General features: G+C 39.5%; 4 protein-coding genes across 5 annotated transcripts; 2 read left to right on the forward strand and 2 right to left on the reverse strand.

Moving 5' to 3' along the window:
• The first annotated feature begins 1,099 nt into the window (after nt 1-1,099).
• On the forward strand, nt 1,100-11,099 carry cdca7b (cell division cycle associated 7b). The gene is made up of 10 exons (XM_028461504.1): nt 1,100-1,245; nt 4,779-4,922; nt 5,066-5,163; nt 5,924-6,134; nt 6,217-6,279; nt 7,499-7,681; nt 8,011-8,163; nt 9,149-9,298; nt 9,394-9,530; nt 10,732-11,099. Exons 1-10 carry the CDS (start codon nt 1,228-1,230, stop codon nt 10,754-10,756), a joined length of 1,182 nt encoding a protein of 393 aa, XP_028317305.1. The 5' UTR covers nt 1,100-1,227; the 3' UTR covers nt 10,757-11,099.
• A 3,827-nt stretch (nt 11,100-14,926) lies between these two features.
• sp4 (sp4 transcription factor) lies at nt 14,927-21,411 on the reverse strand. Of its 2 annotated transcripts, none has more exons than XM_028461444.1 (7): nt 20,801-21,411; nt 20,454-20,524; nt 19,317-19,667; nt 18,031-19,228; nt 17,677-17,875; nt 17,104-17,297; nt 14,927-15,974 (listed from the first exon to the last, which is right to left on the reverse strand). In XM_028461444.1, exons 1-7 carry the CDS (start codon nt 20,805-20,807, stop codon nt 15,691-15,693), a joined length of 2,304 nt encoding a protein of 767 aa, XP_028317245.1. In that variant the 5' UTR covers nt 20,808-21,411; the 3' UTR covers nt 14,927-15,690. The 2 variants fall into 2 exon arrangements, with proteins under 2 accessions (XP_028317245.1, XP_028317244.1); XM_028461443.1 differs by having other exon boundaries at nt 17,104-17,303; nt 20,801-21,406.
• A 23,318-nt stretch (nt 21,412-44,729) lies between these two features.
• On the forward strand, nt 44,730-46,639 carry sp8a (sp8 transcription factor a). Its single transcript, XM_028461314.1, has 2 exons — nt 44,730-44,799; nt 45,086-46,639. The coding sequence occupies exons 1-2, from the start codon at nt 44,779-44,781 to the stop codon at nt 46,265-46,267; spliced, it is 1,203 nt and encodes a 400-aa protein (XP_028317115.1). The 5' UTR covers nt 44,730-44,778; the 3' UTR covers nt 46,268-46,639.
• Nucleotides 46,640-49,176: 2,537 nt separating this feature from the next.
• On the reverse strand, nt 49,177-69,952 carry itgb8 (integrin, beta 8). Its single transcript, XM_028461296.1, has 16 exons — nt 69,500-69,952; nt 66,540-66,625; nt 62,791-62,962; nt 62,593-62,699; nt 62,338-62,477; nt 61,603-61,768; nt 60,755-60,913; nt 60,562-60,657; nt 58,505-58,597; nt 57,367-57,507; nt 55,594-56,014; nt 55,258-55,480; nt 55,064-55,167; nt 52,580-52,696; nt 51,114-51,277; nt 49,177-49,690 (listed from the first exon to the last, which is right to left on the reverse strand). Exons 1-16 carry the CDS (start codon nt 69,573-69,575, stop codon nt 49,565-49,567), a joined length of 2,391 nt encoding a protein of 796 aa, XP_028317097.1. The 5' UTR covers nt 69,576-69,952; the 3' UTR covers nt 49,177-49,564.
• Nucleotides 69,953-72,089: the final 2,137 nt, after the last annotated feature.

Genomic DNA, 72,089 nt, shown 5'->3' on the forward strand with positions numbered 1-72,089 from the left:
ACCGTTATGTAACACAAGAGGTAGAGCTATTAGTTGTATCGTAACACAAGGGGCGGAGCTAATAATTGTTACGTAACACAAGGGGTGGTGCTAATAGTTGCAATGCAACACAAGGGGACGGAGCTAATAACCGTTATGTAACACAAGAGGTAGAGTTGTATCGTAACTCAAGGGGCGGAGCTATAAACTGAGCGTGACACAAGGGGCGGAGCTATTAATTGTAACATAACACAAGGGGTGGAGCTATAACCTGATTGTAACACAAAGGGCGGCACTATTAATTGTAATGTAACACAAGGGGCGGAGCTAATAACTAATGTAACGCAAGGGGCAGACCTAATAACTGTTATGTAACAAGGGCCGGAGCTATTAATTGTAACGTAACATTTCGTGTATTTCTGTAATACAGTATTTCTGCTTGTTTTTACTGTCACTTTGTGTACTTTTGCGGACATTCATGAATTATTATTTTTTTCTTGTGAATATTTTTGTGTATCCTAATTGTTGGATTATAAATTTGGGAGGATTTGTTTTGGGGGCACTAAATTAGACCAAGGGTGTAGATAGTTGAAAACCCCCTCTTCAAAGCCCGAAGTTGATTTTGATAGTAACTGTCCTATCGAACTGATTAATGATTTGTGGACAAATCAAAGTTCGCGTAAAGTACATTTCACCAATAAGATCACAGTTATCTGTTAAGATGTTAAAGTATTAGGTGTTTAAATCTTTTAAAACGTTTAATATTGTATTAGCCCAATTTTAGCTTCCTTCAAGCGCATCTCGTTTTTTCAACGGCATCGTTAAAAAAAACCCAAAAAAAACACGTTTTTAAAGATTGGACAACAAAAGGGAGCAGGAAGCGGTGTTGACACGCCCACGAAGAGTTTTCGCGCGAAAGTTTGGACCGCACCATTCTGAGGTCGGGGGAAACTATGAAGTAAAAACCTCCTAATTGCATCAATACGTACAACAGCTTTACATGCGTCACACAAAAACTTATTTAATTTATTGTACGACCGCGAATTGTCCTTATATCTATAGTATCTCTGAGGATAACTATAATACCGTATTTTAGTTTGCAGACGTTCCCCCCTCACTTTTGTTCGTACTGAGCTTCCCACGAGGTCTCTCTACAGGAGTTTTAAACACACGCTGTTTGTTTCTTATCACTTGAAATACTCGAGTAAAAGCTTACATTTGACAGAATTGAGCCGAAAAGTTGTGAAAATGACGCTAACGTCTAAGGTAAGCGTTTACTACTGGTTCATTTTAATGTGTAGACTGTTTAAATGTAATAGTTTTGAATGAGTCGGAAAAAAATAGGCCAGAGAAGGTAAATAATAAATGCACAGTGAGGTTTAACAACAAAAACCAAGACGTGTAAAAGCTTACAGTTGAAGAACAAATACCTGTTTGTGCTATTAATGTTACAGGATATTTGATGTTTGATTTACAAGTGACTACAGTGGAAATGTGTCGCAGAGACAAAGAAAGTGAGTCTTTTTCTGTTTAAAGACGTGCACAAATACAACGTAGCATTGATCAGCATATTTATCCTTTACTATCAGTTTATTTAGTGCTTGTTGTAGGACTGATGCACATATTGAAAACCAGTGTTTACCAGAACCATCACGTTCTGTCAGCAGTTGTAAACAGTGGTTGCCAGGTTTGACTTTTCACCCCTTTTAACATTAGCTTTAATCTCTTCTTTCCTACATTCTATCATTCTATTAACTTCATGTTTTTGAATGATTTATCATACAGCTTTGTCTGTTTGCAGTCTGATATCAATAAGATTACAAAAGCACATAAAAACCTCCTAATAATATGTTTGATTTGTTTCATCATCTATAAACTTCATTGACTTCATGATCAGTCTGTCCTAAGTAGGAGTATTTATTATTAATACCTCATCGAAATGTGCTCATTTTGATCATAACATTATAGAATAGAATAAACCTATATTGATCCTCATAGGGGAAATTCACACCATAGAATAGCAAAGGTAAACAGTAAGAACAAAAATAAATACCAACATAGGAAAATAGTGCAAATATACAACTGTGGGACAAACATAAACTAAAAAAAGATTTAAAAAATAAATAAATAATAATAAATAGAATAAAATTTTAAAACAACAACGGCATAAAAAACACAACTGTGTGAATTACAAATGAAGGAATAAGGTTGGCGGGATCAGTGTTGTTACAGTTATTTAAGTTAAACAATGGTGTTGAACAGCCTGATGGCGGTGGGAACAAAAAGGAATGCCTGAATGATCAAGTCTATCTGACTTTTCTTACAAAAAAAAGTCCAAACCGGTCAAGGCTTGAATCTAATTAGAACTGAGGTGTATTCCATAAAGGAGGGTCAATGAACTCTGAGTTCATCCATAAACTCTGAGTCAACATAACTCTGGGTATCCGATTCACTGTAGCTGGTATAAAGTGGGTCAATCCACTCTGAGTATGTAAACCTTGGGTTACTTACATGCATGAGCGTGATAAAAAGCCATCATAAATGGAGCAAAGATAACACGAACTACCATGGCAAGGAGCCGGAAAAGAGTGATTTATTCAGCCCGATGGGTGAAATAAGCAGGTGTTTGTGGAATATGAGCCTATTATAAAGGTGCGTTCACACAGAACGCCACTTCAGTGACTTTAGTTGCTTAAGTTGCCAGTGATGAGTCGCATGAACATTGTCGCGCTTTTTGGTCGCCTTATGATGGGCGGCACTCAGGGGGCTGATGACTTCTACAGCCGTACGTTTACAACACTTATCCTAGACAGCTCCACTTGTTCTTTCGGTTTAAATTATTTACTTACAGAGGATGAGTTCACTCAAAATATACCTAGAATTTAAAAGGCTTACTCGAGGAGTGTTCCACTTTCATTTGGCCCAGTAAGTTGAGGAAGTGTACAGCTCTCCCGTTGTTGCAGCCTCTGCTCTTCAAACAGTGACGTTTACATTGATATTGAATGTAATGTAGTCGCCAGAGTCATCTGGATGTCCAAAAAAGACATATTCTAGATGTTATAGAATATATGACCCAGGTTGGATTCGAACCCCAGATCTTACGCCTTCAAGCGTGCTTCCTTTCTTTTCCCGTTGTTCCATCGTGACTGCCACACACTATTGTGACAGGTATATATCCAGTTGTAACATCCATATTGCTCTTCGATCTTAAGAAATAATGTAAATGTTGAGCCTTAGTTAAATGTGTATTTCTTTAAATTGGCATTTTCCCTTTACGTTAGCCACAGGTTTGTATTCAGGGAACTTTACTACAGACATCAGTAGGCGTTTTAATGCAGAGCAACCTTTCTGATGGTTCTGCATACAGTGCCATTCCCTAAATGCTCTGCATCCACAATGTTATAAAGAAAACTACCGTTTGCAAAAAAACATCAGCACACAACGTTAGTAATGATGTGAGCGCACGTCCACGGTGTGTGCTGTTACTAATGTGCGTCAGAGAATAGTGTCAATTGGTAAATTTAAGTGTTCCTTGAGAAGCAGTGTTCAGGTGGGCGGAGCCAGGTAAAAACCAAGGGTTTCTTAGACAAAACCTGCCAGCGAGCAGGTTCAGTTCATGGAGAATGTTACCATGGTGACAGAGTATAACTTACCGAGCTTTCAGGAATGGGATACTCCGTTTCCCTCATTTGAGCCCAAAGATCAGAGTATGAACATAACCCGCTTTCTGGAATACCCCTCAGGTCCTGGAAAGCATCTGTTTACTTGGCTTTCAACGTCTGAATTTAATGCACCTCAGATGATGATTTATGTTATGGTGTTAAATATTTACAACCTGCAGGACAGTCGTTCACCGGGGCCAGGAATAAGGACACCTTGTTTCTTCTTCATGGCCCCAAATACTCAAATGGTTTGGGATTGGGGGGATTTCTAAACCTCCAAGCATTAACATGATGCATACATGATCACATACTGGAAAATGAATCAAAACAGTCTAAAGCAAACCATGACAGCATGTACCGTACATAGTCAACAACAACACTGCTTATGACAGGGGTCTCAAACTCATTCTTGTTAAGGGGCCAAATTCAGACACATTTGATATCAAGTGGGCCACAGATTTTAGCTGGAAAATAGAGCAATTTTAACATTATTGTGCCCTTGTTTGCACTTCAACATATAAATGATATATACGGTATGTAAGGCTCCTATACAATATCAAAGCATGACTGATATTTGTCCCCACAGGATCTTTACTTGGCCATTTTTTGGTGTAATTTGAGGGGGTTTGAACTGGGTTTTTGAAGAATGAAGGCTGTTTTGACAATTTGCAATTAAAAAAGGCTTCAATGAAGTAAAATTGTGAGCCTGTGCAAGATTACCAATACTGTGGAGTTTCATTGAATTTGTGGATTTGGAGGGGCTGCGTTCATTGGTCATTTACACGATGATGACTGGTCATACTTTCTCCTGCGGGCCAAATTGGATGCACTGAAGGGCCAGATTTGGCCCCTGGGCCTTGAGTTTGACTCATGTGAGTGTTTATGTTTAAAGGAAACTAATAGGAAGCATCTTACTATAGTTTTAGCAACACACGGGTACCTAGAGTTTGTTTTACACTTCACCATGTCATCTGTATTTAATAGAGATAAAATAATCCTGAAAATGTCTAGGAACACTTCATGTCCTGTCTTTAACTCTCGTGAATGAAGAGGACTCCCCCTACTGTCAAATCAAGAAACTGATTTAAAATGTCACATTTAACCATGTTTTTAATCTGCTTTTCTACATTCCAACAGACTCCACATTTCAAATCTAAGTTTATAACAGCAGAGCTGGCCCACCTGTTCAGCCAGTCCGACAGCGAAGAGGAATTTGTCGGTTTCACAGATTGTGAGGAGGAAGATGGAGGAGGATGTTCAAAGAAGCAGCTCAAAGCCCAGGTACCACACGACACCTCTTCCAATCCCACTGAAGATAAACATTATAATAACATAAGTGTTGTTGCTTTTCATCCATTTGCTGTTTTTATCATTCTATCAGTGGTTTATAAATGTTATAGGATTCTCTTCTTTGGTGTTTTCAGGCAGAGGACTCTGAGGACAGTGATGTGGACACAGGTTTCTACTCTGATGATGATGAGGATTCTTCACCGAAGAGGAAGAGTCTTTTAGTTGCACTGAGGTGTGGGGCTTTTCCTGTCACCAGTTGTGTGTTATAGTCCAAAAGTATCAGAAATATAAAGACTACTACCTGTGTTCTGAATTTAAACTAGAATTTTATTTCGGCAGTCTTCAGAAAAACCGAAAAAACACAACAAACGACACTCAGTTGTTTAATTTATCAGCCGAAAGGTTGTAGGTTTATGCAACAGCTTATACACACTCACCCAGCTACAGAAACAAGGCTTTCTAGATAATATAAGTAACTAATATTACTATTTTTACAATATATATTAACTTTGTATTCTACGCACATTTTTATATATACAATTTATACATGCCCATTAATCATATATACATACACACACATGCATGTACATAATATTTCAAATGTTCAACTGAATTAAATACAAAATCTAGTATGGCAATATTTCAGTTCATTATATACTCTATCTTTATTATGTTTATTGATTAAGTATTAATGTATTTTATACTGTTGTATACATATTATGTTATTGCTGTCCCAGGTGAAATTGTTGCTCTTTCTCCTTATAATAATTTTTTTGTATTACCCAAATGTGAAACAGTATGGAGGAGACGGGCGATCATTTTATGGCAAACCCGTTTCATACCAATGGGTATTTTAAAGTAGACGTGGGAAAATAACTCTATAGTAGACGATTGAATGTGACAGGTGAAGAGTTAGAGTGAACATAGGAGTGGCTTTGTGTATTAAACTTAAAAAAAAAAAAAAAAAAAATATATATATATATACTTTTCAGGTTTCCCATCAAAAGAACATCTGCTGCCAAACAAAGATCACAGGGAAAAAGCTCTGTGAAAAAAGAAATTCCTCCTCCAAGGACGACAAGTGGAAGGCAGAAGTCGAAGCCGACACAGAATGAGCAAGAAGCCAAGGAGGAAGACGAGGAAGACGTTCTGTCTCAGAGCCTCAAAAAACGAGACAAGAACATTGCTGAAAATAAGGCCATGGTGAACATGTTTTTGTACAATTCTGTTTTTAGTTTGGTTTTTAAAACCAGTCTGATATCCTTGTCTTTATGCTGTGGTTTAGCTGGCTATGCTGTTTGCTGATCTGAGCACCATGACTGACCTGGCCCTGCCCATCGACCCCAACGTGAGGAACACAAGCTTTGACCAAACCCATCACCAGGGTTGGAGTCATATACATTTTTCAGTTACAAAACCGTAATTTCATTTTATTTATATTGATCATGTAAATGGCAACTTAAAAACAGCTTAAAATAAAATAAATCAACATCAAGACACAACAACAAAATAGTATCTTGCATCTTCATATTCTTACGCGTCTCAGTTTACATACTGTAAATACATGTAAATCTTATATAAATATTTTTTTTTAGTAAATGTTATTTGAAGGCAACAAAAAGTATCTTGAATTTGATAATGCATGATCATGTCGGTCAACACATGCTAATTGCTAGCCACATATGAAGCATACATACTTAACCGGCACATTGGCGACGTTAGCCACAGGTGGAAATGGTCTGTAGATGTTGCAGGAGGTGAAGTAGGAAGGTGGCCGAGTCATTTATTTTTAGGTAAACACATTGTTATATCATGATTTTACTTGTCATTAATCATTAATAGCCTCTGTAAGAAAATAATAACTCTTTATTTTGATTATTTTTTTAAAGCTATAGAGAGCCATTGCAAAAGAGTCAAAGAGCCACATGAGGCTCCAGAGCCACAGGTTGCAGACCACTCGTTTTAACCGCAACTAATTTATTTGGCAAACTCTTAATAACTACCATAAGCTTCGCGCTTGCTCGCGTGCCACGCAACCCCCCTATGCTGTGAACAGTTCCTGATGAGAACCCTGTTGTGATAGTGTGGTAGAAAGAAATAGCAGTACTTTGCCAGATCAGGGAAGTCCTCAGTGTACTGAAGTAATAGTTCTTCAGTACACTGATAGAAGTTCCACAGTGATGATGTCATCAGTCCAAGCTGGGAGCCAATACAATTTTCAAGGGGTGCTATTGAGTCATTTTGCCATTCACACATGCAATTTCGCCAAAATATCAAATTTTCCCCCATTCCTAATATATACGTACAAATTTTCATGAGTTTTTGAATGTGATTAAGTCCTCAAAAATGCGATAATTTCTCCTAAAATAAAATATTAATAATAAATACAAGGGGGTCCTATGCAGTGTTGTGCTCTGGCCCTAATTACACCATAATTGTAATTAATTAATTTCAATTATGCAATTAGAATTAGAATTGACCTCAACCCTGCCCGTCACAACCTTAAACAAACACTAAATGTAATTTACCTCATCAGATCAGACAAACCTGTCTTTCTGGTTCTTTAGAAGAAGAAACGAGAGTCAGACAAGCTGATATCAAGAAAACGTAAGTTGGGAGTTGACGTTGGGTCCGAGAGGAGGAACCCGTCCCGTAAAGCTCGTCCTCCGGAGCACTTTGCTGTTGAAGAGAAGAGCGAGCCAGTGGAGCCCAGGGCCCCACGCAGTGTTGACATCAGGAGACTCCTGGAAGTACGACGTGACACAAACACGCCACACACACATCATACGGTCAAGGATACTTTCTGCACAGAGCTTTAATATGTTAAGGTTTCATTTATTCAGACAACTTTTTACACTATATCTACTTTGATCTCCTGACGTGTTTCGACTGCCTATTGTCAGTCTTCCTCAGAGGCGTATGCTGATTACTTTGATGTGTCCTTATAAGTTCTTTCGGAAAATGTCAGGAGATCAATTTCCTGAAAAAAGTTGTCTGAAAAAATGAACTTTTCTGCCTTTTTATCTAAAAGGAAATGTTCCCCAGCATGAGACACACACGCTTTGTTTTTAATTATCAGGTGGATGATGAGCGTGCTGTGAATGGAAAGAGAAAGAGGAGTCAGAGCGTAAGGAGGAGTCGCTATGTAGCCAAGTCTGTTGATGAGATCACCCAAGAGGAACTGGATAATGTCGTATATCGGAGCAAAGACAAGATCTGGGACAAGGAGAACGTGAGTCTGATCAGTGGCAGGCCTGACTCATCAGTCTAAAGCAGGGGTGGCAAACTTTTAGGCGGGAAAATGAACAATTTCAACTTTAATGTGCCCAAGTTTGCACTTCCAGTTATAAATCAGACAAAGTAGGCAAGGCATCAATAAAAAAAACTTATTGATTTTGTGGAATAATTTGAGAAAAATTGCAGGATTTTTGAAAAATACAATTTACGACTGAATTATTTGGTAAATTACACAATGAATCATGTTTTCTCTGTCAGTCACTTTCTCCTGTGGGCCCAATCAGTTGCCTTGAAGGGCCGGATTTGGCCCCCGGGCCTTGAGTTTGACACATGTGGTCTGAACAAGTGGTTCTCAAACTTTTTTGGCTCAAGTACCTCCTTTCTCTTATTTCTGAATCCAAGTACCTCCTTAGTCTGACAACAACATTTTGCTTATAAAACTATTTAAAAACAACTATAGAGCATAATGATTGAATGATAGCACACATTTTAAAGAATCTGATTTTGACAATAAGTGGATTGAATTTAGTGTAGTGGTTCCCAACCCTTTTTGGATTGTGACCCCATTTCAATATCAAGAAATTCTGGCCAAAAACCCCAAAGACAACTTTTTTTTTTCTTTCTTGAATTAGTTTTTGACCATGTTTAAGCTCATATATATATATATATATATATATATATATATATATATATATATATATATATAATTAAAACAAAAACCCAAATAATTAAAAAAAAATTTCAGAAACTTCAGGTGACCCCACATGGGGTCCTTACCCCGAGGTTGAAAAACACTGATTTAGTGCCTCATGAATAGATTTATTTCTATAGTTTTTATCATTTCTGTTCATATCATGCTTGTTGTTAGTTACTCTCTCTCTCTCTTTCTTAAGTCCCCCCTGTAGTCCCATCACGTACCCCCATTTGAGAAACACTTGTCTAAACTGTGTTTTGACAGCGTCTGTGTTGTTGCGTTTCAGGGCAGCTCTTGTCACCAGTGCAGACAGAAGACCATGGACACTAAGACAGTGTGTCGCAGTGGTTTCTGTGTGGGCGGTAAAGGTCAGTTCTGTGGGCCGTGTCTGAAGAATCGCTACGGGGAGGACGTCCAGACGGTGCTGCTCGACCCGGTCAGTGTTCACACTAAAGGAGAGCCTTCGCCGTCACTGTGGCTTTACTTTCCTAATGGGCTTCCATGATGACGTGCGTCTCTCTGGTCTTTCAGACGTGGTCGTGCCCGCTCTGCAGAGAAATGTGTAACTGCAGCTTGTGTCGGAAGAAGGAGGGCCGCTGTGCTACCGGTATACTGGTCGGCCTGGCTCGCTACAACGGCCATGACAACGTGCACGAGTATTTGGCGAGGTTGGCTTCTTTCTAAAGCTGAATTTCTATTCTATGTGAATGAAATCACTGGAAGGCAGTTAGGACGTCAGTGCCTATTGTACAGACAAACATACACTCACACTCATGTGATCTTGTATTAATGCACACACTTTAGAACACGTGCACCTTCACACTAGGCCTGGGCAATATATCGAGATTCAAGATATATTGAGTTTTCCATTTTGGCGATTTAGAAAATACAATATCGCTTATATCAATATATTTTTTATTTTATAGCTTATTTTGTATTAAAATATTAGTTTCAGGAGTCGCTGCTATCACTAATTTTCAGAACAGCATGGTAAGAACAGTTAGGTAGTGCGTCCTAACCCAGACCTTCCCCTAAACAAGATGCACTACAGAACTCACTCACACGTGCTGTCCCTTACCGGAGAATAAAGGAAAAAGTAGCAAATATTGTGCAACTGTTTGTTAATAAATGTCCCAGTCCCATTGTGTATTGTTTTCCTCCTTTTGTGTATTTTGTTGTCCTATGTATTTTTGTCATACTTTTGTGTATTTTTTGCTAAGCGGTTTTTTTTTTGTTTCTTTGTGTATTTCTCCGTTTATTTGTAAGTTTTTCTAGGTTTTTTGTTGTCCTGTTTAAGTATTTGTGATTTGTCTTTTGTGTGTTTCTCTGTTAATTTGTGGTTTTGTAGTAATTTTCTGTATTTTTTGCTGTCATTTTGTGCGTTTACTTTTGGGGCCGCTAGTTGCCCCTTGTTTGTGAAATACACACAAGTTTTTTTTAATTACCACTCTTAAAGCAGCGTGATGTTATTTTAGCCTGTGTGGCATTTTGCATTAGCAAATTTAACCCTGAATTGTCTTCCTGGTTTGACTTTATTTTAATTAAAATGATGGAGATTTATGTAGTATATCGCCATTTAGAGAAAAAACATCAAAATTTTGGTTCATATCATCCAGCCCTTCAAACACAACCAGGGCTGGAAAACTGTAGATAAATTATAGTGTGAGATTGTTTTTCAAAATGGACAACGCACCCCTTTAAATGTCATTATTAAAATGTAGGTGTGACATTGTGATCGTTTTGCAGAAAGTTTTGATTCTTGCAATTGTAGCACTACTTTTTACATTGATGTACTTGTTTTTCAAAAAAGTAAATCACTCTCAGCTTATTGACATCTAAAGGATTTCATGTTGTTTTTTTTCCGTCCAGCATCCAGAAAGAGCTGCAGAAGTGAGCAGGAAGAAGGCGGAGCTACTCACTCAGATGCTGCTGCAGAAAACTGTAGAAATCCCTTTTATTGCACATTTTCATCTGTTTATTTTCCTTTTTTTTTAAAATTTTTTATGTAAATTGATCCAACATTCACTGAAAGTGTGGTCAGGGCTTTTATAAGGTGAGTCACATCACACTAACTGTTCAAATGGTTTGGGATGCATGTGCCGCAGGGAGACTTTTATAGTTTTAAAGTCGTCACAATATTTTAATCAGAGCACATGTGATATCCATGTTCAGATTCCCATGTTTCAGATGCAAAGAAAGCGTGTTTTTAATCAGAGCTGCTTTCCAACTTTCAGACTTTGCATTATTATCTGAAATAAAAATAAAAACCATGTTTTCCAAAACATTTTTGCTGTTTTGAAATGTTTTTCTAGCTGCAGTTTAATGAAATAGCCTTTTAGTTGGAAGAAGTTCCACTTTAAATGGGTAGCTGTTGTTCATAACAGAGTGCAAAGGCTGGGTACATGTTGTTCAGGTCTTCAGTCCGTCACACGCACACACACATTTTAACTCCTTCAGACAATTTACTCGTGTGTGAGACTTTCTGTTCAACCTAACCTAGATACAGCCCATGCTTAGTCTCTCTGTGCAGGGTACAATAATGTAAGGAATGAAAAACGCTAAGGAAGTTGGACATGTACCTCAGTTTAACACCTAGCTTGGTGACATCGCCAGTGTACTGCACATGGTTAAGATCTGATATGGCATGATGGGCTAGCTTGATTCATTTTCCAATATCTGACAACCTTTCCTGGATTACCTATCCCGAGTCAATCATATTTCTGAACAGTGAGCAGAGTTTACTGCTTGCCTTTTTCTTTAAATGCTTTTTTGGGAAATATTGTGCTAGAAATACAATGATCTGTGAGCCCAGTTTGATTTTGTTTTATTAGCTTCCAGCCCATTGTTTAAAATACTTGTACTGGAATCATTGGTCTGTGAACTGACACTGAACGACCCCCACCTTACTGTCTGTTACCTCACCACCATAACATCTTCTTGTTGTTGACCTTGGGTGAATTTTTGAGAGCAGACAAATATGTTTCTCAACGAGCAACGTGTTTTCTAGTTCTACTTATTCCGGAGAGACACTTTCCACGGGTCTTTTAGAGTATGAACTTTACCTGCACCAATGTTTGCACTCCGTCAGTACGTTGTTTGTGTCCTCAGGTGAGTGCACTCATACACGGGGCAACATTTTAGGTCACCAGGAATAATTAGGGCCATGAAAATTCAATTTACAATGTGATTTATAAGAGTTTTGGACACTCAAAATTACAACTCAGCCTACTTGTTGAACCCTGTTGGTAACAAGCTTTAGCTGACACTGAATTATCTCCTACAAAAAAATTAAATAAGGACCTGGAAAGTAAAATACTGGGAAATAATATTGAAAAAACAACTACAGTGGAAATAAAGTCTACACACCCCTGTTCTAATGTCAGGTTTTTGTGATGTAAAAAAATGACACCAAGATAAATAATTTCACAACTTGTTCCACCTTTAATGTGACCTATAACCTGTACAATGCAATTGAAAAACAAACAAACCTCTAAAGGGGAAAAATTAAAAACTTAAGATAACTTTGTTGCATAAATAAAATTGGTGGAAAAAATTTAATTTGTTTTTCAATTGCATTGTACAGGTTACAGGTAACATTAAAGGTGTAAAAAGTTGTGAAAAAAAAATATATCCAGTGTATATTTGGATTATTTGGGGAGTTCACCGTGGAAAAGATAGTTGGAGGTTGGAGGGAGGTTATCTGTACGTTTGCCTGGTAAAGCTCAAAGTTCACTACTGGTCGACTCCTCCCAGTCGTTGAGGAAGTTTGTTTTCTCTTGTTCTGATGATCTCTGGGGACAAACTGTGGTTAGTGGTGGTTGGCACCTGTTCCTGTTACTGATGTAATAAAGTTTATACTTTGATGCGTAATAGACCGTACTATGTGTGTGTGTTAGACCTGTGGTGGAATAGTGACTTTATTGTTGGGCGTCTGTGAGTGACAACTGCTCTAGAACTGGGTTAAATATAAATAGAAATTAATTCAGTAGTTTTACGTATAAAACAAAGCACTCTTCACAAGCTTCCTGCGTCTTTAGGAAACACATTTTATACACAAGTCGACACAACAAAATGACCACCTGGTTAGATGTCAAACACATACTCCATTTGATCAGATCTTTAGTGCCCTTATGCAGTTTGCATGTTCTCCCCATGTTTGTGTAGCTGATCTATTTGTCAATAATTGGGAGAAAAATCAAATTTGAGTATTACATAATCCTCAAAGCATTACAGTGTACAGAGAATATCTAATCAAAATAGTTCTGAGCAACTTTTTCACTAGTAGTGTAACTGATAAAAGGCATTAGTTGTGGTTTATTTCCATAAATTGTAGCATTGAATGTCTTTTTTAACCAGAAATCTGTAACTCAAAGGTCTATCATTATATATTAGTTCAGCAATGGTCTGGTGACATTAGTACATAACTAAAACTGAAAAAAAAAAAATCTGGTTAAACAGTGAATAAATACAGATAAATCACATGTGCTCACTTTAAGAATAACTTTATTGTCAAGTGTTATGCAGGCAAAGCATGTTATTAGCTTGAACTCGTCTTTTTCTTCTTTTTTCACATAACACATTTGTACAAACCTGTTTTTTTGTTGTTGTTTTTTTTTTTTTTAAATATCAATAAACCGAGAGCCTTTAAGGCTAACCTGGCAAAAAACCCATTATCAAATGTCATGGAGACGAGCAAACATCTTTAGAAAAAGATTTACAAATGAGATGTCACTACAAAATACCAAACAGAAGAGTCGGTCATCACACAAAATATTACCAAAAACATCTAAATCTGTTTGGTATTAACCTTTTCAACTTGAAACAATATTACCTTTTTTTTTTTTTTAAAGTTCTTTTTAAAAATTATTTATTTTTCTCCTAAAACACGTTTATGGCGCAGAGAGAGAAAGAAAGAATAAAACCAACAGCAATGGTCAGACGTAGTTAAAATAAAAAAAAAAAACAGAAAGAAAAGAAAGAAAGCAGAAGCACAGAGAGTAAAGAAGAGAGAAAAAGCACTACGGCCAAAAACCTGAAACATGCTGTACACAATTTCAGAATCAACGCACACAAACACGACTCCAGTAGAAGGCAAACATCAAATCAAGGATAAATTATAAATTAGCCACACACAGAAGGCTCCTGTGCTTTAACATGGCATAGGGTTAAAACAATAAACCCCATCAAATTAAAGTTATTTTAGATTTGAAAAGAATGTACGCACTGAACTAACACAGAGCAACACCACCAAAAGAAACAGCTTTAGAATATCCACACACGGTAGTTAAACAGCCTGAACATCTCACCTTCAGCTCTGTGCTCTCCATCCTGTGCTGTGGTCGGATCTCCATCTCCTCCTCCTCCTCTGCGCTTTCTAAATCCACCTGTGGCTGAAATTCCCTCCGTACGACAGCTTGTGTTAAGGCAAATGTGGTACGTCGGATGTGTAGCGAGGTCAGAGGTGGAGGGTGGAGGAGGGGTGGAGAAGCAACACATGCAGCACGGCAGGAAAACAGCTTCGTTATCGGCACCGACGCCTGAACAAACCCACGTTACACACACCAAGCAGCTATTCATAGTGTACAAATCCCTACAGGAAGTACACCTTGTTTTATTGTGAAATCTACTTGCATTGACTGGACTGTGTCAAAACTCAACCCTAGTCCAGAAATTATTGGTACGGTAAAAATAAAGATGTTTAAAATGGTCAAATATTCTTCTGCTTTAAATTATTACGACAATTTTAGTACCAATACTAGAAAAAACATAAATATTAAATAAAATGTCATTATATTAAAAAAAATTTAAAATAGAAATCAGATCGTTTCATTTAATAATTCAATAAGCAGCGTTGACACAATTAAAAAATAAAAAACCATACTAAGCCTGGTTAGCCTGAGCATCATGTGGTTATAATGAATTACGGTAACTGGGTTTGTTCAGAGCACAGCGCTGCGTTCTAAAAGCCTTTCAGAATGTTGGCTTATTTTCTCACACAGAAAACGTCCCCTGACGATGTAAACATAGTTTCACTAGATTGTCATCGGAGTATTGCTTTCACTTCACCAAGTTTTAGAAAGCTAGATTGTTTTTTTTTTTTTTTCGTTTTGTTTTTCCATAGAAACCTTATTTTTTTTCCTTTCTTTTTTGTCATGGCCACTGCGCCTCAATAGGAATGCGTTATTTAGAAATATTTTTACATGTGCTTTTCTCTACACTTTCTTTCTTCTACAATAATCTGCTCTCTTCTGAATCTGATTGGAGCATTAAATCTGAACCATAAATAAACCTCAAATTTGTCCTCCTCAGTCAGGGATCCACACACAAACACACACTGTCCATGTACTCAGTCGTACAGCTGGAATTTACAAACACACACACACACACAAGCGCACACACGCCGTCCCTAGACTTCCTCCTTCCCTTTCAGTTCCTGTACCACGATTGAGCCACAGCACTGTCTGACGAGCTGTGAAAGAGGAACACAACTTTGTGCATAGAGTTCGTTGTGTTGGGATTAGGAGAAGGTAACTCTGTGTGAGATGTTTTTAGACCGTCTTCTTGTGCTCGTGGAATTGTTATAGATTTATTTTTAAAGATGCCAAACGCATCTTTCATACCCTTTGTCAACATTTTCCTCATTCAATGTGTTAGTTTCGTTTGGATTGCAATTATATTTTAGAGATTCTTTCCATTTTCTCCTCACAATCCCTTTTTTTGAGAACAAAAATGAAAAATAAATGAAACACAACTACCTTTAAAGTCCCTGCATGACCTCCACAGTAACCAGGGGTCGACCTTCTGCCTGAAAGCAGGAAGTGATTTCCCCTATTCGAACCCCTCTTCTCCTTCTTCCTCCTCCTCCTCGTCCTCCTCCAGGTGGTTGGAGGCAGTGGGCGTGGCCGGGTCAGAGTCACGTGTGAGAGCTGCGACGGTGACGATCTGAGGAGAAGCGCCCAGGCCTTCAGTGGGGTCTTCCTCCATGTCCTCAGTGGTGATGATTGCCACGGCGGCGCCGCTCTTCTTGTTCTGGTGGGTCTTGATGTGCTTTGAGAGGTGGTCGCTGCGCATGAAGCGCTTGGAGCATTCAGGACACTCGAAGCGCTTTTCTCCTGAGAAAGGAAACGGGACGGATTGAATTTGTAAGAAAAATATTATTCAATTATCCATTCAAGACGTAATAAAGCATTGAACTGTGACAAAAACTCGTTTCATGCTCACTCAAATAAATCTATAGTAAACACCATCAAAATGTGCTGAAAAAAGAGCAAACATTCAGTCCTTCTGAACATTATTTATAAGCCTTTAAATGTCATTCTGAATAATTACACACCTGTTGCTTTTTTTAATATCAGGGAAAAAACCTAATAAAAATAGATGTTAGCTGGCGTGAACAGTGTTGGGGTGAATAATTCACTACAATTATGGTGTAATTATAAATTTAAAAATCTGTTTCTCTAATAATCATATTTAAATTGTAATTGAGTTTAGATAATTGACTTTGTAATTGTAATTGCCATGAAAATTCTATAAAAAATGTCGATTATAATGTATCACAAAACTGGAAAACCATGTTAGAGTTCTGTGTACAGTTCTACACATATGTAGTTAATAATTACTAAAATATGTTTCATATCAAGCTTTCCCACATTTTATTAGGTTATTTATTTTAGGCTCAGTAATTGTGATTAATTGTAATTGAACTTTAGTAATTGACTTTCTGAGGACAAAAAAATATATTGTAATTTACTTGTAATTGGACAAAATGCTGGTAACTGTAATCATAGGTGAATAGTAATTAAATATGGGTAATTGAAAAATGCAACTGACTCCAACCCTGGGCATAAACAATTAAAAAGTGCCCAAAATATGTATTTTGAAGCAATATTCGTTATATTATTTAAAGTATTAATGTATAGACTTAACATGGGGAAAATATTAACTTAAGGGTAATCTACATTTTAACAACTTCAGAATGTGGGATCATTTGTAATGACTGATTGTACGCACACACAATAAAAACAAATAAATAGTAAATTAATAGTTTTAAAGTCAATATTTTTGGCTAATTGTTCACAAATCTAAGACAGAAAGGAAGGGTTAGAACACAAGCTGCTGTCAGTGTGTCACAAGGAATACTAGAGACGATCCACACAATCACAGGGAGAACATGCAAACTCTACACAGAAAGGTTACCACACTACTGAACATGACTAGGCTGATCCCCACTGTTGCTCCTACCTGTGTGTGTTCTCCGGTGTCTTTGCAGCTCGTCGCTCCTGGTGAACCTCTTTCCACAAAAGATCCAATTACAGACAAACGGCCTCTCGCCGGTGTGCCAGCGCAGGTGAGCCCTCAGGTGGGAGGTTTTCCCGTACACCTTCCCACAGCCCTCCATGTGGCAGATGTGCTGCTTCTTCTTCGTGGGGTCCCCGCTGTTTCTGGAATAACAATAACACTAAACACGGGCACTGAACGATTTCATCCAAAACCAACAATTTCTTAACTTTGCCCAGTGCTACAATCACCTCCAAATCAGCAGGATTTGCTTTGATCTCACCATTTTTTTTTTGATCAATGGCTTCACTGTGAGGCTGGATGTTGTAGTTTCAGATAAATGCTGTTATAGGGTTGGAGATTTATTGTCTTTGTAAAAAAAAAGTCAGACTACGTGACACAATCTAAAAGATATTTCTTTTACTCAGCTGTTGGAAGTACCACCCAGCTTAACATCAATATTCTCCAACGTAACTTCTCTATTTATCCACAAACTGCAGCCAACAGTATGAGTTTGTGTTCCTGGTGGGTCCGTACCTTCCCTCTCCATCTCTGCAGTTTGGACACGAGCAAGCCACACGTCGCAGCCTCTTGCTGGGTTGTCCCTCATGGTCCGACGAACTCTGTACAGAGCCCAGCTGATCAGGACTCAGTGATGAACCCGAAGCCACATTCCCAACGGTGACAGTCACGGGGGAAGACTGAACTTTGACCCCATCCTGACCCTGTGGCTGACCTGGGATGGAATTCATTAGAAGCCTCAGTGAACACATTCTCACTGTAAAATTTCAAAAATGTTGATGGTCTTTGTAACTGAGCTGTGACTGCTAGAATACATCAACATGTAAAACAAACAGATTACATTTAAAGCAGACCTCCTACTGGCCTTACCCTGTAGACCAGTGATGGTGAGGGGCACACCCTGCACCTGGACACCAGCTGTGCCCAGTCCTGCAATGCTGACAGTCTGCACTCCAGATCCTGGGTTGATCTGAGCTGCACTCAGTGTCAAAGGGGCTCCACCCAGAGACACCAAACCTCCGCTCCCTACTGTGGTCCCCCCAGCCACGGGGGTCAGCGTTAACTGCTGTGGTACGCCTGTCCCAAGGCCTCCTTGCAGGGAAACTCCACCAGGCAGCTGTAGCGTCTGCCAGGTGATCTGCCCGTTGGGGGACAGTGTTGGGGTACGGATGAGGACCTGTGCTGGGTTCTGAAAGGCTTGAATGGGCTGTAAAGTTTGTCCCGGAGTGAGCTGGAGGGTCTGGATGTGCTGAGGTTGCTGCTGACCCTGGGCCTGACCTTGGTTCTGAGTCTGGGGTTGCAGCTGGATTTGTTGCACTAACTGTTGTCCCACCTGTCCTACGATCACCTGCTGAATAGCGCCGGCTGAGTCTGTCTGGGTTTGAATCCCGTTGGCCTGGCTCTGGGAGTCGGTCTCGCTGCTCTGCACCTGGGCGTCAGCTGACCCGCCCTCTGATCCAGCAGAAATAACATGAGCCCCATCTGCATCACAGTCTCCCTCAGCGATTGCCATAGCTGATGCTGTTGTTATGGCTTGAGTGGTGCCGGACACGGCTGTTGTCACCAGCTGGTTGCCATTAGCGACAGAAAATGTGCCATCTGCTGATTGGATGAGCTGCACAGCCCCGCCCCCAGCAACATTATTGATGACAGGCAAAGCCAGAGTCATCCCACCGAGGTTTATGGGAACTGTGGTCATTACAGGAGTTTGGGAGCCTTGGAGAGTTTGCAACTGAAGTGGGAATGACTGGGCAGGACGGATCTGCAAAGGGACAGTCTGATTGGCTGTACTGGTGAAGATGGTCTGCTGGTTGGCTGGCTGGAGGATAGCCTGTGTCTGGCCTGTACCCGGAGACTGGATGAGCTGAACCTGCTCAGGTAGGGCTCCGATGGAGGCTGTTTGGGGGCTGATGTGGATCTGCTGTCCATCTGCAGTCTGCAGGTGAGGAATCACCTGATACTGGACCCCACCTCCAGCATTGGGCAAGTTCTGAACCTGGATTATCTGGAACTGCTGCTGCTGTTGCTGATTTGCCGCAACACTGTTGGTTCCGCCTACAGCCTTCATCTGCACAAATAGAGAGACGCAATGACAAAATTAAATGCTTGAATTACTGAGTTATTTATAGTTTATCCAAAATAACTAAATCGTTCACCTTGCGTCCACCAGGTGAACTGTCATTGGTCAACGTGGTGGCCACCGTCACAGCAACAGGTTGGCTTGTGTTCTCCTTGGCCATCGTTGGCGCTGTGGTGATGATTTGCCAGCCGTTACCAGTGAACTGAGCTGGAAGCAGTTCCAGCTGTTGGGGAACCAGAGTTTGACCCCCAGATGTGTCCACCACAATCTGACCCTGGAGCTGGCCTGCCTGCAACTGGATCTGACCAGCCTGGAGCTGGATCTGCTGGGAGCCTGACTGAGCCTGAGCCCCCTCCGCCACCCCCTGCCCGCCGATCTTACTGCAGGTGGCAGCTAACAGAGCCAGAGGTGAGGGCTGGGAGGAATCCTGTAGTAGATGGTAAAGGATTCAATGTTAGAGGAAAAAGGTAAGAATAGAGAGAAAGTGTAGATTTGTCAGTCATTAATTCAAAGCATAAATAACAGCATGTATGCCTACAAAAAATATGCAAATAAATAATATTAGGCACTTGTAGAATGAAAATTCAACATTTCAGAACGGTAGTAAAAAGTGAGGGGGGAGAAGAAAAAAAATAAATAAATAAACATGGTGCAGAAAAAGGGAAGAAAAAAAAAAGAAAAGCTGAGCTGTCAGTAGAGTGGGCGGTATTGCAGGAAGTGAGTGGGTGGGCGTGTGAGAACCACATCTCTCTTTTCTCAGAACACTGGTTTAAAATGCCGCCTTCTCCTACTCTCTCCTCCCTTTCAAAGGAACTAGGTCGCAGCACATTTCCAATGCCATACAACCTCACAAGACTGCACGAAATCAGCCTGGATTGTTTGTAGCAAACGAGAGATGGTGTGGAACGTGACAACTGAGGAAGATGATGTGCTTCAAAGCTCAATCGTCAACCGCCATTGCTAAGCCACAGGTCTAAAGAGCAGGTCAAAATGCAAACACGCACACATTATAGTGTGACAGTGGTGTGAGCCTATTCATGAGGGTCTGGGCTTCCCTCCACAGAGCTGCACAGAAACAGGAAGTGCAATTCACCAAAGAAACGCCCCCAGAGGTGTCTGTCTGGCAGGTTGCGAGGGAGCATGTGCATGTTTTGGCCCCCAGGCAGGGCAGAATGAACTAAGTACATTCAAATCCAACTGTTTGTGCCTTCACCTGTGATCCAGAACTTTTCCCTCTTTTAGACGCTTTTCCACCTTCAGTTCCAGAGGATTCCTTCTTCGAGTCTGTGAAAGACAGGATAACATTATATTAATAATAATAATAATAATAAAAAAGTAAAAACAAATAGATTCCAATGTGAGTATTACAAACTAGTCAAAAGGTAAAGAAACACAAAGAATGAACACTTTGTTGATAATTAAACCTGTGCATCACGCAGACAGCATAAGAAACAGTGAAGCTCATCATCAATATCAAAGGGGGGCATGGTGCCCGCTGCCTGTCAGGCGGGTAAAAGGAAGCAGAGATGGGTGGAGACGGAGAGGGGGGAGGGTACCTACCACTCATACCGCATTAATATACAGGGAGGAGAGGGTGTAGTTCACGGTGGAAGGCCGGCCGGGCTCGGAGGCGGAGGACGGCCTATATGTTGGGCTCTGGGCCGTCGCGGATCTGCCTGTTTGACGAAACCACCCACCGGCCAGGAAGGGCGGTGCCAAACGCAACCACAACCTGGCAACCCCGCGGAAAGGAAACAACGGAGAGCACCAGCGACCGTGCCCGCTCGGTCCCGCTCGTCCTACGGCTCGCTCAGCACACGCATAGTCCATAAAACAGTAAAGTGGCGCTTGTCACAGTGATATCCACAGAGGAGTTGTCGGTGTGTGACCGTGGAGGCCCACCCACTTCCATTGAAGCATCAGGACAACACCCTCCTCTCCTCTCTGCCGCCGTCACCACCGCTTCTCTCGCAGCACGACGCGTGGACGCCTCGTCGCACACTGAATTCAAACCGCCAGCCCTGTTAGTATTTACAGCTTGTTTGCTTTCTAAGTGCACAAATGATTTTAAAAAGCGGACTACAGGGAGAGAGCTGTGGCTTTTGTGGGCGGACACGCTCCTCCCACATATTCAGATTGGACGACAGCAGTCAGCGTGCGAGGGTCGAGATGGGAGTTGTATTTTGGTGAGGCCTCGCCTTCCCGGACTGGCTAATGCGAATAGGACTACAACTCCCACAATGCTGTGTGTCGCCTGTCAAGTTGGTAGTCATGTTGGTGTGAGAGAGAAAATGAAGGGCGGAGACTCCTGCGTTATGGGGGTTGGGCGAACGAGAATGGGAGGTGAACATGTGTGGGTGTGTGTATGTTTCAGGATGTCAGGGTTTGAACTAAAACCCAAGAAGGAAACAGTGCAATAGTTTCCATTGCTTATAAAACACTTAGCGTCAGGGCAGTGACATTATGTAAAAAGAAAATGTGGCTTGGATATTTATTGTTATATAATTCATCAAGAAAATTATTTAAAGGTTTGTACAAATATTTGTCAATTAAAAAAAAATATAGGCAAAAAACAAACAAAAAAAAAACTGCCAATATGCTTTAGAAAGTTGACTTTGCACATTTTGATTTGTAATTTTTAGGTTTTGGAGAATAGTGAAAATTGTGTGGACTGATGCTAAAGGTTGGTGGGGTCATCAATTATGTATTAAGTTAAGGAGTAGAACTATAATACTTGTATTCTTCCTACTGCTCCTTTCTAATCATGAAAATGTTTCATTTGGACTGTGATATTATTTGATATAAATGGGGACTATATGTTGGTTTGCATTTTTTACGAAAGGAACAAATGCATAAATAAAATGTCAGCTTGTCTCGTCTTATATTGCATAATTTATTTCAGGTGTTCCAGTCATTTTCAATCCCACAAGTGTATATATTTAAACACTGGTATATGGACATAATCAGTCGCCCTTCGGAGCACAGTGACTTTAAAGTTACTACCCACGCTTATTTTGTATTAGATTAAATCTTAATGTATTTCCTCAAAGATCAATTAATCAAACATTGTTTATTTTCTTAAAAAGAAAGAAAAAAAGGTCAAAATTGCAGCTTGAATGTTTGTTTCTGGCTCCACTGTAAACATTCTCTTGTTGACATGACTTTTTTAATTTTTTTTTTAAGTTTCACATATTGCATTGTGGAACATGGAGTCCCATAGTCAGATGCATAGAAGTGTTTTTACCTCATTCTTACCGTGATTTCCTGTGTTTTTTTGCCAGACAAAGAGGACCGTGATTCCCTTTACATGCACCAGTATATTTGTTGGAACAGTTGGGAAATGCTCGTGTTCCAACATGACTCCAAGTCAAGGCCGTCAAGCAAGGTCCCTAAAAGACCTTTGTAATTTAAACTAGCAGAGACTGCAAGTCTGACCTTCTTGTCAAACATCAAGTGTCCGATCTCACATCTACTTCTAAAAGAATTGTCATAGAATCTTAAAAAATCGGCTCCTAAAGTGTGAAGTCTGAATATTAATGCAAGGCTTTATGGTTAGAAGGAAATTGACAAACTTGCCTCTGTATTTTCACATTTTAATTTGTTTCTGCTGTTTTCTCATAAGTAGTCAACACTATCTTTTAATGCTAAAATTTGTCAATAGATAAAATATAAATAAAACCTTAAATATGCTTTCCAACAATGACTCGGATTCAAAACTTTGTCTAATTTTAGGTTACACACACATAAACAAACAAAAACATTTCAAACTCAAGTAAAATTTGTAAACAGTAGATAAATAGTGTAAAATACAAAGAGATAGGCAGCTTAATTTGCGATGCAAGATATTGTTTGATTGTTTTGCCAGAAGTGAGGCTAAAATGCTGTAAATGTCTCTTGAGTCAGTAATCTTATCAACAATGGTTTTCTGTCCAGTGCAGAAAAGGTGTCACACCCTCCAGGATGTTTGGGGTCAAGAAACTCACATCTCTCAAGGAGATTGAGATCCCTGCTCTGAAGGCTAATCCAGAGATTTGTAGTCTCATTAGATATAGTAGGTGATGATTCTTATCAGTTAATACTATGTTTATAATGATCAGCCTAGAAGGTCAGTGATGTGCAGACAGAGAACTGTAAAGATAGATACATGTGAAGTGCTTTGCCTGTATGCAAATCAGAACTGAAGGGTGACTTTACCCCAATGGCTTCGGCCTTTGTCTGATTCATGAACAAACCAGCCGCTGTACTTCCAATCTATTTGCAGGAACAACATAACGAGAGATGATTAGTATCAGCTCATTGATACAAGAGATGGGTACAGAAACACGGTGTCAAAACGGCCCCGGGGCCAAGCTACATCCTTATCGGTCCTGTTAACGATATCTTTAAGGTCGCGTTAATCCTCACGCCTTAGACAAGCGTTGATACTGCCGTGATTCCTGTCAGTCCTCCTTAAGAACCCACATGAAGAGCTAACTGATGGGAGGGGCTACTGTAGACGTGCTCCATGTTCGCTTCATGAGTAGGCGTGTCTGTAGACGCTATCCACACACTCTTGTTCTTGTTTTCTAGCCAAAAAACTGCCCATTACAAAAAAAAAAACACATGGCTGAAGTGTGTGCCGTTGCAGAACCAGAACACCAGAAGCAGAAGCAGGTGAGCTGTGTGTGTGCGCGCCGTGAGGGGTTCTCCTCGGCGTAGCCTAGCCGATAGGCCTCCGCGGCAGCCACACTTTTGCCGTCTGTCGCGCCGCCTCTGTCTGCTCCAGTGGCGGCGAGTGCTGGCAGGCAAACCCGCTGCTTCGTGGGCCGCTGGGTCGTCTCGGTGTAGCAGTCCTCGGATTACGTTTTCCCCCGCACATCGGCCGCTACCGTGCCTTGGCTGCCGGCAACGTTTGGTTCTAGTAGTGACTTGCGATCACATTATCTTACAGCTAAAACGTTGAGTTAATATGAAAAAATGGGTAAATCAACATTGATAGCCTTGTTGCCATGAGCCAGTGCAGCAGCAGCAGCCATCAGATGTGCAGCTCACTAATTCTCCTTTTGCACAATTTTTAAAAGTTATGTTTGATATCCTTGATTTGAATATTTGTATTGTTTAGTGTTTTGTTGACATAAAAATATTTATACTGTATTTGTTATTGTTTTATTTATATATTTATATTATATCTATTTATTTTGTATTTTTCATTGATGTTGTGTGCCATATTGTTAGAAATGTTGAAAAATAAACAGATTGATGTTCATTATTTATGTTTTTTGTTATTTTTGTGTTTTTCCATTGATTTAAAAAAAAAAAAAAAAAGAAGCAAGGTGTCGATAAGGGTATCAATAAAGTACCGGATTGATAAGGAGTATCGATAAGAGTAGTGCGATTGATAAATCCTTAATGATACCAATTTCTAATTGATACATAACAATAGTAAATTATTTGTCTTTGAACTAATTTTATTTCAGGGGCCAAATATGAACCAGTTTGATCAACAATGGGCCACAGATTTAAGGTGGGAAAACAAGCTAGTTTAACATTATTCTGCACTAGTTTGCACTTCCATGCATGAATGAAATGTGAAGTATGTAAGGCACCGACAATACCCAGCAATCAGTGACAGATATCCGTCCTTACAGGATCATCTTTTCAAAGTTCCTTGATTTTGTGACCGATTTCTAATTCAATTTGGGGAACTACTTGAGGAAAAATTGCAGGGTATTGGAAAAATTTAGAGTTTGGGCACAATTTGTGAATACAAAAATGACTGCAGTCATGCGATATAAGCGCGGGAAAACTGTGAGCCCTTGAAAATATTGTGGAGTTTCATTGAATGTATGTATTCAGATATCAGCTGAGATATCTACAACTACATTTGTTGGTAATTTACACAATGATATGTGTTTTCCCTGTCATTTCTACATTCTCCTGTGGGCCAAATTGATAGATGGATGGATACTTGGACAGATACATGCATGGATACATATACTGTAGGTACTTTAATATTACACAAAGGTTGTTTTTTTATTACAGCAGCAGCATAAGAAAGAATTGAAAACAAATATAAACAGTTATTAGAATAAATACAATAAATGCTATACAAGCCCCCACCCAGAACAAATGAGTCTAAATAAACAGTTTAATCCCACTCAGACTAGTCTTTCAGTGCTCCTGTGTGCTCTGTAAGGTCAGTGGGGTTTGATGATGCATGTGTGGCCTAGAAACACATGTAACTACTGTTATTATTGTGCGGAAGTCAAGTGTCTTGTTCCCGCCCCCTGAGCTACTTGGAAAGGCGTTGCTAGGCAACGAGTTGTAGCCTGTGTTTGCGTGCTATTGTTTGTGTCGCTGGTAATTGAAGGATGAGTGGTTAAAGCAATGCTTTTCCTTACTTACATATAAATATAGCAGAAAATGGGACAGAGACTGTTTTATTTGTGCGATGTATAAAAATCACATTTCTCTGGAACAAAATGTTACCACATTTCAACCCATGTTGCCCTAGTTTTACAGTTTTTCTCAGTCACTTTGGTGCTTTTCTCAGCTCAGAATGAAAATGCTCATAACTATTAGTTCAACCTCCACAACATTTGTGCACATCATAGTAGCACTTTCTCCTTCCTCTGAACAAATTGCAAATGCTTTTCCACATGTATCAGTTGCTTTCATACAATTCACTGCTGTTTTATAACATTTTCATAATGCTTATGTCATGTCAGTCAAAATTAACTATACTTACGGATGCTGAATAGTCGTTCCCAATAAAACTAATAGTCTTAATTTTATTGCTTGAGACATTACATACAAATTTGTTGAACTAGTGATCAAATTCTGCCAAGCAAATTTTATACCTTTATAATTTTTTTTCTTGGAATTGTCTCCTAAATTGAACAAGGGATGATATCCGTTGTGATGTAGATGAAAATACAGTATGTGGCCAGACAGACAGGAACGTCTGGATGTGCCAGAATGATTTACCTATGTTCAGTTACAGTGTAATGTTCACATTTGTGCACAGCTCTACCAAAAGGGTGTTTCTTATGTTTGTTCTAAATAAGTGACTGTAGTGTATTTTTCTTTTGCACAATGCTGTAGAATTGCAAAAAGCATATACAGTAAAAATGTGAAACGTACGTATTCATGTCTTGTACTCACTTACTCCCCTAACTACTGCAATGTGTAACTTTACTGTAGTCAAATGGCTGTACAAGTAGTGCATTGTGCTGTCTGGAGCATTTTCAGGTAGTGTCACTCTTCTGACCCTTTTTTTTGTCATTGGAAAACAATGAGAGAATAAACTGTCATGATGACAAAGCCATTTGACGATCTTGTTCATAAACAATGGTGTCAAGACTTTTCATTTTGATGACACTGGCAGTTTCATTGACATGAATACTTGCTTTTTAGGGATGGACCATCCATTTTGAGTAAGTGATGTGCTTTTGAGGGTTATTCACTTGGTTTTGCAGTTTGCACTGATTGTTTTGAGAAATGCAAATGTTAATAGTGATGTGAGAAAAGCACCAAAACGACTGAGGAAAACTGTTATTTCTTGTAGAATTACTACACTTTAAGATTGACAAAAAATTAATCATACATTTAAGGTTCATACAGTCATCTAACGCAGACGTGGGTGGGCGGCCCGGCAGCCACATGTGGCCCTTGGTCTAATTTTCAAATGAAATGCACAAAAGATAAAATAAAATGAAAAAATACTCATATGTGCAAAATGCACACAAAATACAAAAAAAAAAAATCACCTCAAACACAGAATGAAGCAAATACACACTGAACACATAAAATACATGTAAAACAACAACAAAATACACAAAACACCCTAAAAAAACAAAAACACACAAATAGAGAAAGAAATACACAAAATGACTCATAGCATACATTACAACAGAGAAAATACACAAAAGGACAGAAAAAAATGTACAAAAACTTCAGCAAATTCACACACAAAAAGAGAAAAAAACAAACAAAAATTCAAACATTTCCTCCAAAGAACAATTAAAACACACAAATGAGTGACAAATGTAGCTACATAATGACTCCAAACAATTCACAATATGAAAACAAAGATACACAAACCCTTTATTCTTGACTGTGTTAATGCTCAGATTGGTTATCTCCTATATGCTGTTATCAGATTTGGGAAAAGATCTTTCAAATTAAAAGCAAAGAGAAAAGTGCATGCCTGTTAATTTGTAGAAGATGCCAGTAGAGGGCGCCACATACCATCCTGTTTTTAATGTGGTGGCACCTGTTTAAGTAAAACGTATGTTATTACGTTTTATGCAGCCTACAAGTCCTTACTTGTTACATAAAGTACAAACATTTGTTTAGCATGCTGAAATACACCGTGCACCTGAAACTGGAAAGCTGGAGGAAAATCTTTAATAAATAAAATTCAATTTGATCTTTTTAAATACTAATTTACTTTTTTTAATTTAGCTTGGTTTTATTGCATCACACTGCTTGTATCCATATACCCATCCAATAGATTAATGTCCCTGAACAGAACATGGTGACTTTGGCTTGTTACATAAGAGCTTCTGGTAAATCAATAAAAACACTAGTGGTAACATGACTGATTATGGCTTCTTTGTTCATTGTATTATTTGTGATATTTCCTCCTTGCTTCAAACAGTTAGTGATCCACATTGCACCCACCTCCAGTCCTATCCTTTCTGGCATTACAAACCAGTGTGATTGGCAAGCTTTGGTCCACTGGTGTGAGTCACTAGATGCTTGCGTGCAGTGATTTTTCTGTGATATCCTGAAGCATCCAGCAGACACTTGTACATGCGTAGGTGTGTATTTGTCACATGTATGTCAGGCGTCAGGATGTCTCCTTTTTTTAAAGGTTAGGTTGTAAAAACAAGCAAATTTATGACTTAATTCATGAGTAAATGCTTTGGCAGTGTGTCAGATGTTTATCCCTCTGGCTGTCCATATTTCTGTCAATCTACTTATGTGCTTTTGTATCCGAGTACATGTTTATCATTGTTGAATTGACTCTATTATGTTAATAGGGATAAGAAGCAGATCTCCATATAAGGAAATCAAAGTTAAGGAATGTTTCAAGCTGAATTGTTGATTATGAAATGTATGCCAGTACTATTTGTAATGGAATATAAGATAAGCCTGATTGAAAGTGTATAGTGTTTCTGTCTTATCGATTCCCAGCCACAGAGCTTGGGAATAACAAATCCATGTATGATGATGACAGGCTGACATATAATCTTCTGGATAGTTTGACAGTAATTTCTCCAAGTCATCTTTTCGTGCCTGAGAAAAGATGAATGGCATCAGAGATTAATTGCTGAAATACTTTATTGTTTTTGGAAACTTGACAAGTCACATCAGACCTAACCGGACTTGCGTGATGTTTTAAGAAAGTGTTTGGAAACAATTCGTTTTAATGACAGCTGCCTGAATGATGAGTCCGGTGAAAACTGTAGAGGGAATGGTGCCAGATCAGGGTGTGGGTGTGGCTCAGAAAGCAGTTACTTTGTTCTTTGTATTTGTTCCTGCATTTCACATGCTTAGCAGCACAAAAGGAGGACAGGGGTGATGAAGCAAAGATGGGGAAATACTTGTGTTTGACCAGTAATTGCAGTACAGAAACATTGGGTTTAACTACAGGGGTGGACTTTGCATGTTCTCTTTTTATGTGGGATAACTCTGGGTGTACTCTGGTCTGCAACACAACTTTTTATCAGATTCCCCCAATCAGTTTGATTCAATTCACAAATGCACGATTCAATATAGATTTTTGATTAGGTTTAGATATTTCAGTCACAACACTAGTTTTACTTGAATATGGAAGATATTCTCATAAACTAATGCTGTAACTAGTAGAAACTAATTGTACAGTGGGTACGGAAAGTATTCAGACCCCTTTAAATTTTTCACGCTTTGTTTCATTGCAGCCTTTTGCTAAAATCAACTTCATTTTATTTCTCATTAATGTACACTCAGCACCCCATCTTGACAGAAAAAAAAACAGAAATGTAGAATTTTTTGCAAATTCATTAAAGAAAAACTGAAATATCACATGGTCATAAGTATTCAGACCCTTTGCTGTAACACTCATATTTAACTCACATGCTGTCCATTTCTTCTGATCATCCTTGAGATGGTTCTGCTCCTTCATTGGAGTCCAGCTGTGTTTAATTAAACTGATTGGACTTGATTAAAAAAGGCACACACTTAAAGGTCACAGTGCATGTCAGAGCAAATGAGAATCATGAGGTCGAAGGAACTGCCCAAGGAGCTCAGAGACAGAATTGTGGCAAGGCACAGATCTGGCCAAGGGTACAAAATAATTTCTGCAGCACTAAAGATTCCTAAGAGCACAGTGACCTCTATAATCCTTAAATGGAAGAAGTTTGGGATGACCAGAACTTTTCCTAGACCTGGCTGTCCAGCCATAATGAGAAATTGTGGGAGAAGAGCCTTGGTGAGAGGTAAAGAAGAACCCAAAGATCACTGTGGCTGAGCTCCATAGATGCAGTAGGGAGATGGGAGAAAGTTCCACAAAGTCAACTATCACTGCAGCCTCTCCTCAGTGCAAGACATATGAAAGCCCGCATAGAGTTTGTTAAAAAACACATGAAGGACTCCCAGACTATGAGAAATAAGATTCTCTGGTCTGATGAGACCAAGATTGAACTTTTTGGAGTTAATTCTAAGCGGTATGTGTGGAGTAAACCAGGCACTGCTCATCACCTGCCCAATACAATCCCAACAGTGAAACATGGTGGTGGCAGCATCATGCTATTGGGGTGTTTTTCAGCTGCAGGGACAGGATGACTGGTTGCAATTGAAGGAAAGATGAATGCGGCCAAGTACAGAGATATTCTGGAAGAAAACCATTTCCAGAGTGATTAGGACCTCAGACTGGGCCGAAAGTTCACCTTCCAACAAGACAATGACCCTAAGAACACAGCTAAAATAACAAAGGAGTGGCTTCGGAACAACTCTGTGACCATTCTTGACTGGCCCAGCCAGAGCCCTGACCTAAACCCAATTGAGCATCTCTGGAGAGACCTGAAAATGGCTGTCCACCAATGTTCACCAGCCAACCTGACAGAACTGTAGAGATCTGAAAGGAAGAATGGCAGAGCATATCCCAAATCCAGGTGTGAAAACGTATTGCATCATTCCCAAGAAGACTCATGGCTTTACTAGCTCAAAAGGGTGTTTCTACTCAATATTAAGCAAAGGGTCTGAATACTTATGACCATGTGATATTTCAGTTTTTCTTTTTTAATAAATTTGCAAAAATTTCTGTTTTTTTCTGTCAAGATGGGGTGTTGAGTGTACATTAGTGAGAAACAAAATGAATTTTTTTTTTTATTTTAGCAAATGGCTGCAATCAAACAAAGAGTGAAAAATTTAAAGGGGTCTGACTACTTTCCGTACCCACTGTAACTTGGTGATGCATGAAAAATATTGTTTGCATTAGGAATTGAGGGCACAGCATTACACACAGTAGAAAATACATTAAATAATTGATTTTAGAATTTAATGAATCGATATCGGGCCATTCAAAGAAAAATGTATTTAAATCGATTAATTATTATTATTATTTTTTTAACCCAGCCCTAGTCTTATCATATACTCTTTTTTGCGCTTACACACAAACAAATATATCTATCCATCCATTTTCAACCCGCTTGCTTCTTTTTTGGGTAGTGGAGCAAACAAATATAGTTCAGCCAAAATACTGTGACCTTACTGGCAACAAATGTTTTCAAAGACAATTACAAGTCTTCTTTAATGACTACACATCACAATCACTCATTAGCTATTCTTCAAACATACACTATTATAACATTGTTAGCTATGACTGTCACTCATTAATGTGTGAGCTTTATCTTTTTAGTTTTTCACAAAATATTATCTATATACTTAGTGTATTATACTAAATAGCAGAACTCCACACAAAAAAAAAAAAAACACTAAATAATGACAGAAAATGTGTATTGAATTGTAGTTGCTACCAGCCCAAAATTATACCTTTTCCACAGAAATTAGACTTTAATGACAGTCTAGAAAAGAGGGTGTGCAGTCGACAATAGGAAAATGAGCTGTGAACTCACCTGACAGTCATTGTACCAACACAGAAAGGTTTAGTGACAAATAGATACTGGTTGCCGCACCCTCAATAAAAAATAGTTTGTGCCGGTGTGTGTGTGTGAACATGATGGACAGAACTGAACTAATTTATTGATACCTTCGGGCAACATGAAGACTTCACCCTCTCCAAATATGCCTGAATCTCAACTCACATGTGGCTTCGGAGAACATGCAAAATCTAGGCAGACATAAAGGTGCCCAGTGCAATGCTGTCCAAAAACTTATTACAATAGTTATTTTATCCTGATTGATAATTTTGTTTTAATAGTTTGCCTTCACTGAGTGTGTAATGATAACATTGGCTGCCATGGTAACCAGATTGCTCTTCTTAATAAAGAGTAGAAGTCTCTCTGAACTGTTGTGACCCAGCATTTGGAGTGTGGGTTCAAGCCCCGCAGATCCCACTTACTGTATGTAGAGGCCACACTAGAGTTGTGCATGTTCTCCCTGACTCTAAATTAAAAATGTCTGTGTCTGGATGTTCTTTTTGTGATAGAACGGCTTCCAAGATACATAAGTAAGTAAGTAAGTAATATTTATTTATATAGCACCTTTTACAGACAGAAGTCACAAAGTGCTTCACAATACATACAGTGCATACAATACAATACAAATTGCAGTTACAGTCACAAGAATATGATGGTCATAAAACAACCCTTTATCACTGGAATTTAAAATGCTTTCTGAAACAAATAGGTTTTCAGTTGACTCTTAAAAGCATCAACGGAATCAAGCAAACGCAAGGAAAACGGAAGATCGTTCCAGAGCGTTGGCGCGACCGCCTGGAAGGAGCGATCTCCTCTGGTCTTGTAACGGGTACGGGGGACCATGAGCAGGTTCTGATCTTGAGACCTCAGCCTCCGGGAGGGGGTATAAGGACACAACAAGTCTCTAATGTAGGAGGGAGCCTGACCATGCAAGGCTCTGAAGGTCAGCACCAGAATACAGGATCCCCCACTTTGTACCTTTAGTATTCTTTTCATTTCATTTATTTTCATTCTGTCATGGCAAAAAAAATCACATTTTTTTTTCACAAGGAATATTCAACTTCATTACATTTCATGTCCAGAAAAATCTGATATTGCCTGCCCCTTACTCAAAATAAAATTTTGAGTAATTTTTATAATTGGTCTTCCAAGTTTACACTAACTGAGATAATGATATTACCGCATTGTTCAAAAACTAAATAAAACTAAATAAATAATATAACAAATTCAAGGACTTACATGCACTCTCAGTACCAAAATTGGAAAACAAATAACACTTTAATCCCCATGCTCATATTGTTATGAGTCTCTTTTTGTACATTCTCTTAAACTGAAATACATTCAAACAGCTCTTAATATCACTATGTAAATAATTCCAAATTTTGACCCCCAAAGGAGGTTCTTTCTGCTAACTCAAGGATACTAAATGAGGGTGTGATTTGTGTTGTGTTGTTTTTTAATAACACAAACTAGACAGTGATAGTTATTAGAAGTAAGGACTGTGTTGTAAACGTTATATGTACACCATAAAACTGTTGTATTCTTTTTAGATAATGTGTCAAAACAATCATTCAAATTATACCAGCCTATACAAAGTCAAAAGTCCAAGGTTAATTCAACATAAAATCAGACTTAAATGTTAGACAAAGATTACACAGGAGGGAGAAAATATGTACCGGTACATGGAGAAGATGTGACGCAAGAAACATGGAGACATTTCTCAACAAGGCAGAGTCCAGAAGCAAACCTTACCTCTTTATTTAAGTGGAGAAATTGGTTCATATTGCAGCATCTGTAGCTTACAAAAATAAATCACTGAAATAAAACCCATTATTTTATGCATTTAACAAGAGATGCAAAGATTCTACATCAGCACTTTCTCAGAAATATCTGTTGAATTTTGAACCTCATATTGACTTAATGTAAAATTTGACTATTTTTGGAAGTTTAGAAGAACTAACCCAATCCATTTGAAGCCATTTTTTTTATTATTATTATTATTTTTTTTTTGTATGAAAACAAACACAAAGACATGATGAGAAATCTCTCGTGAAATTGTGACAACCAAGTGTGTGAAGTATCTACTGCTGCAACATCTTAGTCATACACTTTAACACCACGTCTGGGGTTCAAAGCTGTAATTACAAGTCCTGGAACGCAGAGGAAACCTTTAAAGACTTCATAGCCTGAATGGTCAGAATGTGTTAAAAGGCAGCAACTGCAGGTATTTACCATTCTGTTCTCAGACGACTATTCTCATATACCTGCAGCTTTGTCCACAAAACTGTATCTTCACACTGCAGGACAGCTTTGCCCTTTTACTCAAACAAACACACACAGTTGAGACATCGCAGATGTACTGAGAAAGGGTAAAAGTCAACCTGCGACCAACCTACGGAGTCGATGACCCTGAGAGGTCACAACAAGAGCTCCTGGGGACTAGAGATGAGAAACATCAAGATAACATGATGAGGGATTCTGCTTAAGCCAGAACTTGAACTGAGATTGAACTCAGGAAATCATAAATACACATTCCTGTTATCAGACTTAAACATGAAAACACTTTATATTTATTTATTGTTAAAAATAAAATTAAAAAAACAAAAAACATTCAAATCAAACTGAGATAAACCACAACCTGCATTGGGTAGTTGTATGCTGCAATAAAAGACATCCATTATTCATGTAGTGGCAGAGGTGAAAAACGGATTACAAGTACTCACGTTACTGTAATTGAGTTGCATTTATGGGTACTTGTACTTTTTTTGAGTACAATTCTAAATCGGTAATTGTACTTAAGTGTGTTTTAATATAAGTAAAGTCATTTTATACTTCTACACGCAACCGTTACTGAGTAAAATCATAATTTTTTATTTTAAAATGATCAGAGGACATTGTGAAACTACAAAAAATGAAATGAGCAGAAACAATCAAACACATCACATTATAGTCGACTAACCAGATTAAACTTAATGCACTGTGCCAAAATAGCATTGAATGGAGGTTATGTTTACTTGTAAATTAGTCTTTTATGTATGACTTACTTATACGCGAGTACAATTTCCATCAAGTAATAGTGCTTCTACTTGAGTAGGATATATCAGTACTCTTTACACCTCTGTGTAGTGGATATGAGCAGGGATATGAAGTGGCTAAAGAAAGGGATCCATGCCTGTGCGCTCAGACAGTGAGCAAGTGTGTATTCAAGCAATCTCTTCAAAGCCAAATGTAAAGTGATTAGGTTTTCTCAGAAGTCGGCCCAGCACTTGTGTGTGTTTGTGAGTTTATGCGTGAAGCTCTTTGAAGATGGTACGTTTATATGAGCTCAGGAAGACCTTTTCCCGTAGAACTAAGTGGAGGGTGCAGCAAACTATAAAGATCTAAGATAAGTGTGTAAATGAGTGTGTGTGTGTCTCTGTGTGTGTGCGCGCAGGACCTGACATGACTTGAGGCTCTGGTTGAGCTGACGCCAGCCTCATGTTCCTGGCTGTCTGTGTATGTCCTGAATGACGACCTGGAGGCGATGCATGTGTAGTTGGGTCGAGGTGGGAGGGACTTTTTTTTTTTTAGTTTGATGGCAGCCATCAATAAAACAACAATTAAAAAATTGCCCCAAAAACCCCTGAACCTGCTTTGATAAAACTGTGCGTCTGTTGTGAGTATGTGTTTGTTGTAAAAGGAGAGGAAGGAGAGAGAGAGAGAAGGAAGGTAAAGATGGAGAGTGGGACATGTGGGTTAGAATGTTGCACGTCTGAGCCCTGGCGACTGTGAAGGACTGTGAACTCACTATGAAGTGTTTCTAAAATAAAATAAACAAGCAATAGTCACATTTTAAATGTGACCATTGGTCTCTTATTGGTCTCTTATCCATGTGATGGACTGATAACCTCTCCATGGTGTACCTGGAGTTTTTTCCCATTTAGAGTTAAATATCAATCACAGTGCAACTTAATGGTTACCAACGCATGTTCCACGTTGGAGGTAGGGCAGGCCAATATGGACCAAAACTTTTATCTCAATATTTTTTCTTAAAATGGCGATATACGATATGAATCTCAATATTTTTAACTCAATAAAGTCTTACTAGAAAGACAATTCTGGGTTAAATTTGCTGATGCAAAATGCCACATATTATAGTTACATTTACCAACAAATCACTGCACAATATGAGCCACTTTATGGCTCGTTCCCATTGGCGGTATCGGCTCTATACGGCTCCACACTCCTTGCATTCGGGACCCGATAGCGTTTTTACGGAGCGTTTCCATTGATCACCATCCTGACATGTGAAACTGCCAGACTCCACTTTTTTGCTGTCATCCTCACAAGATCGCCAACAAAAATCAATGGTGGCCAAATGCTTCCTCTCTGTGTGTGTTGATGACTCTACGCTGTTATGATTGTCAGACCAAATCAGTGTCTGCTTTGTGCCTACATCACATTTTCAGACCAGGGCTGCTTTTTTTGGATCCTCAACAAAGGAGGTACTAAAAAAAAAATCAGCAGAAGGTACCATGGAAGAGGTACTTTTTCCCAGTGGAAACGCGCTAAAAGAGAGTAGAGCCGATACCGCCAGCGGAAACGCACCATTAGTCTGTTTCTTCTATAAGGGACAGCATGTGTGAGTGAGTGCTGTAGTGTGGCTTGTTTCTGGGTTAGGAGACACACTCAGAAATCCATCTGTGCTTTTCATGCTGTTCTGAGAAGTAGCAAAAGCAGCGACTCCTGAAATGAGTATTTTATTGCAAATTAAGCTATGTATTAATAAAATAAATTGATATAGACGATATTATAATTTTCTAAATCTCGATACATCTTCAATCTTGAGGTCTAATTGGAGGAGTAGGTAGGGGCAGCGCTGCCTTAAGTAATGTAGCTGTCAAGTTAATTTGTGATCAAAATAGTCTGTATTGTGTGTTGAAATTATAAAGTCACCGTCTTACTACTGTTTTTTTGTTTCAAAAAAATTACAGTTTGTCTGTTGGTGGATAGAAAAAAATGTTTGACTGGATTTCTTTTTCTTTAGGTTTTGTGGTGGTTTTCGCCACATTTCCTTTAGAGGAAGGTACAGGTGCTAGAGAAATATCCTTCAGCGAAGTCATTGGCACAGCTCAACGCAACAGGCCGACGTCACAGAAAGCTGCAGTATGCAGAATCATGAGACTTGTAAAGAAACAACCACGTTTCCCTTCCCCTAAACCTATCGTCCCTTCCCTGCATTCTTGTGAACTCGCACAACTGTGGAGCTCGCGACTTTTTTCTCAAGAAAGACTAGTGACAAATGTAGAGACTTTACCTCCTGATATTTTAGAGACATGAAAGGATGTATCACTCTCTGCTGAGGACAGTAAGAGGCTCACAGCCCCTCTTCTGCCAGGACACTTTGAATTACAATGTGCTCAAAGGTCATTGTGGATTTTTGACCAAATGATACCAAGAAAAACATACATACTGCAGCTTTATGGCATCCAAGTTAAGCAGAATGTTCGCGACTGTGTCTCACGAACAAGCAGGTTTTTCTCCTCCTCGCTGCTCTATACAACATTTAAAGAAAACATCACGAGGTTTGTTTAGCGTGACAAAGTTATTAGCAGGTCAAATAAGTTCTCGTGTTGTAAAACCTGTAATTACATTGTTACGTATGGATTTTCTGATCTTGTGCCAAGAACAATGCATTGTATTAAATTCTTTATTAAATTAGATTTTGGGACTTATTTGTTTAATCAAATCCTACAGTCAAAGCAAATTCTCGCCAAATCCTGGCTTTTTTTTTTTTTTTTTCATGACTTTGTTGAATATATTAACAATTTGTTAAGTGACAATTAGCATGAAAAAGCTTGCAGCTCTTTTCCAGTCAATTTAACATCAAATCTTCTCTCAGTGCGTGTCTTAACCTCCTCTTGTCCTTTTCTCCCCCAGCCTCAGAATTTCACGCCGGGCATTGTGGTGAGGTGAAGCGCGATGAGTGGGTGGGGCACAGGATGATATAGAATGAGCTGAAGGCATTACAATAAACTCAATAAACTGTCTAGCAAGAGGAAAAGTCACAGGGACAATAGTCATGGGTGTAAATACACATTAGCAACACAGCTGTTTGGGGCTGTCAAAACGTATATAATACATATAACATGGTTTTTATTTTTCATTGTTCTTTTTTGGTTGATAAGATCACATAAGGGACTAATTATTTATACATTTGCAGCAGTAACATTGACATATCATCCAATACAACCAAAAAGTAATGCCAAACTATCAGGAGAATTTCCTCTAAATCAGGATTTAAAGTTTCAACATATGCCATAAGAAGTGGATTCTGATTGGAGGCAAAGTGTATGTTTCTGTGCCTTTAAGAATGGCCTTTTTCTGAATGTGTAACCTACGAGCTTTGTGTAATTGTTCCTGATCTGATCACATTTTTAATTTACAAATTGCCAAATATTCCACGACGACAGAAAAACATAGTTAATGGAGAGGTAAATGGGATTATCTAGATTTTATGTGAGGTAACTCACACTTTAAAGTGAAGCTGACCGCTGATGATGGTCGTCATTCAGGTAAATTGAGGAGAAATATCTTCTGTGGATGAGGGCGTCGACTCCATCATTAACTTGCCTCAGACAGATGGATGGTTTGCTGATGGTCAAAAGAAAAAGACAAAAATGCAGACACACACAAATACACACACACACACACACCGGATGACCTAGACCTCCCACTCTGTGGTAGCTCTAATCACATGCATCAAATGTATCCATCAAAGACTGAAAGTGAAAAATGTTGCCTGGAAGTGTACGATTATGCTCCAGGGTTTCAGAGCATCGATCAATGGACACACATGCATTAAATACAGAGAGGACACAAAACTTGAGAAATGAACAGGAGCAAATTAATCTTCGTGCCTCTGTGTGTGTGTGTGTGTGTGTGTGTGTGTGTGCGTGCAGTGGCAAAGTCTAGAAAGAAGAATGAGTGATTTCATTAGAAAGGAGTAGAGAGTCTATGGTCAGAGCAGGATTTAATCAAGTAGAGAGACTGCAGCAACTTCCTGTATTACGATCTGTGCGTTCCTCAGAAGCTGAAGAGCATCACAGGAAATAAAGACTGCATCAGTACGCAGAAGGGTTCAATACGTGCCCAACAAGTACGTGGCCATTTTAGTGCGTAAAGCATAAAGTGATAGTTATAAAAATGATTTGATTTTCTGGGTGAAGATACTGATGAAAAAAATAAAGATCAAGTGGTAATTTTATTTAAAATTAATCTTCACCCGCCCCCTGACTCTGCCTTGTTGGGAATTTCTAGCCTATTGGAAAAGAAGGACAAAAAAAATCTGTACAATGGTTGCTTATGGTATATGGGTATTGCAAAGAGATGTGTTTTTAAAACGTGGAAATTGGATGCCCCGTCTGTATTCGAAGCTTGGCTGAGATAATTTATTGGACTCCACATTGAAAAACTGAGATATGAAGTGTCAAGGGACCTACATACATTTTATAGCATGTGAAAACCTATTGTGGAGTTTTTATAACTTTAGATGATCCCCATTACACTCAGTTTGCTAGTGGCTAAATTGTGGATATTTCAATATGATGTTGATAGCCTCCTTGTTTGTACGGTGTGTTTCTGTTTGTTTGTTTATCTAAGTCTACTTGTGTTATTTTATGTATACTTTGTGCCTTTGTCTTTTTCTGTTTTAGTTCTATAAATGGGCTTTTGGGCCTACTTATGCATATTCATGAGTAGGCGTGTCTGTAGACGCTGACTCCAAACAACAGCTGATCACTAGCGATTTTCTTTTGCTATCCAGACACTCTTGTTATTGTTTTCAGCTAGAAAAAACTGCACATTACAGTAAAACAGATGGCTATTTAAGCTGCTATTGTGATTGTGAGTCAGACAAATACTGTTTTTCGGGATCTATGTGCAGAGCTGCTTAATCAATCAGCTGTATCAGCTGCTTCAAACACTCACCGGAGCTGCTACGTCGCTTTCTTGTCATATTCCCCACTACTTATTACAGGAATAGTCTATTCAAGATGACAGTCCACTGTTTTGTCCAACCTCTGCATGGCATTGGGTCACAAACACGTCAGATCATCTCAAAGGCAAAACGAGGCAATATAACAGGTACTAAAAATGGAACTTCTCCAGGTGCTAACCGTTGCTGCCCAGTGCTCCTCACAGAGGAGATACATGCAGAGAACACATTTTGTGTATGTAGCTTTACATATATGACAAAGTATAATATATATTCTACATTAAACCGCAGTGTTTGTTTTAGCTGTGAGGTAGTTTGAGAGGGAGGAGTTCACATTCTTATAGGGTAGGAGGAGCCAGGATTGTCAGGAGAAGGAGTTTCTGCTAGGTGATGTCAAGTAGCGAGAAAAATCCAGACTCGCCCATTTGGAGCTGACTTTTTACAAAATGTGGAATAACAATGAAGGGAGGAAACATAACTTTTTCAACTTTGGCCCTCTGACTGAGGCTAAAGGGATGTAGTATATCACTGTAGAAAGTAGTGATTTTTTTCATAATACTGCCCCTTTAAATGTTACTCATAAAAGTTGTGGAAGAAGCCAATGAAGAGCCCTCCTCCATGTGCATCTCATTAATATCTTAGCACATAAAAAAGCCATTCAACAAAAACCTGCGACTTTATCATTAGTAGTTACCAAAAAAGCCATAGCTTCAGTGTGTGTGTGTGTGTGTGTGTGTGTGTGGAGAGAGAGGCTGAAGAGGAGCTTTTCATCCACTCCAGTCACTAATTAGAGTCTCATTCTCCTTCCCCCCTGCATAATTCTCCTCCTCGCCTTTATAAATCTCACTCCTCACTCCTCCTCTTCCTTTGCTTCTGAGGGCACGGACAGCAGATGTGCTGACAGGTTAAATGACCTCTGTGATGTATGACTTAACAAATCCTTCACATCCATCAACCTAACTGTGTGTGTGTGTGTGTGAGTGTGTGTGTATCAAAGAGAGAGAGTTCCTTCTTATAAAGCTTGATTTGAATTCACCTTCAGCCTGAAACAGAAGCTCTCGTTCACATCGTTCCCTCAGCCTTTCTGCTCACGCACTCCCCCCCCCCCTTCTCCTCATAGTCACTCATTTCATAAATGGGTGGGTCTGCTGTTGTATGTAGATGTGTTGTATACATGAATGTGAATGAAGCAGTGTAATTACATTGGCCTGGATCCACCATGTCTGATGAGAGATGGCCTTTCTGACCTGCTGGATATAAACTAAGCAAAAGACACGCGTGTGAGGTCAAACTTTCATAAACCAGTAAAACAAATTGGAGAGAACGTTCATTAATACACGAGGGAACCACCAAGAGCAAAGCGCTGAACTGATAAATATGTTTGTTTGTTAGCCTTTACAGTGGTTAATCTATAGCTGTACAAGGAGATTAACACAGAACGTTCTATACGTTAACAATTACTATTGTAAATTAACACTGCATCGTTTATAGGAGAGGATACAGAGGATATGGGTTCGATAGAGGCAGATGATTCGCTGTGGTGACCCCTGAAGGGAACAGCCAAAGGGAAAAAGACAAAGTTTTTACACTTTCAAAAGTGTTAAATTGACACTAAAGATGTAAATGTACCCCCCTCAGTTAAAACAGCAGTGATCATTTTGTGGATGGAGCAGTTTAATTTTACATATTGAGTATGTAAGAAACGTTTAATGTTTTTTTATAACCTTCACCAAGGAGGCTGGATTACGTTAAAAGTGCTTATCGGTTTTTGACAACATTTTAACCAGAGATACATCTTTCGCCTTGGAAGATTACATTACATTTTGGAGAGGATCCGGATCAGAATAATGATTCTGGATCAGTTATTTTTTTTATTTATTTTTTTCAAAAAAGAAAATACTCAATCTTCCATCATTGGTGAAATTTCAGAATAACTCAGTAGATAATTGACTGATCTTTATCAAATTTGACTGAGTTATGTCAGGTTACTTCCTCATTTACCCCACCAGAATTCATCTGGATGGGATCCAGACTACGCATTTCAGCACAATTCTTTAAAAAGTTCTCCCAAGCCTTTAGTGTGAATGATGACGGTAACATGTTCAGGATCACTGATCCAGATAACTACAAATATCTGGCATAAAGGGTTAAGGCCAACCCTTTATGCCAGATAACTACAAACATTTTGACAACATTTATCAGGATTCTTCAGATTCTCTTCATTATGTAACTACTAGGCAAAAGAGTAACATGGGGCTGTCCTACCTGCAGGTAGAACCAATCAAAGGCTAAGAACATGTCCTTGTATCGAGCCATGGTTGCAAAGAATGCATTGCCTGTGTTTTCAAAACAAATGAAAGTTGTTCCTTTCTACCCAGTAAACACTGGTTTCATTATTTAATTGGAAACAACCAAAGAGGACTTTGCAAACTGCATCAATGATTAGTGAGGAGATGGAGCTCCTCACTATTGTTATTATTATTATCATATATATATTTTTTTATCATTATTTCAATATGAATGTACTAATACATAGCACTTATATCTAAGACTGCAACAAATACTATTTAGAACTGAATTATGAAATAGGTGAATATTTTTTCAAATACATAAGAGAGAGGGAGGAAACATCATCATCACAAACACTCAAACCAACTGTTGTGCCACAGCCGTTCATCAGCTCAGTGCTGACAGACAGCGGACGTGCCCTCACTGAGCTGTAATTACAGGAAGCCAAGGAGGAGCTGCTCCAGGCACATCCTGGCACACACTCACCTGGATGACTTATTTCCTCATGTGCACTGTAAAACAACTTAAATCTGTTCTGGGTAGTTTGTTTTAGCGGCTTCGGAAGATTAAAAGAACTCCAAAGAAAGGAGAATGTGACCTTATCACCAAACAAATTCACCACACGATCGCTCTTCAAGACTTCAGCCACCCCTAATCCTAACCCCCTGGTTATATTTGTATGTTTATGTGCTTCTCCTTTGAGCCTCTCATTTTCCTGCTAATTGTCCCAGCAGGGCAGCAGACCAAGATGGCAGCCCTACCCTCTGGATCCCCGCTGACTCTTCCACCCACAAAAAGAGCCGATGGGGAAAACAGCAAGGAGAAATAAACTACTCCATCTACCCCTCTCCCCCCGAGCAGTGCCACATCTTTATTTCACTCTTTTCTTTCTGCTTTTTTCTGTCTCAGTGGGCACATAGTGTTTGGAAAGCACACGACAACCTTTTTTGTTGGCGTGCGATGGCGCGTGATAATGTGGTCATTATCATCGCCAAAGGAACAGGTTGAGGCTCAGACAGGGTTTCGTTGGAGGAGAGGAGGGGGGGCTTTTTAAGCACACCCTCATAGAGTCTAAGTGTGGGAAAAGAATGCTTCTAAATGAGGGACAGCTGTTTGGGTGGCTCGTGAAGATGGAGATCAGGTTAAGAGGAGGATGGCGTACTGTAAACTCCACCTGTGCATATGGCCAGGCCTGAGGGTGTGTGTGGGGGGGGTTAGATGAGGTCAATGCCTTTTCTTCTATAGATGTTCTCGGATTAAACAATGTGAGGACCTCCGTGACATATGAAAGCCTTTTAAAATTTCTAGTGTGTCATCCAAAGTATGGAAAGACAATACTAAATTCCCTGGCTAGATTATTGATGACCATGTTGACTGAGAGCTTTCACAGAAGTATTTCAATTCCCCATCCAAACACATATCAATAAATTATTTAAGCATATATATATATATATAGTTTTTTTTTTCAAAGAAACAATTTATATAAATATCTGACTTAGGTCATGAAGCTACATGAAAAATACATAAATGATGCAGTGAGTTTTGCAATGCACAAAATTGAATGACACGAATCGCGCGCGCACGCGTGTGTGTGTGTGAGCTGACTCTCAGTGAGGAGGGAATGTAATTAACTTTTCCTCCTATGTGTGACCAGCTGACTTCATTAAGGCTGATCATAGAACATGAGAGATGAAGAAAGGGCAGAGAAGCAGTTAATACCAAACAAATGAAGGAAATGGATTAATCCTGCTGTTTTATTAAATTTGAAATTCAAATGAAATACTCCCTCTGTGCCTTTGCTCATAAATTAAGGGGCTGAAGATCATGCAGGGCAATTTCCAGAGTGTGTGTCATCATGTTTGTAAAGCAGCCTTGATTTAGGCAAAAGAAAAACCCCCTCCTCTTCTCACATTCAAGAACTAAAATATCTTCCCTCACATATATAGTCTGATGCTGAGACTTATGTAGTGTGAAGATTTATAAAACAAACCAAACCTCAGGAAGAGGCATTTAAAAAAAAAAAAAAAAAAAAGAGAGAGACATTTGTTGTGGGTTGAAAGAGATGGAATTGCAGGGGCAGCCTTGGTGTCATCCCATCCCTCCCTCGAGGCTGACTGCTTATGCCCCAGAGACAGAATGGGACGGACTGACCAGATTCTCATTCATCAGGCTGTCCTGCAACCATAAGAAAGAATAACCCTCCTAAATGCATGTGGTTGGACTCACCCAACCCGGCTGTTGTAAAAATCTATATAAAATAACCTCAAATGTATTTATTCAGTCATTTATTTCTGTCGAATGAACATGAAGATCAATCATTAGAATTGAAAGAAAATAAAATTGCATTAGTTCATGTTAACTAGCATGCTACTGTTTTATTTACTTGTTTATTTACCTTTAAAATGGTCTGCAGAGCTCATTTTCTGTGAACTATTTAACACTTTTAATGTGTTTTCTATTTCCAAAAGTACTGTTTGTTATGTTAATGAATAAACTTCAACCAAAAGGTAATTGGGAAAGAAAAATGCCATTTTATGTTAGGGTTAGAGGTTTAATCGCCTAATGGAGATGAAAATATTTACACTGGGTCAGAGAAATGCCTTCATGCGAGCATTTTGTTTACATTCAAATTTTTGCCCCAAAACTACATTTTTGAGTGATTTTGACAATTGTATTGATATTACGCAAGCTGATCATTTCAGTAGCATTCGTTTTTAGTGTTTTATTTAATTCATTTATTCATAATAATATGAATAAATAACCAATTCAATATGGAGTTTTAATAAACAACACATTGTAAGAATGATTAAAACGTATTAATAAATAACGTTTTCTGACCAAACAACAAACTCCCATTATTGTCAACTTTCAGTGACGTGTGGGTAAAAATTGCTGTGCTCAGAATTTCTCCTATTGTTTTCTTTATGGTTACAATTTGATGTTTTAGTCATTGGTGAGTGTCTGACATTTGAAATGTATGATAAACCAAAGTGCAACCGTTTATAGGCGACGGCCTGCTCTGGCCTCTGATTGGTCAACGGGCCTTCAGCGGGACATCAAAGTCAAGGAGCAGCCACAAAAACGACAGCAGTCAGAGCGCAATCTCAGACTGGTCCCATACCTGCACTAGACTCACACACTCACAGTCCATGGCTGCATCAGTGCTCGGGGTAGGTGTATCTTTCAAAATGCTGAAATATTAACAAAAAGCGACTGTATTGTTGGAGGATGTGATTTATGGTTATAAATCTATTAACTGTTGTTTTAACTTCAAATGTTCCCACTTCTCTTGACAAGCAAGATACAAGCGTTTTGTGTTTATAATTCAATGCATTAAGTATTTTATACTTATTTCAAAATAAAAGTAAATTATTCTTGGATTAAGGCAAAGCCATGTTCCGTGCGTAATTACGCACACAATATTCAGGCCTAACAGCGTGTGTCCTTGTGTCACAGGAGGAACCGCGGTTGGGCAGCGCTCCTCTGGCCATGCTGGCCGCCACCTGCAGCCGCATCGGTGAGCCCAGCCCGTCCTGCTCCCCGGTGCTTTCTGACGGAGCGCCAGGTTACATTAAAGGTTTCCACCCGTGGACCAGAGGCGCACCGGGCACCACCAGCTTAAGCTCCTGCCTCTCCTCGTTCGGGATTTCCTCTGGAAGCTCCAGGAGCTCTGGAACGGGTCTGGGACTACAGGACCCTTCCAGCGCCTTCACAGTGACAAACCCTGCTTTGGTTAATGACGTGTCCGTGTTCCACAGCGCTGTGCAGTCAGACAGCAGCGGCAGTGACAGTCCTCAGGCGCAGCGCCCGCTGTTTCTCACCAAATTCGCGCCCTCGGTGGAGGGCATAGCGGCCATGTATCCCAGGATGCACGCGCACCCGTGTGACCCATGGTTCAAGCCTGTTGGAGAGGTCGCTGCTAGCTCATCTGCGTGGTGGGATATGGGAACAGGTTGGGTGGAGACCCAGAGCCCAGTCGGGTTACCTCTGACCAACTACAGCAATGACTACGGCGCGTCACAGCACGTCTTTGACAGCTTCAGCCCCCCCGCTCCGACCCCTTACACAGAGTCTACGACCACAGCAGGACCCGCACTCACCGGGACACCCGTGTTGACTCTGACCGTCTCCTCCCGTTCCTCCTCACGTCGCTACTCGGGCAGAACCACCTGCGACTGCCCCAACTGCCAGGCGGAGAGCCTGGGTCACGGTGCCACCAGCCAGGGCAGGAGAGGCATGCACAGTTGCCACATCCCGGGTTGCGGGAAAGTTTACGGGAAAACTTCCCACCTGAAGGCCCACCTGCGCTGGCACACCGGGGAAAGGCCGTTTGTCTGCAACTGGCTGTTCTGCGGGAAGCGCTTTACGCGTTCCGACGAGCTGCAGCGGCACCTGAGGACGCACACCGGGGAGAAGCGCTTCGAGTGCACCGTGTGCCACAAGCGCTTCATGCGCTCCGATCACCTCAGCAAACACCTGAGGACGCACAGCGTGGAGGGCTCCGATGAGGGAGCAGGAGAACCGGGGAACGGCAGAGACAACAGCGACACGGATACAAGCGTGTCAGCCAGTCCCAGTCAGTCCCCCGGGCCCGGCCTCGGCCTCAGCACCAACACCGAAACCACCAGAGACTCCTAACAGAGTGACTGGAAATATAGAGATCAATCAATCAATCAATCGATCTTTGTGCGCAACGAGGGACTGTGCCAGAAAGTGTTTTTGAACCACGAAACGCTAATATTATGGCACTTTATCCTCAGTTGTGTCTCAACTCCTTCACCTTACCCCACTTTCCTTCGGTTCTTCATAAGTTGGCAATTTATATATATATTCATATTAAAAAAAAAAGTTGTCTAATTTATTTTTTATGTTAATTTTAAAGCAGTGACCAGTTTTTCTTGTAATGCTGTCGTTTATATTTAAGGTTATTGTAAAGTAAAGTTTCGATGGAAGTCTGACTTATCGTTTATAATGTGTTTTCATGACCCAATAAAACGTTTTTGATTTTTTTTTTAGGTCTTTCATGTATTTAACACAATAGTGTTTCTATTGATAATTATAGTTAAAACACAGAGGACTTAAAAAAAAAAGAAAGATGGATCATTTTATTTGATCGAAATTAAATTAGTCTAATGATGCAAGTTAGGACACGATTGTGCATTTTTCATTTTTCTCTTTAAGGATTACAAATATGCCACTGTTGTCTAAATATATAGTGAGTTAATTTCCCCTTTAAATCATCAAAAGAAGCCAACCACAAATTATACATATACTATCCTTGGTTTTATTAAATGATTGTGCAAGCAGTGTGTTAATTGTTCCCTCCATTGATGTAAACTAAAGTTAGCCATGGTTCATGTCCGATTCTCAACTGGTGGGTCGGGACCCAAAAGTAGGTTGCGGACTGCTTGTCAAAAATAAATAAACACTTAATGTCTCTCATATTTGACAAGTATGCTGTGAAATGCAAAACTAAATTTGGTTGGTTGAATTTAAAAAAAAAAAAAAAAGTGGGTCGTGATTTAATGGCCGTGGCAGAATGTGGGTGAGATCAGTCGAGAACCACTGTGTTAAATTAAAAACTCAGAAATGTTTTCAAACTATAAAAATATATCGCAACTATGAAATACATCCTGGGAAACTTAAATTGCACTCTTGCCTTACATGAAATAGTTTGCACTCTTCCCTGACAAGGTTTGGCCACCATTAAAAACAGGTTTTGTCAAAGCTGAAGTTCAATCAAGTCTATCGTGATGTTGCATTTTCCTGAGCTCACTCGGTTAGAGGTCATCCTTTTAGGTGCAGCCTCAGTCGATCGTGTGAGAACTGCTTTAAATTGTTTTGAACAGCGTGCCAACCCGAAACATCACCTTATGAATTTCATTATTAAAACTTAAGGTTATTTTTTTTTTATTGATCAGGTGCTTTTTTAAATTTTCCCAATAGCATTTTAATAGAAATCTTAATTGATGGAAACATTGGTAATCATATAGTTACACAAACTTATATACTGCAGCATTAAGTACAAGTTGAATCAGTTCATTAAATACAAGACATTATTGTTATTATTTTTTTTTAAATTTTGTACTTTTATTGCAATGAAAACAGTAATGCAACACAATCATCATCACAATAGAAAAGTGCTGTTGTTAATCTGAACTCAATGCCCTGTTAGATGAGATGATTATTGCTGATTTAAAATATCACAATGTGATATTTGGTACCAACCTCAAGTAGCCTTCTCAGGAGCTAACACAATCACCTTATTAAAAATAATAATCACAGAACGACAATAAATAATAATAGTGTTCCCACTTTACAGTAAAACAGAGCAGCGGTTGCTGTAAACACTTGAAATTAAAATTGAGAGGAACATGGATCGTGTGCCTAAAGCCTCACAAAGGATTTAGAATGAAGAATACATCTCTTCTGAGAGTAGATTCATATACTTTGTTGTACAAAGTTTGTCTCAAACTTTCTACAATATTTCAAGGGCATGATCACGCCTATTAATACACAGCTAAACATTTACATGCCCGATGACGTGCTGAATAAATAGTCTTTTTTTTTTTAGACATTTTGAATACGAGTCGTAGCTCCAAGTGACTCCAGTGTTCCAATGAATTGTTTTCATTAGCTTTAAATAGACTTGTATGCATTTTAATGCCCAACATATCATTCAAGCCCACAGCTTTTCTGCTTCAGAAACCGTACAGCTGTCAGTAGTAAGTTGCTACAGTGCAAGTCTTGCAGATTATTGACAAAAACAATCACTTTGATGAGCTATATTTTCACAAATGTGTCCGTAACAAAAAATAAAAAAATTAAATACACGATTAAAAATATTCACACATTACTGAATGTATTGAAATTGAAAAAAAAAAAAAAAAAAAAAAAAAAGCAGGAAGAAATCAAAGCTGTATCCAGGGCACTTCATCTGATATCGGAATTGTGCTTTGAAGACAAAGTGTTTTACTTCATGTTAACCACACGAGGGCAGGCTAAGACAGGAAGAAACACCTTCACACTGTAACAGACTCACCAATACTCTATGTATTTCTGTCCATTAGATCAGTGGTTCCCAATCTTTTTTGTCCCGTGTACCCCCTTTGCATTTTTGTCAAATCATATGTACCCCCTCGTCATATCATAAGTACCCTCATCATAATTTCATATGCTTTTTAATTTGTGGAACAGCGGGCTCTCCTAAACCGTTAACTGTGTCTCCAATATTGGTTCCCTAAGGCTTAATCTACACATTTAAAACAATGAGTATAGTTTAAAGTCTATATATATTTTTTTCTTTTTAATACCATGCAACTTTTATGTGATGATTTCAATAATAAGTATATACGGTCTTTGTAAAATGTAGCCAATCATTGTCTCCTATTGTCAGAAGTGTGACAAAACGGTATTTTATTGAGCAAAAGTAAAAAAAAAAAAAAAAATAACCTTAAAAGGACGAGGAACATTTCCTGATTATTTTTTAATTAATTGTTAAATATTTCTGAGTACCCCCTGTAATGTGCTTTTGTACCCCTGTTTGGGAACCACTGCATTAGAGCAAGTTGAGATGACAGGACAATCCAAAAAAAAAAACAAGAAAGGACCTCAGGATTCAGACCAAGCTTGGTCCACATTAGGATAGAGAAACACACGTTCACAGAAAAATGCAATTATTAGGTTTGAGCTAAATCGGCATCAAAAATGATGTGTGGAATCAACTTATTGTACCCTGTAGAAGTAGCATTCCTGCTGCTACACACACACACACACATTCATCAAGATTACATGACTACTGGCCATATTAAACTCAAACGTCCCTGACAAATAACCAGTCACTCACAGCTGGTCAACATTTGAAGAAAGTAGAGAAGGAAGATGCGTTAATGCTTGCCATTGTTCGAGCTTTGACCCTTGACCTTTAAACTTCACCTACTGCCACGGATCGCCCAGGGGCATCTTGGAAACCTGGATTTGCATCTCGACAGGACGGTCGGGTAGATTGTCCCTCCTGTAGGTAACAGTCTTCTCGTTAGACGTTGGAATGTATGACAGATCCTGAAACCACAGCAGAGAAGTGAGGTGAGCAAACGCCATGCAGACGAGGGTCAATAAACACTCACTAGATGTGTTTCAATTACAAAGTTTTGTATGTGTTTCCATTGAAGATGGTTTGGAGCAGGAGCCTCGTAACTCCCGTGAAATCTCATCCCGCGAGACTTTGCTGCAGGAAGCCGGACGCTCAGAACCTCCTTATACACCTTTTCGCGTGATGTCAGCACTTGAGCTAGAAACGCACGCCGCCATTTTAAGATGGGTATGCTTTTGCTTGACAACCGCTGTCACGGTCAGAGTTTACCTCCGTACTGAGATTATAACCCCAACCCTAACATAATCCAATAAACAAATAAAACACGTGTCTGTTCACTTTGAAAACAAAAATGAACAAAAATGAATTAATTTTTTTTTAGCAAAAATAATTTTTTTGCTAATGCACATGTGCGTGCATGCGCATATACAATCTCAGTACGATGTGAACTCAGACCATGACACCGCCATTGACAGCTGACAACACGGTGGAGATCTTGCAGTCTGGCAGATTATTATCGTATAATGCCCAAATTCTGCGTAGTATTTGACTGTCATAACCACGCCTGGATGAACGAAAAGATAGAATTTTACAGAATACCTATAGAAAAAGGCCAGAAACGGAAATTATGGATCCAAGCACTGAGGCGAACGAATTACATGGAGCCAAAAACCAAAGTGGTTGTAATGCAGTAAACATTTCGTTAATGGTAGGTTGGGTATTTTGGGGATCTAATTTCTTCCTGACTGATTTTACGACATTGATTATTAATTTGCCTACATTTAAATTGTAATTTATTCAGTAATGACTGAAATGTCTATGGCTAGTTAGCTAGCTAGGGCTAGGCCTAACTAAAGGGCTTTCATGCTGGGTTTACACCTAACTGTGATGCTTTACGAAAAAATTATTTTTGCCGTCATTCTTGACATTCTTATCGTCACTTAATAAATCGGAATAGAGTTCTGAACAGAGCGTGTTGGTTGTTGGTATTCGCGTGAGTCGTGCCATTAATCTTAACACTTGCTAACAGGCAAGGGCGGACTGGCGTACGGGGACACCGGGGATTTCCACGGTGGGCCGCTGGGTCGGGCCATGAGAACAATGGCTTTGTATGATCTAATTATCTGGCATTATGTATGTAGCGTATTGCTATCGATTGTAAAATTTGTTTTGTGATTACTTCCCCAAACTTCTGTCCAGTATGTGAGACATGGCAGCACCAGTAAACAGTAAAGAATATACAGTGATATTTGATCTAAAACCAGCCTTGAGATTTTAGATGCAGACCCATATAATCCGATCCCTATGTTCGACCAATTTCCGATAACAATATCGGAAATCGGACACCCCTATTAAAAACTATTCAATCCCAGCTGATTTTTGAGAGCTTACCTTCCCAGTGCTAAGGTAGGTGGGCTCTTCAGCAGCGCCCTCTGGTGACCGGCCTCTCTTCTGCAGCACCAGGCGAGACACAGCGACCACCACCAGCCCACACAACACGGTCAGTGCACACACACTGAGGAAAGTACCAATGAGCCGACCACTGGAGACACACTCTGTGGACACACACACACACATGTTGAGGACACACATTAGATTCCATCGTGTTACAGGTGTCTCACTCTCAGTTCCTGGAGGACCTCTGTCCTGCATGTTTTAGATGTCTGGGTTGCCAGACTTGTTTTTCGCTTTTCAGCAGAGGATTGGTTGAGTTCAGGTGCATTGGTGATGGGAGAAGTTTAAGAACTAGTTTGAAAGATAAGATAAGACAGTCAGAACAGAAGCACATTGAGTTCATAATAAAAAAAATAATAAACAAGGCTAATGCAGTACAGCAAAAGTAATAAAAGCTCAAAACAGTCGCAAAAAAAAAAAGGAAGAAACGCTGAGAAAAAGCATAAAAAGAGACACAACAAGCAGAATAAAACAGAATAGGAAATAAAAGGAAAGGCATGTTTAAATAACTGTTTACAGATTAATAACAGTTTATGTTAGAGTCAGATGAGAGACCTTCAAAATGAGGAGTTTTCCATTTGAACAGCCTCAATAGTGATGCATGACACAATTAAAATAATTTTTCATTTGCCATTCTAAGGTAATAATACTAGGACACGTATTTATCTCATAAATCATGTAGTTTGTTAGATTTTGAACCGTGGGGTGGATAAACTGTATCATAAAGTTTATTTGTATGATATCCTGTTGGTAGTTGGTAAACAAAGCATGAGATTATCAGCTTTATTATTATGCACACACAGGGTGCTCCTCCATCAGTAGCAGCTGTACCAGGGGTGCTGCTCACAACACTGGGTTGGTACTGAATCTGCTGGGGAGCACGTGTGGATGACGGGCCTTTCATCCAACACAAAGAGCCCAAAGAAGTGCTGAGACATTTTGTAACGTGGTAACCATGGAGACCTGGTTCCCGTAGCAGCTGGGAGGGGAATGGGGGGAGGGAGTGTAGGCAGGAAGAGAGTGTCCCGGTGGGTGGAGGTGATGTGGGATCAGCACAATAAGGGACGCTGTTCCCAAAAGTTGGAGGGCGGAGATGAACTGTAACACTTGGCTGTAAAAAAAACTGTGTGTGTGTGTGTGTGTGTGTGTGTGTGTGTGTGTGCGTGTGTGTGTGTGTGTGTGTGTGTGTGTGTGTATCGGAGTAAAGAAAATGAGAACATGAATAGTAAAGAATGAGTGGGACTGTAAAAGTTACAGCTGTAACTGACATTATACTTGCTGACTCAAATACACAAGAGTGTAGTATTTGTGCAACGGGGCGGAACTTGAAAAGTGCTGGGGTCCATGTGTGTGTGTGTGTGTGTGTGTGTGTGTGTGTGTGTGTGTGTGTGTGTGTGTTGTACCTGGTCTTGTGCTGATGTAAAGCTTAGTCTGACCAGAGTAGGAGCTGGTCTGAAAACGGTAGCGGCAGCTGTCATGACTGACGTAGACACACTGAGTCCTCGTCTCCACAGTTAGAGCTACACACACACACACACACACACACACACACACACACACACACACACACACACACACACACACACACACACACACACACACACACACACACACACACACACACACCAAGGGAAACAAACACAAATAGGCAATTTAAGTGGTTTTCCAGCTCTTTCTTTAATCTGTCTGTCTGTAAATTAGGTTACATCATATTAATGTGGTGGATACACTACTGTAGGTATGCTATTTAATATGTGATGTGACAATAGAGATAGATAGATAGATAGACAGAAAGACAGACAGACAGACAGACAGACAGACAGACAGACAGACAGACAGATAGATAGATAGATAGATAGATAGATAGATAGATAGATAGACTACAAAGTCATACAACAACATTTGTAGCTGCTTGGAATGCTGTTACCACACATAAAAATACAATAAAAATAAAAATAAAATCTTAATAAATTAAAAGATAACAAGATCTACTATGAGTTGCTAAATATACAAATAAAATAAAGTCTAAAGAATTTTCTAACACAAAAAACACAAAGTAATATCAAAAACAGAGAGCTGTGAGCCGCTGCATCCATGTGCACCGCCATCTCACCCAAAATAATGATGCATATTTCACAGGCTAAATTAAAATGTGTTTCAAAGAAATACAATAGGGAGCAAACATGTTGGTATATATAATATGATATAATATAATTAGCCTTTACTTTTTATACTGTATTCCACTGCTGCAGGGAGTGAATTTCCCTGTCATGAGATTATTAAAGTGTAACATAACCTAATCTAATGTATTGTAATTGTATTAAAATTTGTGTGCTTATTTTATAGTATTTTAATAATTTGTGGTTGCATTTAAATGTAGTTTCGATGTTAGTTTAATTTACTTTGCTTTAAAATCTATTCATTGAATTCATATTTCATATCAAATAGTTTTTTCTTTTTTAAAAAGACAAATTTCCCCTAATTTGTTAAAAAAACAAAACAAAAAACAACTACTAAAACAAACTACTTTTCTCGTGTGAATCTGCGCTGCTTGAGTTTTGCGACACAGAAATGGCCCCTCCCCTCCCCGCTCCCCCGTGTGTGGGATTGACCAATCAGAAGCGACAATTTGGACAGAGCGCTGTGTCTTTTTAGCGCAGCAGACCGAAACGAAGTCATTTTTCTTCACTGTAAAGGCAGGATGCTGAAATTTACCTCCACAGATTGTTAGAAAAAGGTTGTTAGAGTCATTTCTGAACCAAAACAGTCATGGAGAGTGATTCTCCTTGTTTACATTTAGGTTAACGCTATGTGGAGAAGATAGTCCAGAGATGACAGCTGATGCAGTGCGCAAGCGGTTAATGTATTTTACAAAATCTACAATCTGTACAATGTGACGACGCAATAAAACAATGAACATGTATGTGAACTGTGTCATGAAAATAAAGATTTCTACGAGCGCGAATCGGTTTTGCAACAGACGTCTCGCAAAATGTGTTGCAAAAGTGAAGCAGTGCAGATTCACACGAGAAAAGTAGTTTGTGTTTCTATAGCGGCAGATTCGAGAAGTTGTAAACGATCATTTACGCAAGTAATTACAAAAAACATGTGAATAAATGTTGGTTTACAAGTTTGCAGCTGTAATTTTATGTGTAAATATTAGTCTATAAATTGTTTCCCATCATTTGTGGCATTACATTTATTTCACGTGTTCACGTCACATTCTACAAGCTCTCACATTTTGCGACACATCCACCTTCATAAGAGTCATTAAGAATTCAGATTAGAACAAAACATTAAATCTAGTTTAGACGGTGTGTGTGTGTGTGTGTGTGTGTGTGTGTGTGTGTGTTTGATGAACTCGATGCTATAACCTCCGTTTGAGTGAATGTTCACGTATCCCAGAGTTCCCCTGTGACACACAGTGTGACAACCAGCTCAGGGAAAGTTTGTGAGGTTACAGTTTGGTGTTTCTACACAAACGTTCCATTTTCAGCAGAAAAGCCTACCCACAACAACTTCCTTTATATAACCACACGGAGGGCCTGTCTGAGCTGAACTGAAACAAAAGTGACGTCACGGCTATACTGGGACACTGGATTTCTTTACATTAAAAAACCCTGTTCATGGTGATTAGCAGTTGATTGTGGACTTTTACCAGTAAACCACTAAGACCACATTATTTTACTTGATGAATAATCACACAGCAAACGTAAAGCACTCAAATTGTTGCTTTATCAGTAAAGAAAAAGGAACTTGTTGTGATTTAAAACAAATTTCAAAAGCAGCTACTGTATATTTTTAAAATAAGGCTTGTGCTTTAGTTTTAATTGTATCATAATTATACAACTAATGGCTTTTGAAATGGTTTTAACAAAGGTTTATACCTGATGCATCATCCGTGTAGTCGACCAGCGGTGCACATGTGTGGTTGCAACGTCCCACCTCTTTTTGTGTGAGTCCATGAGTAATATGGCAGTCCACACATTTCCTTGGAAAGAAAACAATACATAATCGCACAGACGTCATTTTCAGATGCTTTTAGAGCTCGTCATCGTGTTTTGTGGAAAATGGAACGCACCAGTGTGGTTGGCAGTTGCTCACACACGTAGGACATCTCTCACAGAAGTCTCCAGAGTGTCGAGGGTCATCACACACACACTGACCACACACGCATCGGCCTCGCCCGCTGCAGATCAAGCCGTCGGGCGATTGACAGGATGGGGTGGAGATGGAACAGCTGCAGCTATCGCCCGTCCATCCATCCTGACACACGCACTCACCTGACACACACACACCTCGACCTGAAAGACAGGAGAAGCTGGTAAACACCTTTTATTGTGTTACGTTTCCTCTTCTAATGAAGTCTGCGCGAAGCTAAATAGAATAGAAAACTCTGGAATAAAGTTCCTCTTACTTCCACACAGTATTCCTCCTTCATACGGACAGGAGAAATCATCTATCTCACAGTACGTCCCATAAATTGTTCCAAGCCGACTTTCTTCGCACAAACACTTCCCACAGTCACACACTCCACGGCCACTGCAGTCCACATCGGATTCAGCAGCTCTGCAATTCTGGTGGTTCTGTGCTTCTGCCTTTGAGTCCACCGTCAGTCCGTGGTCTGACCTTTGATTGGTGGATGTTTGGCTTCCTGCGCACGACGACTCTTTGTCGTCCTGGCAGCGTCCTGTTAGTCCACAACGGCACTGACATTTTGATCGGATCCTCACAACGGTGGATTCATTATAACCAATAGGACGGACCATCACAGTTATGTCTTCACTTTCAACATCTTCAGGACAGGAACGCAGGCCAATCGTGATACTGAAGTAAACCTGGGAGAAAAAAACAAACAATACTTGGTCGAAAGTCGACATAGTCTGGAACACTGTGGATAGGTGTCCAGTCCGTTACAGGGATACGATACAGTGTAATCACATCCACAATCACGTTAAGTCACTTTTCCATTTAGATAATCCAATAAATAAAATACACGTTTCATTGAGGGTACAAAATGGAGTAGCTCCGAGTGGCACCAACATGAGCAGCCTAGCTAGTCAACATCAAACCTTTTGAAATGTCTCTAAGATAAAGACAACATATTGTTCAGTGAACCTGTGCGTTTCGGCTGTGCCTGCGTGTGTTTAACATCAGGCAGCAGAACCATCATTTAAAGGTTATCTGTTCTAGTCTTGTATATAACATAAAATGTGTTAAATGTATTACCAATAAACATTTATAGAAAAAAACCCAAAAAATAACATTTAAATTTTTTTTTTTTTTTTTTGCATGATTTATAGCTTCAAAGCATCTGGGGTCCTTTCCAATCTCTTTGCTTTTCCTCTTTATTTAGGTTTTTGTAGTGTTTTCTCTACATTTTTATTTCATTTCATTGTATTTATTACTGCAGACGACAAACGGCCTGGTCTCATTACCAGAGTCTAGGGTGACCATAACAGCAGCCAACATGTCTCCTGCCTGGACAAGCAGGTATGTCCTAGCTGCGCCACAAGCAAAATTACCAAACTAAACTTCCAGTATTATATGAGCTTTTGATATCGCTTGAGGTTAAAATTCACACAAAAATGAGAGTGTATCTAATCCAAGGGCCACATTATCAATATTTATGCTAGCATTTAAAATTATGACCAATCTAAGTATCAATACAGGAAAGAACAAAGAATTTGTGTGTTTTTGAAGTCATTTTAGTTGTCTTGGTTGTTATTTGTATACTTTTCTTATATTTTCATGATATTTTTTTATTAGTCTTCTGTGTTTTTCAGCCCTTTTGTGTGTTTTTTGAGTCATTTTGTGTGTATACTTTTAGGGCCGCATTAAATTAGAATGAGGGCCGAATAAAGCCCCCGGACCGCCATTTGTCCATGTCTTCACTAAAGGTGAATAATACTAGAACTATTAAACAAGCAGAATAGGAATGCAGTGCACTGGGGAATTCAGAATAAGGAGGTCATGTGATCACATAAGAATGTGTTTTGTTCAGTTAAGGCTGATAATCCGCTCAGTTTGGATTATTTACCAAGTCTGTTTTGTCTTCAGAGCTTTTAGAGACTGTACATAAAATAAGTAATCAACTAACTACACCATTGTGTCGCATCTCTTGAAGATGAGTTAAAAGAACCAGTTTTCTGACAGTATGGTGCACTAGAGAATGGGCCTTTGTGGTTACCGTCTGGTCCGGCTTCACCCCTGAGCAGCTTTGACCTTTGGTAGTGGATCCATCAGGACACAGTGGAGACACAGACACCCAGTACCTGCTGACTGCTTTGTCTTCCACTGACACTGACACGGCCACCTCCGACAACAACTTCTGTGGAACAAAAACGAGAAAAAATAGAGGTTTCATTATGAGGGGATTGGTGGCTGTATGAGTGGGTGAAATGCCACGAGGAGGGTTCAAAAATGTCAATTTACAAATAAAATACCAAAAGTCTGTAGGAGGGATAGTTTCTGAAGCTGTAAAGGTTGTGGGGGGGGGGGGGTCAACCACGGAAACTGTGATTGAGTAAACCTGTTACATGAGGGTAGAAATTCTTAGAGCTAAGAATAGCATCTTTGTATCCATCCATGATTGGGACACATGGTTTCCGTGGGGATCTGATGGTGATTATAATACCAGCTACTGTTCAGGCCGTGTGTGTGTGTGTGTGTGTGTGTGTGTGTGTGTGTGTGTGTGTGTGTGTGTGCGTGTTTTCAGCTGGGAACGGTTTCAGCATAATCTTGCCTCGGGTACAGCGCTCCATTGTTTGCTCTGAGAATCTGCCGAATCCACAAATCCACGAGTGCAGCCATGCATACGTGCAGACACAACAATACATGTGACACACAGGAGAAGAAAATAATCTAATCTATTCAAATGTTTTAGATTTTTGTCCTTTTCTTTTTTTGTTTTTGTTTTTTTTAAATCTAGCTAAGCTGCTGCCAAATGAACCTCCGGACAATTTTTTGTCTAAATTTAAAAGTTGTGAAATGAATTTTTTTATGTACAGATATTCAGAGATATACTGTGTATGACTCAGATTTCTCATTGTTATGTAAATAGGAATATCTTATTAATCAGCCTGTCAGTTTATGCTACCTCAACAGATCAGCAGGAGTCAGTTGGCCATGAAAGCACCCAGTCTTTAAGAAAGGAAAAAAAAAGCAATAAATGGGAAAAAATAAAAAAGAGAAAAAAAGAAGAAAAAATTAGGAAATGGAAGAGAAAAAAAAAAGCACCCAGTCTCTAGCAGCCGTTTATGTCCAATGAATGAATACGATTCTGTGAGAAGGGCCCAGAAGAATACACAAGGGTGAATAACACATACCTTATATGCATCTAACACCAACCCAATGAGGTTTGGAGCCTGGAACAGGCCTAACTTTCCCAGGTAGGAGCCAGAGAGAAGCTCTACCAACTCCTGGAGAATGAAACAGAGACAATACAATACAAATGGCACAGATCAGCTCTGGAAACAGGCGGTGAATTGGTCTCATTTGACATGAATGAGAAGGTTCTTCTATATCAGTGGTTCCCAAACTTTTCACAGTCCTGTACCCCTTCAGACATTTAACCTAAAGCCATGTACCCACTACTTCTACACACTTAAAAACATAATAATGTAACATCATATATTGTGTAGCCCTACAGTGAAATTTGTCTCTGAATTATAATTATCATGTTGACAAATAATATATATATAAAAAAGAATAACCATCTGTAAGCACAATAAAACATTATTATTCCAAAATTATCACTTCTTTGCTTTATTTAATTAATTAGCCTACTGGCATTTTCAGTGAGAAACAATCTCTTTTATTTTTGAAAAAATAAATCTACCAAACATTTATTGATTGAATAGATACAACTCTGCAATATTTGGCTGAATTTGAGAGAGTCTGAGCAAAAAAAAGTATAAGGCTAAATCTTGCGTCGATGACGCGCGACACCTAGGGTGGTCGGGGGGCACACTCCCCAGAAAATTTTGCTTCTTCTTAAATCTTTCTTAAAGATAATGTTTATTTAATTTAGTTGAATTCAGTAATGTTGTAAATGTTATTATATATGGTGAAATGTTTAGAGAGAATGATTGTTTTCCTTCAGTTGCAGCCGCCAGATATTTGTTTCGACCAGCAGAGGGCGCTGATAATCCAGTGTTCAGTTGGGATGCAGTTATTCTGCACAGTGAAGAAGAGCTGCTATGCGCAAGCAGACTTAGCTAATAGAAAAATGTGACTTTTACAGATATTCGCGTAATATTACAGATATTCTTTCGGTGCTAAAGGGGTAAGGAATCATTGATCAACATGTGTAAGAGTAGAAGGCAGCCAGAACGAGAGTAGTATTCGATTCCGCCCGCCGCCTACGCTTTCTCCACGCAAAGTCTGGTTATGTATTTTGTTTTCATGTTTGTCAAAGCTGAAAATCAACTTTCATACAAGTACGTGGTAGCAAAGGGCATCAAGCACATTTGGCTAGCACAGAACAATGTAGCTCTCGCCATATTTTCACTTTTTTTAGCTTGTCTCCACTAAAAGGTTCATAGGCCAATGTGTAATTTGTGGCAATGCATGGAGGCTCCTGACTGCTGCTCTATTTATATTATAGTTTCCAATGTTGTCACGCTGTTTTACGTTTTTTTTTTTTTTTTTTTTTCTCACGCACCCCCTATGACAATTTGCGTACCCCTGGGGAAGAGGTGACAAGTAACGAAGCACAAATACTTTGTTACTGTACTTAAGTGGTTTTTTTTCTGGTATCTGTACTTTACTTCAGTATTTATTTTTTGGGTGACTTTTAACTTTTACTCCTTACTTTTTTAAACAAATATCTTTGCTTTGAACTCCTTACATTTTGAAAATGAGCTTGTTACTTTTAAGACCTTCGAAGATGGCGCTACAACGTAAAAAAACAACAAAAATGTTAACCTCTGGGTTTAATTGAGCATTTGCATTTTTTTTCTTGAAACATTTTATTTAGCGAGTGCTAAATTCTCCGGCTGTTCAAAGTTAACAGATCTAACTTTTTTTCATTTATCAATATTCTACAGGTTCTTTAGAAAATAAAAGATATGGAATTTGCTGGTTCAAAAAACCCTGTCTTGTAATTGAAAGGACATTTGTTTTAGTTTTTTACTAAAGTAGTATTGATTAGTACGTTTTTACTTTTACTCAAGTAAGAGAACAACTTCAATACTTTTACCAGAGTCATTTTTTATTCAAGTATCTATACTTTTACTTGAGTACTCAAGACTAGTACTTTTGCCACCTCTGCCCCACTTTGGAAACCTAGGTTCTATATCAAATCTAGCAGGGATGTAACTCATAAGTCAGATGTGTGTGCGTGTGTGTGTGTGTGTGTGTGTGTGTGTGTTGTATCCATTACCTCATACCAGTGGTACTGCTGCTTCTCCACAGCAAAGATAGAGTAAATATGATTTTCCAGCAGTTTCTCAGATAACTGGCCGACACTCGGATGGTCCTAAGGTGGAGATGACAAAAAAAAACCCCTAGATAAATGATTACAGAACACATAAATGTAATGATCATGATAGGAGCCCAGTGTCCTTTCCTCTCACCATCCTGGTGCTCCCTGTGTAGACGTTGTTCTCCAGGTGACACAGTCCATCATGTGGCACGACGATCCCTGCGAGCCTGCTGTCCAAAGCCAGATGAGAAGGCTGGTCGGTCATCAGGAGCAACAGATGTTTTGCCTCTGGGCGCCACCCGACAGCCTTCTGAGGGATCCCGAAAAGAATGCAGAGTTAAGCCTTGTGGTTTCTCATTGTTGTACTGGAGACAACAACAACAACAAGAAACATTTGTCTTCAAGCTATTCTTAGAAGCGACTTTAGATATGTTAACTTTGAACACCTGGAGAATTTAGCACTCATTATGAATTGCTTATTCCTTTTCACTATTGAAATCTGACTCACCACATAGCATAAAGATTTACTAGTGTGGTTAATAAAAGCGGAGCCGCACAGTTTACTCATCTGAACATCAGCAGCTTTTATGATGAATGGGACCTTTCTGTAAGCCAGATCATAGCAGCAGAAGCAGCAGAATGTCTTCAGGAGCTCCTGTCTCATGTGTGACTCATCACAGACTGTGAGAAAGTGTGCCCATGTGTGTATTGGTGAGCCTATAAGAAGCTGTGACATAATGGAGAGTCTATTCTGGATGGATGAGCACCACAGTGTTTCCTTGCTGGCTGATTACTCACAGCCCCCTGCATGGGGTTACTCACAGCCCCCCCCCCGCAGCGACAGGGTAAGCAAAACGTGTCCCAGCGGTGATATCACCACTTTGTGTTACTTATTGGACCCAATACTTGCTGCTGAGTCAGCATCACCGTTTTCATGCCAGGCTCATGCAAGTTTGAAACCACAAAGACTTTCAAATAAAAATAAAAGCCCACACAAACCTGACAGACCGCCGCTTGCATCATAGCGTCCAGGCCTCCTTCAGGTGTGTCCATGTTGCCAGATATGCGCTGGCGTTTGATCACGTGACTGAACTCGCTCATGTTTCCGGTCATGCTGAGAACGTGATGGAATCCGTGGGCTGGACGACAGCGGATCTCATAATCACTGTGAGATGTTCAAGAAAACATTATTTACATGCAAACACTGAGGAGAACAGAGCTGGATTATTGTCATCATGGAAAAGTTGTCTACCTGAGTCACACATACAACATTTTAAAGCAGTAACTTTTACTTTGAGTATTTTTTAATTGAGCTACTTTTTACTTGTACTCAAGTATTTTATGTATGACTTACTTGTACTTGAGTACAATTTCAATAAATGCTTATTATATGAGGTTAACTTGGCACTAGAGCACATAGAGCATTTGCACAGGATAGCCAGCACACCCTTGACCAGTTGCCAGTCCATTACAGCCTTTACACATTGGCAGTTAATTACAAAAGTATATAACTATAGCAGCTCCTATAGTCATTTTAGAAACTCTCGCAAATCAAAAAATACATATTTTTGGGCTGAAGAGTGAAAGTAGAGCAGTAACAGAAAAGCCACACAAACACTGGCACAACACGCAAGCTTTAATTAAAACATCTTTCTAGGGGTTCCTTTGGGAAATGTTAAAAATAGCATTTTGGTTTTAATGTGTCACTCATGCAGCTTTGAAGCTCCGTGTTACCTGCAGGGGTTGTTGATCTTTGACGGATGGACGTTGATGTAAGGGGAGACAGGTTTGTCTACAAATGAGCCGAAACCAAGCCAAAGATCTGACGAGCGCTCCATCATACGAAGGGACAGAGCTACGCCCACTGTCTTAAGCTGGACCAAGAAAGGAAAGAAAGGAATCATAGAAACAGAAAACTTTGTTAATTATAGCATAAAAACTTAAAATAACAATGTATGTGCAAACTTTATGAAACAGTTAAGCGCCCACATGATCAAGATTTTCCTGCATGGATGCAGATACATCCACCAGGTAGTAGAGATCCACTGGGTAACGCTCCAGTTGATTGACTGCCACAATGAAACTGGCATTTGTTCCTATAGGTGCACAAAATCAAAAGCAACTTACAATTTCAATTCTCGTGAGCATATTCTGGTGAGCGCATTTCCGTGGTCGTGCAGTGTTTACCTGGCCTGAGAGTGATGCTGATGTCTTTTGGAGTAACTTGTGTACTGCTGATGGTAGCGTTCACCTCCACCTTTACGTCATTCTGCTCTGTGAACTCTGGACCACAGCCTCTGCTGCGCAGGTTCACCAGCAAGTCACAGCGCTGACTCGGCAAAGCCCCTTTCAGGAAGTCCTTGAATTCAAAGCGAATCACATGCGTCCTATTTTCATTCATAAGCCTTCAGTAAATGCAACTTTTAACCATATTAATAAAAGGAAATAAAAAGCTGAGTGAAAACATGAAGAAAAAGTCAAACTGACTAACCACAGAATGAGATCACACTTTTACTAAAATAGCCTGGGATGGATTCAATCTTTACAATAACACTGCATTGTGGTTTGAGCACAGAACTATAAGTACAGTGGAAAGTTATGCTGAGGGTTCACAGTAAAAGGTGTAACCGCCTTTCGTCAAAATGGCACAATTTTATGCAAACAAAAGTAATAACGATAACAGAAAATGTGTTATTAAACTAGCCTCAACTTCAGATCAAATGTGATTCAAATCACTAGCGTTAACGTATATTTGGTGCACTATTATCCTAAAGGCACAAGAGTAAAATGTAACTGTAAATGCAACTTCACATAAACTCACCATAAAACAGTGTTGGTAGGGCTTAGAGTAGCCGATTGTAAGATTCTGCACTTTTTTTTTACTCTGGTTAGGATAAGCAGGTACAAATTGAATGAAAAAAAATGTTTTATTTAATTTCTGTTGCCTTCCTATTTTACAAAAAGAGAAGGAGTAAATGAAGATCAAATGACAATGATCTAATTTATATAAATTTGGAAGAAAAAAACCAGTTGTATATATTTTGTGTTGGATATATTATGTGTTGCTCTAATGGACAAAAGACCATGATAAAGTGTGGGTGCGTTTACACAATAAGAGTGACCTGTTCACTACAGTCACTTTCAAGCTCATGTTGCAAAAACATTATGATTACTTTCAACACAGTGACAAGTAACTTTGATAAAAGGACTTTATGTCCTTTTATTGTCCCAATGTTACAGAATGAACTCCCAGTGTAATTCCTCCCACAATTTGACTTCTTGGTGGTTTGAAAACATCTAATCTACCAATGAACCCTACCGATTTCTCACAGTAAAAAGTAGCTGATAAAATATATTCTTAAAATGAAAAATAAACCCTATGATAACTGCTTAAAACCCTCTAAACGACAACAAGAACTATTACAAAGCATATAATTGCTATCATGAGTGTTGGCATTGTGTGTTGCCCAACCAAAATCTTTGTTTTGAACACTTCCTTAAGGCTTGCAGGATGTGAAATTTAGGGTTTTCATTGTGGGAAAGCACCCGAGGCCTGTAAATACACACATGCGTGTGACGTTCCTGTCTTGCAGGTGTATTTTCTGTGAGTGTGTGTGAGGCACTGGTATAGGCTTTAAGGTCTCTCTGGGCTGGTTCAGGGTGCTTTTATTTTATTTTTTTTACGAGACAGGAAGACAGGAAGAAGAAACACTGACACCCAAATGGATGCAGAGATATGTGTGAGACTAAACATCTGCTTGGATGAAGGCTCTGCTTCCTTCCCTGCATTACAAAAAACAGCTACTGAGCAAAAAACGTATACATAACACATTAATTTGGTCCAACTTAGCGTTTGTAACCCAGGTAAAATCTACCTTTGTATATATTTATAAACTATAAACTATAATATTAATTAATACATATATATATATATATATATATACATATATACTTACCTTTTACCTTTTATATAAATATATATAATTAATTTATGTATTTATTTACTGCCTCAACAACCTAAACTCATGCATCAACACCTCTTTAAACTATGTTAAGTAGAAATAGTCATGTGACCTTGCTCAGCCAATGGTAACATCTGGGCAGCCATTTTACCTGCAACTTCCTAGTCACACCTGTGTGGAGAGAGGAAGCTTCCACAGCCCTGGGCAGGTTTGTCTCCAAACAAATTCAAAATACCAAATCCCTTGCTTTATGTAACACTCTGTAAGCATAGTACCTTATTTTTAACCTTTAAAGTGTGCTGCCGGTCTGGGTTGGAGTCCGTTGCTACCATCAGATGCAGCATCAATAGAGGAATTGATGGGCTAGCATGCTAGCTTAGCACTAGCATAAATTAGCTAAAAGTTGGGTACATTTTGTACTCATTGTACAGTATGTTATTCTGCCTGTCTGACATTTATTTATACTATCAGTGAATGCTGTACTATGAAATATTTATTGTGAATGTATTTTGAGCGTCGTAGTTAGGGGGTGTAAATCACCAGCTTCATCACCATACGATATCGATTTGTTTGGATGACGATACAATGTTTGCCGATATCACAAAGTCTGTCACGATACGATTTCCTGCCTGTGATCGATATGATGTGATATCTTGTGCCCATCTCACACGATCGTTTACTTGTATATCAACTCCCAAAAAACAACTGAAATATGATTGGACTATTTTATTTCTAAGGTCTTTCAGGTATCAGGCATTAAATAAACAGTATTAACACCGTTCTGTAACATTTAACAAATTGTTAGACTTTGAATTGTGTGAGTGATAAAAAGCATCTAGTAGTTTTATTTAAATTACTACGGTGCAATACATTTTTAATAATACAAAAATATGGCTTTAAAAACAGTTGATTTCACTGTAACAAACTAACCAGGTGGGGACAAAGTGTCACTGGCATGTTATGATTAATAATATTATTATTATTTTAACATTGACATGTTAATGATGCTACACTGCTATATAAATAAGTATAAAAACGTATCTTAAAGGGCATATGATTAATTTGTGTAAGGTTTATTTGTTTTGATTTGGTTTTAAAACGGAATAACCAAAGAACGAAGGGTACATGGATAACAGTGCTACATATACGTATGGTTTTGATACATATTTTTTATTCTTTAATATTAAATAAATATCTCAAGTGGACTTCCAGACACTTGTTATTCAGTAGTCCTGTTTATTTACATGAACACACGCTGTTTGTTGTGGGGAGTTAGTAGAAATCAACCCATTTACGAGCACGGACCGAATACTGAAAGTATCAGATCTCAGTTTGCGTGTCTGTGTACTCATGTGCGTGCTACACCCCTAGCAAAACAACCCTCTTCAACCCAATTCTTATCGTCTTAAAATCAGCATCACTGCTATAGCGCTGCGCTTTCATTATTATTTCATTTCCTAATATATAGTTAATCATTATCCTGGTCGGCGGCTGCATAGTGCCGCGTACAAATGTGGGTGGCAGCAGGGGTCACAAGGCTTTGTTGTCGCTTGGCATTTGCTAAGTTATGCCACCATCCCCGTGCAGGAAATGGTGGCACGGACGTACAGACGTGCTATTTGAATTTCAAAATAAAAGCATATCTTAAAGATGAAGATGTTTATCGATGTTTTCATTGTGCATCGATGCAATTGGATGGTTATTTAATTAATCAATGTGGATCGATGTATTGTTACACCACTAGTTGTAGTGCACATTATTATGAACTTTTTCTCCTTTCGATTTTGTAAATAATTTTGTTAATCACTATAATACCATCACTATTTGTGCCACTGTCTTTTAATTACTTACACCAGCTCCAGAAGCCGAGCCTCGTTATCGATTTTAGCCGATTGTATTGCAACTGCTTTATAAATAAGCACCAGGCTCGCGTTACACTTTATCTGTCATACACAAGAAAATGCATTAATTTACCTCTTTAAAACACCAGGCACACTGCGGCCCACGTCTGAGACAATCGGAACACGAGGTGACAGCGGACGACCGGCACACACTGGAATCTGCGAGTAAGAAGAGAAGAATTTCAGATTAACATATGAAAGAATGTGTGTGTCAACACTCATTAGCCATGAAGCCGAGACCCTTCAGATATCAAGCAATCCCATGCCCACTTTTGACAAAAAGAGCAGGACTTAGCATCTCATACGAGGCTATTCAGTGCATTTTAGTTTGGGGTGGTGGGAACAGGTGCTTGAGTTGTTGGAGTACTGCAATGATTGTTTCCCACACCCATAAACACATGCATTGGCCATGTGTGTGTGAAAGGTCAGTCAATGGATCCCACGCATGGATTAACGCCATCACATAGGATACTTGGATGCAGTGTTTTGCTGAGAAACATGACAAAGATGAAGACTGGATAACAACCTTGGCCTCCCCATAGCAGGATGAATGATTTATTGAAGTGTTTTTACCAACTGAAATCCAACTTTCCAGGTCTCCATCAGTGTGTGACAGAACTGCAGGAATGTGGGGCAGAATACGGCTACAGGTCTTTACAGCCTTGTATCAAAGCCATTCTGACCCAATTAGCAATCTAGCCTGTAGTAAGCCTTTGTATGGAATAGACCTACCTCCTCCATTATAAATAACCACTATAGGCTTTAGACAATATGCTCTCTATAGGATACAGTTGGTTCAGTTTTGGTCATTGACCCAATTTGAGGGATTCCTGTTAACAATCACGATATGCTTCCAGTTTATGGGGCATTTGCATACAATTTAAATGAAAATGGTAAGAATTATAACATCTACTTTGTAAGTGACCAAAAGTCAATGGACAGTCTATCTGTCTTTGTATTTTGGCCTTCACAGTCATTGACAGGCTGGAGTCTAGAAATCAATCATTATATATAGAAGCAGCGTGATTAGGGCCATTTCACTTCCGTACTTCTGATAGTGTGCAGGTTGGCGTTTGCAGTTTGTTTCAGGTCCTACCATCTATATTAAACTCAGTCTATAGTTAAAAAGTTATTGGCTGAATTTGAGCCGATAATATTGTCATTGCACTTGATAATTCCTCCTGCTGCTTGCATCCACTGAACGCTTTTAAAGCTCACATTATTAAATCCAAACTTAGCGCATTTGAAATAAGCACTAAAACCATATGGTAATGGAATGATGCGTTATTGAACCACAGCTGTTTTTAGAACAGCTGGACAGCCAATTTCCTCAGTTAAATTTATTTAGGTCGACTGCTTACCTTGGTTTGTGTTGGGTGAGTTATACAGGGGTGTCAAACTCATTTTAGCTCAGGGGCCAAATACAAAGTGGGCTGCAGAACAATTAAGAACACTAATGTCCCCGAGTTTGCACTTCGATGTATAAATACTACATAAAGTATGTAAGGTTCCGACAGTATCCAAGCAATAAGTGACAGATATCAGTCTCTGCAGGATTTTCTCATTTAAATGTCATTGATTTTGTGATGATTTTTTAAAAATGTAATTTGGTGAAATTATGTGAAATAATTTGAGGATAATTCAGTTCTTTGAACTATTTCAGATTTAAAATGACTGCAGTCATGTTGGGAAAACTGCAATCCTCCAAATATTGTGGCGTTTCATTGAATTTGTGTGTTTAGAAGGGCTGGGGTATCTCCAACTGAATTATTTGGTAATTTGCACAATAATTCAGGTTTTGTTTGTGACTTTTTTTTCTTTCTTTCTCCTGTGGGCCGAATTGGGTGGTCTAAAGCAGTGGTTCTCAACTGGTGAACCGGTACTCAAAAGTGGGTCACGGACCTGTACTGGGTGGGTCGTGGACAGCTGGTCAAAAATAAATACTTAATGTCTCTCATGTCGGACTTGTCCTTTATTTTGAAAGAAACTTTTGTTTCGACAGGCATGCTGTGCAATGCATGTTGCACAAGAAAATATATAGATTTTTTTTAAAAAAAAAAGATGATTATATGTGTTTTCAACAGCTATTTTTGAAAGACTATGTTTGGTTGGTTGAATTAAAAAAAAAAAAAAGTGGGTTGCAATTTAATAACTGATGCAAAATGTGGGTCCCAGGGTAAGATCAGTTTTTCTCTTATTTCTGATTCCGAGTACCCCTTTAATCTGACTACAACAACTTGCTTAGAAAACTATTTAAAAACAACTATAGAGCATAATGACAGAATGAACGATTGAAACCACACATTTTAAAGACTCAAATTTTGTAAATATGTGGAATGAAACAGTATTTAGCTCAGTGAGTGGTTCCCCACCTTTTTTTGATAGTGACCCCATTTTGATATCAAGAATTTCTGGCAAGCCCAAATAATTTTTTTTTTTTTCTAGAATTATTTTTAGATCATATTTGAGCTCAGATTATTATTATTATTATTTTTTTTTTTACTGCATTTTAGTTGAACTAGATTCACATAGCAAATGCATAGAAATACAGTTGTTTAAGATTTTGTATACTTCAAAAATTCTATTGTCATTTTCAGAAATCCCAGGCGACCCCAAGGCGTCCTGACCCCAAGGGTGAAAAACAACATTTATCATTTCCAGTCATATCATGACTGTTGCATGACCCCCCCCCTCTCTCTCAAGTACTCTCTGTAGTGCAATCCCATACCCCTAGGGGTACCCCCATTTGAGAAACACTGGGTCTAAAGGGTTTAACACACGTGCATTAGATGAATCTGTGAAAGTTGTATAAATGTATAGAATAAGTCTGTCCTTATGGAGCCTGCTGCTGGTTATTCATTTTAAATCAGTGTCAGTGAGTAAATGAATAATAATAATAATAATAATAATAATAATAATAATAATAATAATAGCATCATTCGCTCCACAGGTCCTTTGACTGACGTTGTGGGGTAATGGGACAGGGTAATTGCTGCCTTATGATGTAATTGGCCCTAATTACCGTTTACTCACCGGCACTGGAGGCTCCTGTGCAGACAGTGACCATGGAGCAGCACAGCAGGACGTACTGAGGCAGCCAGGAAGTCATATTATCCTAAGACACCGAAGCCGAGCAGCGTGGAGACACGAGAGCAGCACCGGAGCGGTCAGAGCCACCGCAGACGGGCCGGGGGAGACCTGGGACCGGGCGACAGCATCGCCATTCACCCAATAAAGCTCTTAATCCCGGAGAGGAATTCACGGGTCCAATCGGCTTTAGGCGCGCTCACCCCCGTGGACCACGAGAGGAGGGGAATTTGCGTCCCGCCATCTCTATCCTTCCATCGGCAGGTGTGCGACGTGTCCCGGTGTGTGTCCACGATGGACCTCACAGCCTCATCCCGGGACACACACACACACACACACGACAGGAGTCCCGAAGAGCTCAGCCGGCCGGTGCGCACTGACACGCTGACTGAGGACGCACCAAACACGGCGCCTGGGAGCGTTTTTAAACCCTATAGTGACTCAGAGGCGGTGCCATGGCAACGACCCTCCGTCCTCCCTGTATCCGAGCAGGATGGAGGGGGACACATGCACACTTTTGGGTTACGGCCCATAAGTTGGGGTTCTTTTAATACAACACTGGTGTGTTCTGTAATTGAGTACAGACAGCAAACTGAGTGTAAATGTGAATAGTTCACATTCTGGCGTCATCATTTTATGAAAGTGTTTTTCAACCTTGGAATTTAAATGGGGTCCCTTGAAATGTCTAGTAATTGATTTAAAAAAAAAAAAAAAAAACGGATTAAAAATGTACTGTTTAAATATTTATTATTATTATCCTCATCAACTATGTTCTGTACTTGTCTTGATTTAGGTCTTAGGGGTGATGGTTCCCAGCGCTATATCAGAATCAGCTTTATTTGTCATTGCACATGTTACAGAGCAACAAAATACATTTCAGTTTCATTCCTTCCAAGAAACATGAAAAGACAATCACATATAACATGGGAGGACAAGGGCGGGAGACCTGTGGGTCGCAACCAATTAAACGTTTAGATGAGAAGTGGGAGAACAGCAGGAGGAGAGAAGAAGAGGGGAAAAGGCAGGTTTTAAACTGAGTTCCCTATTGGGGAGGATAGTGTAAAACTGACATCCTAGTGCTAGATGAGACAACCAGAGTGGCTTTGGGAGCCGTGATAAGCGATTTGTTTTCGATTCAGGCTAGTTCAGTTTCGATAGCCTTGAGTCCCGGTCTCCCAGCAGTGATAATAAGGTGGCCTTTTAACTAGCGAGCCAAGCATTCAGCTTCTCCAAGATCGATTCAATTCCGTGAAAACGTTCCAAAGCAGCCTCCTGCTTGCTTTTGAGATCATTCATCACGTGAGTCTGAGTGTCGAGAGCCCTGCTCCATCCTTCGGAAATGACTGGCAGCCTTCCCAAAACAGCTACTGACATAATACGGACTTTGCGATAGGTCAGAAAGCTGCCAGCTCCAATCAGCAGCATGCCTGCTACCATAATTCCAATCATGTAGATGTTTTCCACGGAAAGAATCGACAGACAAGTAACTAGCCACTTGTTCCAAGGGTCGAGCGGATATCCAGCCGCAAACGTACCTCTGAGACTGGCGGCTCACCACTGCCCGTTGTTTTTGTCGAAAAAACTTGGTTGATTGAATTGAGAGACCAAATGAATGATTCCATTATTACAGATTTGGATAGAGAGGCTCCTTTTAGATTCACAAAACAAAGCAGGAGCAAGGACAGATGCAGGTGGGAGAGAGGAAGCAGAGACAATGCGACCGCCCTCGTCGAGAAGAAGACGAGAAGAGAAAACCACTGGCTTAGTTGGCTGAAAAGTGTTTTCTAGTCAATGGAACCCTGGTGTTTATATATTGTATCTTCAGGGAGCCATTACAACACTGGGGGCTTCTGTGTTGGGGGGGTCAAAGCAGATGGATGATGGTGGGCAGGATGGTGCAGTAGTGGTGTTGGAGGGGGAGGAGGGGGTGTCAGTAAACCAGAGCTCTTGCAGAGATGGTTCACAAGCTGGTGCTACAGCCGAGGAGGAGGGGGTCTGGGTCCTTTGTGCATGGATTCCAATGAGATGGAGTAACCTCGCCTCCGCCGGCTGCACCACTGAGCAGGAGCCAAACACCCAACAAACAACTCAACAATTTCATAGGCTGAGCTGTGCATGGAGCGGGGACACAATGCCCCCCCCCCCTGTCTTCAGCAGGACCCAGTGTGTGTCTCCTGTAGAGGTCCATCAGATAAAACAGGCATGTTGTGCTTGGCGTGTAGCCTAAACAGTGATTGTGAGTGTGCCAACATGTAGTCAGGACCAATGAAAAGCAGTCCGCGCTCAGCCCTTATCTACTCTGTTTGACCCCCATCTGTTGCTCAGGGAACCCTGAAACAGAGCTGCTTCCTACTTCATTCACTCACATAATTTGCCGAATGGTAATTCCTGCATGTGGGAGTGTCAGCACCTCCCCATCCATGCCCCAAAGGGGTCACTCTCAATTATGGTAATGATGCAAATACACATCAAACTGTTTTTCAAGTGTGTGAAACATTGAAGTAAAATCTATCAACTGAAGCCAAGTTTATCCCCT

Source organism: Gouania willdenowi, chromosome 11 (assembly GCF_900634775.1).
Source record: "Gouania willdenowi chromosome 11, fGouWil2.1, whole genome shotgun sequence".
NCBI lineage: Eukaryota > Metazoa > Chordata > Actinopteri > Blenniiformes > Gobiesocidae > Gouania > Gouania willdenowi.

Excerpts from the sequence above, each read along its gene's own strand:
- cdca7b (XM_028461504.1), top strand. Across the intron at positions 9,299-9,393 it reads AGACGGTGCTGCTCGACCCG|ACGTGGTCGTGCCCGCTCTG; the intron begins GTCAGTGTTCAC and ends CTGGTCTTTCAG. Across the intron at positions 9,531-10,731 it reads GTGCACGAGTATTTGGCGAG|CATCCAGAAAGAGCTGCAGA; the intron begins GTTGGCTTCTTT and ends TTTTCCGTCCAG.
- sp4 (XM_028461443.1), bottom strand. Across the intron at positions 19,229-19,316 it reads GTTCACCTGGTGGACGCAAG|ATGAAGGCTGTAGGCGGAAC; the intron begins GTGAACGATTTA and ends CTATTTGTGCAG. Across the intron at positions 15,975-17,103 it reads ACACCGGAGAACACACACAG|GAGAAAAGCGCTTCGAGTGT; the intron begins GTAGGAGCAACA and ends TTCCTTTCTCAG.
- sp8a (XM_028461314.1), top strand. The coding sequence starts at position 44,779 with ATGGCTGCATCAGTGCTCGGG. Across the intron at positions 44,800-45,085 it reads TGGCTGCATCAGTGCTCGGG|GAGGAACCGCGGTTGGGCAG; the intron begins GTAGGTGTATCT and ends CTTGTGTCACAG.
- itgb8 (XM_028461296.1), bottom strand. The coding sequence starts at position 69,575 with ATGACTTCCTGGCTGCCTCAGTACGTCCTGCTGTGCTGCTCCATGGTC. Across the intron at positions 58,598-60,561 it reads AGCAGTACCACTGGTATGAG|GAGTTGGTAGAGCTTCTCTC; the intron begins GTAATGGATACA and ends TTCATTCTCCAG. Across the intron at positions 51,278-52,579 it reads TTACATCAGCACAAGACCAG|AGTGTGTCTCCAGTGGTCGG; the intron begins GTACAACACACA and ends GTGTGTCCACAG.